Here is a 72,089-nt window from a genome sequence, read left to right as displayed (position 1 = left end):
TGGTTGATGCTGGATAAATTACTTCAGTGTTTGAAAACAATAAGCAGAAATTGTGTTCTCTCCTCCCTTTACCAAATTCCCCTGATTGCAGAATTTGAGGAATGCACCAGTCTTTTGTAGTTAATTCTCACCCCAGCTGCGCCAGTAATCCTTTTGAGCCCTACTTTCTAAAAAGTATGATCATTATTACAAAGTGATTTTACAGAGGCTCCATCCACCTTACCATGAAATTAGTAAATGTCTGTCAGGGTATAAAGAACTTCTTCATCTATAAAAATACAATTCACAAAATTGTTGTGCATCTGTAAAAACATTTTTTTCCATTTTAATACACTATGCCCACAGCAAATATGGTGGGATGGTTGGTTGTGAGAGAGGTGGAGTTGCAGATAGATTTAGTTCATCTAGTCTTTATAGAAAAATTGTTCAGAGTTCAAAGTAAATTTATTATCAAAGTACATATATGTTACCAAATACAACCCTGAGATTTTTTTCTGTGGGCATACTCAATATTCATTAGAGACCCATATCAGAGTCAAGTTTATCATCAGTCACCTATGTCATAAAATTTGTTTTTATTTTTGAACCTGTGCAATACATAAAATTACTACAATACTGTACAAAAGTCTAAGGCACCCTAGCTATATATAAGAGTTTTACCCAGTACTGCAGTTCAGAGGAAAGTGCTGAGACTAGAACAGGATAAGTGTAAAATGGGTGTTTAATGGTCAGCAATGTGGGCCAAAAGATCTGCTTCTCTGCTGTATAAACTCCAAAATGGAACTGCATCTATGCTCATTACCTTGCATACTTGATATTCTATTCCAGAGACTTCAACACTCTAATTCATCAGGCTGAAATACAAATGGAAAATGCCGGAAACACTCAGATGATTATAACTTGTAAAGAGAAGTACAACTGATGTTTCAGCAGGGTTCTGATGAAGGGCAACTGATCTTCACTGTTTCACTCCCCACAGATACTATTGCATTTAAGATCCCAAGCATCTGGTCTTTATTTAAATTTCCAGCACCTGTGATTTTCTTTTTTTGCTTTTCTCTCCCACTGGCCAGAGGACACAGACTCAGAATAGAGGTATGTCATTTTAGAACTGAGATGAGGAGGAATGTATCAATTTTACCTTTGGTGAACGAAGTTTACTCCTCCCCTTTTCCTCTATTCCCCACTCAGACCTTTTATTTCTTGTCACCTATTCTCACCTGCTTATTATTTCCCCCCTGCATCCCCTTCTCCTTCCTTTTCTCCTTTGGTCCAGTGTCCTTTCCTATCAAATTCCTTCCTCTCCAGCCCTTGACCTTTCCCACCCACCTCACTTCACCTATCACCTTCCAGCTAGCCTCTTTCGCCTTCCCCCACTTTTTCATTTTGGCACCTTTCCTCCTCAGTTCTGGTCTTGACCTAAAATGTCGACTGTTGATTCCTTTTCAAAGATGGAAGCTGAACTGCTGAACTCCCCCAGTGTTCTGTGTGCAAAGCTGCTGCTTAATTTCTGCTGCTCTCCTAATTGTCTTTATTTCATATCCGGCAATATTGCTTCATTTACAGATAAGTAAAACCTGTGGTATTCAAGGATACAGCAGGAGTTCAATGCCAAACTGATAGCTATAACTAATTGACATAAGCAGAGAGAATGCAGGTCTGGCAACTACATGTGGAGAGGAATGAAGGGTTATGCTTGTGATCTGGTCACTCAGTATCAAAATGGAAATGACACACCCAACACAACAATGATTGATGAAAGCAAGAAGTAGTAAGATAAACAGGAAGTATTTATCATGCACTCAAGATTTTTAAAAAATGTATTTCTTAATTGAGAGTCAAATAATCATGGATTCAATTCCTAAAGCAGGGGTTCCTAACTTTTATTAACCATGGACCAATACCATTAAGAGAAGGGTCCATGGACCTCAGATTGGGAAATCCTGACCTAAAGTCTTCAGTGCATAAAGTTCCTTGCAGTACAGAGCGAATGCTGCATCATCAGTGGTGTGTTTCTTGGATGAGACATTTAAGGGCTCACCTTTCTGCTTGTTCTGGCATGGAATTTTCCATGTAACTGATCACAGAAAAGCAGAAGGGTTGGCCTGACCATAAATTAACCATCATTGATATCACTTGAGAAAGGTAACTTCTCATCTGTCTTACTGACGTTTACAGGATGTTGTTGTGAATATTTCTGCATCTTCTCGTTACAAAGGTGGATCTATTTTAAAAGGATGTCAATGGTTGTGATGTTTGGCAAACACCTCTGCACATGATATAAAAAATCTTTTTTGCTTTCACATTCCTATTGTTGTTTGTTTTGAAAAATTACATTTGATTTGTGTGTGTTAACTTATTCTTCCTATAGCTCTGTTTTTATTTATTTATTTATCTACTTACTAATTGAGATACAGCGTGGAATTGGCATTTCAAGACCTTCGAGCCACGTTGCCCAGCAATCCCCTGATTTAATCCTAGCCTACTCACGGGACAACTTACAATGACCAATTAGCCTACCAACTGGTACGTCTTTGGACTGTAGGAGGAAGCTGAAGCACCTGGAGAAAAAACATGCAGTCACGGGGAGAACATACAAATTCTTTAGAGGCAGTGGCAGGAATTGAACCCACGTCGTTGGTACTGTAAAGCTTTGTGCTAACCACTACGCTCGTGTGCAACCCCACAATATTGTAATATTCCCGTCGTGGAATCTGTGTTACTTTAGAATTAGCAATGATCACATTTAAAGTAAACAGTCTAATAGGTACCTAAAAAAAAGCACGCAGAGTACATTTACCATTCAAATGTTGATTCACAGACAAGGTTAAAATTTGAAGTACATTTATCATCAAAGTATGTATACTGTATACAACCCTGAGATCCATCTTCTTACAGGCAGCCACAAGACAAAGAAAATCAGAAGGACCCATTAAAAAGAATCCACACAACAAATACCGTCAAACATCCAATGTGAAAAAAAGACAAATTGTGAAAATAGTAAAAAGGTTCGTCCTTTGCCCTCAGCCTTGATGCCTTGATGTTTTAATCTGGCTCAGTACTTAAATCAACTAAACATGGGATTGTTTTCTGCGCCCAGGCCCTGGTCCCACCATGTCACTCTGGCCCAAAGTTTCAATCCAGCCCTAATTCCATGCCAATCTGTTGAATCGTTCAGGACTTTCACTGTCCAGAATGAGATGCACAGTAGGTAAAACACAACACCATTGGTTCTAAATTCCATATCAAGTCACACACAACCATGACATGCACATCTATCACTGTTTCTTTTGTCAAAATATGTAAACAAGGCAATAATGTGTGAGCTTATTCAACACACTAACTGCAGCAGTTTCACACAAACTAGCATCACCTTTTCGAGGGTAATGTGAAGCAGACAAAACTGATACACTTCCAAGCAACTTCCAGGAGTCAGAAAAAAGCCGTTAAACCTGCTCTGTGCTTGCAGTACTATCTGTTCTTAGAGGGAAAGAGGTATTACTGCTCAAACATTTACCATTTAGATTAATTTGAAGTTTATTTTTGACAGTGGTTATTGTGAACTGTGATATCTAACCAGTTGCTAGATGGGGCAAAAACAATCATATTTAAAAAAACAATGTTCAAAGTTCAAATACATTTATTATCAAGGTACATATATGTCACCATATACAGCCCTGAGATTCATTTTCTTGTGGGCATACTCAGCAAATCTATAGAATAGTAACTGTAACAGAATCAATGAAAGACCATCCAACTAGGTGTTCAACCAGAGTGCAGAAGACAAAAAACTGTGCAAATACAAAAAAGAGAAATAATAATAAAAAATAAATAAGCAATAATACCAAGAACATGAGATGAAGAGTCCTTGAAAGGGAATCCATAGGATTTGGGAACATTTCAATGAAGGGACAAGTGAAGTTGAGTGTAGTTATCCCCTTTGGTTCAAGAGCCTGATGGTTGAGGGATATTAAATGTTTCTGAACCTGGTGGTGTGAGTCCTGAAACTTCTGTACCTTCTTCTGATGGTAGCAGTGAGAAGAGAGCATGTCCATGGTGCTGGGGCCTCTGATGATGGATGCTGCTTTCCTGCAACAACACTCCTTGTAGATGATCTCATGGTACAATTCTAACACTATACAATATTTAGCAAATTCTCAAAAATACCAAAGAACAGTCACCTGAATCCTGAGAAATGAACTAGACTTAAGGAAGTGTTCTGTTAGATGTGGTCTAAATGATGTATTGTAATACACTACAACACTAACTGTAGTAACACACGTAGAATGTTGGACAAACTTAGCAGGTCTTGCAGCATCTATGGAAAGGAGTAAACTGTCAACGTTTTGGGCTGAGACCCTTCTTTAGGACCTCAGGATCTTGGCCCGAAGTATCAACTGTTTATTCATTTCCACAGGTTCTGCCGGACCCACACAGACCCGCCACCATTTCGTGTGAGTTGCCCTGGATTTCCTGCATCTGCAGACTTTCTCGTGTTTGTGAGCACAAACTGTAGTTTGCCAGCAACCCACTCTGTATGCCATGTGCAATCCAGCTCCATTGTGTATTTATTTATAGAGGGGAATGTTATTAAATTGATCATTTATAAAGAGTCTTTTCGTGCTACCTTTTGCCAGTAGCTAAAAAAGGGAAAATTGTGCATAAAATAAACTGCACGACTCTTTTAAAGGTTGGTGCGTCTAGAGTTCAGAGTTTGATTCCGGTCCATTCTGTAAGGTGTCACTGTACATCCTCTGTATGGAATGTATGGGTTTCCTCCGGGTGCTGTTATTTCCTCCCAAGTCCAAAGACTGTCAGGTTAACTGGTCATTGTAAATCGTCCCCTGATTAGATTCGGGTCGAGTGGAGTTGTGGGGTTGCTGGAACGACATGGCTTGAAGGGCCAGAAGGAGTACTCTGTGCTAGCTCACTAAATAAATAAATAATAATTGACATTAACAAGACTTTCTAAAGCAGCGCACACAAAATGCTGGAGGAGCTCAGTAGGTCCGGCAGCATCTATGGAAAAGAATAAGTCAAGTCAAGTCAAATTTATTTATAAAGCACATTTAAAAACAACCCATGTTGACCAAAGTGCTGTACAAACCATAACAGGTGGCTAAAATCACAAATACAAGAAACACAGATACAAGCAACAAGGCACACAGCTTATAGGCATAAAATAAACAACACATGAGCCTAGGCACAAGCAAAAAATCAGCCACATCAGGAAGATTCAAACGCTAGTGAATAAAGGTAAGTTTTGAGCCTGGACTTAAAAGAATTGATGGAGGGAGCAGATCTGATAGAGAGGGGAATGCTGTTCCACAGTCTAGGGGCTACAACAGCAAAGGCACGGTCACCCCTGAACTTAAATTTAGATCACGGGACAGCCAGGAGCCCCAAGTCAGCCGACCTGAGGGACATGGAAGTAGAATAAGGGGTTAGAAAGTTTGCGATATAGGAGGGGGCCAGCCCATTTAGGGCTTTATAAACAAGCAGGAGAACTTTAAAATCAATTCTAAACTGTATTGGTAGCCGGTGGAGAGAGGCCAGGATAGAAGTAATATGGTCCCTCTTCTGGGCACCTGTCAGGAGCCTGGCTGTGGAGTTCTGGACCAGTTGAAGGTGGGACAGGGACAACTGACTAATCCCAGTATACACAGAGTTGGAGTAGTCCAAGCGGGAGGATATAAGGGCGTGGATGACTTTCTCGAGATCTTTGAGCGGGAGAAATGACCTGATTTTGTCAATAGTACAAAGCTGGAAAAAACTGGCTTTTACTACTGCACAAACTTACTTGTCAAACTTAAAGGCGGAATCAAATATCACACCAACGTTTTTGACATGGGGTTTGACGAGGGTGGACAGGTTACCAAGTTGGTAATCACTTTGATGGAGTCAGGGGGGCCAAATTGGACAACTTCAGTCTCGCTTTCATTCAGCTGCAGGAAGTTTTGTGCCATCCAACACTTTATGTCCTCAAGGCAGATCATGATGCTGACTAGATTTGACTGGTCGTTTGGTTTCAAGGGGGGATAAAACCGTGTGTCGTCAGCATAGCAATGGAAGGAAATGTCATGTTTTTGAATGATTTGACTGAGGGGAGGCATGTATATAGAGAAAAGAATGGGACCTAGGATGGAACCTTGTGGGACCCCACAGGAGAAGCTAGCTGGAGAAGAAGAAAATTTACATATGATGACAGAGAAGCTTCTATTCCTCAATCAATATTTCGGGCCACAGGCCGAGACCCAAGTCCTGAAGAAGGGCGTCAACCTGAAATGTTAGCTGTTTACTCTTTTCCATAGATGCTGCCTGACCTGCTGGGTTCCTCCAGCATTTTGTGTGTGTTGCTCTAGATTTCCACCATCTGCAGATTTTTTTCCTGTTTGTAACAAGATGTTCTGTTTGATACAGTGCTTTTAATCACAACAACAATGTGAACCACTTTACAATAACATGGCTGGTAAATAGAAAGCCTCTCTTAGCATAGACTGATGTTCCCATTTCATGGAAATTTGGATTTCACTGGTTATTCAAAAGGACCTGCAAGCAAGCTTATAGCTCAGTGTAATTGCAACAACATAAAGTAAATTCAGGCATTGATAACTTCTGTAATATAAATAATGAAAGAGCAGGCATGATGGTCAGAAACAGACAAATAGACCACACTTACCAAGGGACAATTCAAATCAGAACAGTCTTAGACTTAGACTGTTTGGTATTAGTGATAATGGCATTAATACCATTGAGAGCACTCTGAATTACATAGGAGTAATATTTGTGTTTTTGATTAATATTCCATGATGCTTTTTGGGGTTGCAAATACAGTACTGTGTAAAAGTCTTAGGCACCCTAGCTATATATATGTGCCTAAGACTTTTACACAGATCTGTAGTAATTTGGTCCATTGTGCTGTACTGCCGCCACAAAAAAATAACAAGTTTCATGACATATGTGAGTGATGATAAACCTGATTTTGATATGGGTCTCTATTGTGGACTGAGTGGGAAAGGGGCAGGGAGAGGGGAATCATGGTTGGGAAAAAGACAGGGAGAGAGGAGGGGCAGGAAAAACTAGACAGACCTTCTGTAATGACCAATATACCAGTTGTTTGGACTCAAATTACCTAGCCTGGTGTCTCAGAGCTGGGTCTGTCTCCACTCTGGCAATCCTTCTCTGCCACCTGTCCCATACCTCTCCCGTAGTGCTCCACCTTCGCTATTCCCAACATCCTTTGCTCCTGCCAGATTTGCGAACTCGCTCTCTGCTCCACATTGACAAATACAGAACTGTGCAAAAATCGTAGGCACCCTAGCTATATTATGTGCCTAAGATTATTGCACAGTACTGTATATGGGCATTAGAATGACCAGAACAACACAAACAAAATGCTGGACAAATTAATCAGGTCAGGCAGCATCTATGGAAATGAATAAACAGCCAAGTTCCTTCATGAGGACAGCCCAATACATTGAGTGTTTATTCATTTCCACAGATGCTGCCTGACCTGCTGAGTTCCTCTAGCATTTTTTACCTGTTGCTCAGGATTTCCAGCATCTGTGGAGTCCGTTGTGATTAGGATGACCACATAGTTTGAATTATATACATCAAGGGGAATAAAGCGATAACATTCAAAAACCAATTCTTGTACATAAAGCAACACACACAAAATTGTCGAGGAATTCAGCAGATCAGGCAGCAGCTATGGAAAAGAATAAACAGTCAATGTTTCAGGCTGACACCCTTCTTCAGAATTGGAAAGGAAGGGCGAAGATGCCAGAATAAAAAGGTGAGGGGGGAGGGGAAAGAGGCTAGCTGGAAGGAGGGAAGTAAAGCCAAGTGGGTGGGAAGGGTCAAGGGCTGGAGGAGAAAGAATCTGATAGGAGAGGACAGTGGACTGTAGGAGAAAGGGAAGGAGGAGGGGACCCAGGGGGAAGTGATAGGTAGGTGAGAAGAGGTACATAAATGACGGTTAATGACAGAGAACTGCCAACTTTGCTTTCTTTTTAAATCTTTTTATCGAATAAGTATACAAAAAGGTAAGCCATAAAGGCACTAATACACAGTTAGAATATAATAAAATTACAGGAGATATTAATACAAAAAAAATGATACAAACAATGTAATTTAAACATAACATACTAAGGTAACATAATAGTATACTAATTTTTATATATATATACCAATAGAGAAAAGGAAAAAAAAAACCCCAAAAAAACCACCGTGCAACTAACTAAAAGCAAAGCAAAGCGATGGGCTAACTTGGATCCAAGCAGAGTTAAAAAACTTAAAATCACGTCCTCAATCCCGACCTCCATTAAAAACAGTAAAAAAAACAAGAAGGGTATATAAATATGGAGCAAAAAAAGAGGAGAAAAAAAATTACATTAAACGAAAATATTGAATAAAAGATCTCCAGGTCTGTTCAAATTTAAGTGAGGAATCATAAAGATTGCTTCTAATTTTCTCCAAATTCAAGCATAATATCGTCTGAGAAAACCAAAAAAAGGTAAAGAACTGCCAACTTTGCTACAATGCTGTAACTCTCTCTAAGGAAAGGAGGGTAACATTTAATGGTGGACAAAAGAAATGAGATAAAAAGAAAGTGCAGGTACAGATAAGTCAAAGTCTCCTGCAGGCAAGGATCGACAAATTAAAATGGTGTATTACGTTATTGTTGGTATGTAGTAATTACCCATTTCTCTGCCTCTCAGCCTGAGGAATGTAGATTCTGATCCAATTATGGAATTTTGCAAATAATCTCAGCTGACACTATCTATTGTAGAGATGGGGAAGTGCTGCATTATCAGTGATACTAGTTTAAGAATTCAATTGCCCGGAGCATATTATTTTAAGTACGACATAATTGATTTCCAGGGTAAAATCAATCACAAAAACACAAATACAATTTTTAGTGTTTATAACATAAGATGAGATGTTTTCAATTGTGGTCCTCATGCACCTAAGATAGCTTAGCACAAAGCACATGAAGCATGCACAGGTAACATCAATCCATGTACAATGAACGATTGATTGCTCCCCTGTGAGCTAAATGAGTAAAGTGTAATCAACGCCCAGTGTAACTGTGCTCAAAAAACATCTTAACGACAGAAACGTGCCCTGCACTATTTAAAAGGATCAACAAGTACTCACATTTGGTTGAGGACTGACGTGAGGAGAACTCACAGTTCTATGTAGGCTGAACACATCCTTTTGAATTTATGCTGATGGGATAAGGTGATCAAGATAGACATATATTATGGATATCTCTTCTTTAGTATTGACTGCTCTGGACTTTCAAGACAATCAGGCAGGAAAAGAAGAAGACAAAGGAAAAGAACTTCCTAGCCTCCAGATTTCTCTGCTTGATAACCCCTGTTCAAAGTCAAAATCAAAGTAAAACTTATTATTAAAGTACCTATGTGTTACCGTATACTAACTTGAGGTTCATTTTCTTGCAGTCTTTTACAGGAAAATAAAGAAATACGATAGAATTTATGAAAATCTATCCATAAACATTGTATCCTTTTTAATACATGCATTTCTAAATGACAATAAGCGAGGACTGAGTGTCCTCATAATCTAATCTAATCTAATCTAATAAACAAACACTGACAAACGTTCAATGTACAAAAGGAGACAAATTTTGCAAATTAAAAAAACAAATAATACTGAGAACATGAGTTGTAAAAAGTAATTGAAAGTGAGTCTGTAGATTGAGCTGTAGTGAGTGAAGTTATCCCTGCAGGTTCAGGAGCCTGATGGTTGAAGAGTATTAACTGTTGCTGAACCTGGTGGTATGGCACCTCCTTCCTGATGGTAGTAGTGAGAAGAGATCGTGGCCTGAATGATGGTGGTCCTTGATGATGAGTGCTGTTTTTTTCTAGTAGCACTCCTTATAAATATGCTCAGTGGTGCAGAGGGCTTTATCTATGATGAATTGGACCTGACGTTTGTTCCCCGTTCGCCCGGACATTAGTGAGTTCCACGTCTTCCACAACAGTGAGCTCTTCTTCCATCGCCTCCGTCTCTGAACTCACTTCTTTGGCAAGGATTGCTCACCCTGCACCTATCATCCCCTCTTCCATCTCCAGTCCGCCTCTTCTTCTTGGACACCCCAATCTGGTTTTCTGCCTGCTCCGGATTGTTTCATCTCCAGTTGCCAGCAAGACAAACCCCGGCTTGACTTCAGCACCTGCTCTCCTCTTCGAACCTTAACTACTCTGATTGTACTGCCCTCCTCTCACTCTGCACCAATCCAAAGCTCACCATCAAACCTGCAGACAAAAAGGGTGTTGTTGTAGTGTGGCGGACTGACACCTACCTTGCTGAGGCCAGTTGGCAACTTTCAGACACCTCCTCTTACTTACCTCTTGAAAAGGAGCCCACAGAGGACCATCAGGCCATTGTCTCTGCTCCTCATCAACTTTGGAGACTCCTATCTTCCATCCACTGCCACTAAACTTATAGTTCACTTTTTCCATGCCGTTTGTTTCTACCTCATAGGCAACCTCCACAAACCTGACTGTCTGGGTAAGCCCATTGTTTCTGCCTGCTCCTGCCGCAGTGAGCTTGTGTCCACACACCCTGGTTCAGTCCCTTCCCACCTACATACATCTGCGATACTACACATGCACTCATTCTCCTCAACAACTTACAGCTCCCTGGCCCTGATTGCCTCATTCTCATCATTGACAGCTAGTCCCTATAAACTTCTATCCCCCATCAAGAAGCCCTTAAAGCTCCCTGCTTCTTTTTCAACAAACCCAAACAGTTCCCCTCCACCATCACCCTCCTCCATCCGTCAGAAATGGTCCTCACCCTCAACAATTTCCCTTTCCGCTCCTCCCGCTTTCCTCAAACTCATGGAGTAGCCGTGGACACCTGCATGGGCCACAACTACGCCTGCCTTTATGCTGGCTAAGTGGAACAGTCCATGCTCCAAACCTTCATTGGTAATGCTAACCAACTCTTCCTGCACTACACTGAAGACTGCATTGGCACTGCTTCATGCATCCATGCTGAGCTCATCAATTTCATCAACTTTGCCTACGACTTTCACCCTTGTTCATTTTCTTTTCTCCCCATGTGCACGGGAAGAGTCTGGGTCATCAATCCCTTCTCACAATGATAGAACTGAGATCTCACATATAATTCCGTATGAGAGGTACACAGATAGCATAATCAGAATCGGAATCAGATTTAATATCACTGGTAAAAAAAGTAGTGAGGTAGTGTTCATGGGGTAATTCAGAAATTTAATAGCAGAGGGGAAGAAGCTGTTCCTGAATCGCTGAGTGTGAGCCTTCATGCTCCTGTACTTCCTTCCTGATGGTAGCAATGAGAAGAGGGCATGTCCTGGGTGATGGGGGTCTTTAATGATGGATAAGGGCCAAATGCAGGGAAGTACGACTAGCTTAGATGGGCACCTTGGTTGGCACGGTCAAGGTGAGCCAAATTGTCTGCTTTTATATTGTATTACACTGTGACTCTGTTTTGCAATTACAGACTTATCTTGCCTATGATATTTTTGTTTTGCTTTCCTGGGATGCAGATGACCTCGCTTTTAAATTGCTTTTGATACATATAAATATAATTGTGAAAAAAGCATGATGCGCCCCTACTTCCTCAGGAGTCTGTGGAGATTCGTCACGTCATCAGAAACCTTGGCAAACGTTATAGATGTGTGGTGGAAAGTGTGCTCTGACTGGCTGCATTACGGCCTGGTATGGGAACACCAACGCCTTTCAGCAAAAAAACCTACAAAAGATTGTGGATTCAGCCCAGTACATCACAGGTAAAACCCTCCCAACCATTGAGCACATCTACATGAAAAGTTGCCGTCGAAAAGCAGCATCCATCATCAAAGATCCTCACCACCCAGGCCATGTTCTTTTCAGAACTCACACCACCAGGTTCAAGAACAGTTACTACTCCTCAACCACCAGGCTCTTGAACAAAAGGGGATAACTATACTCATTTATCTTGTTATTTCATACACATTATTTATTGCTATTTATTTATATCTGCAACTGCACAGTTTGTTTACAGTTTACAGTTCCTGATGTTTACAGTTTACAGATCCTGTTTACAGTTACTGTTCTATAGATTTGCTAAGTATGCCTGCAGAAAAAGTACTTCAGGGTTGTCAGTGGTGACATACATGTATTCTCATAATAAATTTTACTTTGAACTTCGAAGTTTTGAGACGTCTGTTTTGTTGAGCGTGTAAGCAAATCTCTGCTTTTACAGCATAGTGAATCATGGTTCATTTATATTAGTTTAACAGTAAGTGGTTCCGTAAGGTTGTTATTGCTGGGGGAGGTAATGTTGATAAGTCCCCGCTACCTGTTAAATGCTCCCAATAGCATGCATCTCAAATAGCCTCTGACAATTAAGTCAAGTTCCCGGCCTTCACATATTGCTTAGTACTAAGCCTGGCGAAACCGTTTCTACTGACAGGAGAAGAGGCAAAGACGGATTACCGGCACCTTAAAACGAGTTGCCTCAGGCAGGTGGGGCTCATTTAGGAGAAAGGAAACTCTGATCTCGAACCTCCACTGCCTTGCGGCTATATCCACTCTTGGGGACAGCTTCAGGAGTAAATTGAGGAAAAATCTGGAACTGGAGTCCCTAGGGCAGTCCTACGTTGAGTTCAACGCTGACTGGCAACTCCTGCGATGCTGCTGGTGCCAAACCGTTTTGATCTCTGCTGTTCTTTTGGATTCTTCAGCTGCATGGAGAGGAGGAGCCTGCACTGCTCTCCATGTCATACTGCCTTGGCTTGTGTATTATGTAGACAGCTGGGACACGACACCCACAGTCGACCCAGACCAACGGAGGGCCCCAAAAGAGTAACTAAAGAACTTGCAAAGGGTAGCTATATTAAAGGATACTTTAACCTAACCACCTGTTCTGAAAAAGTTGTTTCATGGGTATCAAAAAAAATTCTGTGTACAATGAGTATTTTATTGTGTATAAAGTTGTAGCAATGAGTTTGTATTTTGTGAAGTCTTTGCAAATGTAATGGGCTGGGTTGATCAGACCCAAAAGATGCAAACCAATTCAAGTGTCCTGGAATTGTGGTAATAAGTGTACAAGGTGAGCAAAGTAACTTAAGCCTAATTTGTTATCATAAAACAGAAAGCCCAAATAAACCACACTAAATGCTACATAGTAAGTTACAAAGATTTCAGGGCTCATCATTCTCAACCGCCACTTGATTGTCGTCTTTGTTGGGAGAATTCTGAATTCCAACTCGTGAGATTACATTGGGACCATCCTGGGCACTGATCGATTACAATCCTCGGTCTAGGTGAAGCCCCAAAAACCAAGCAAAGAGTGCCCCAATAAACAGGGGTTCAATCCACAGACACTAAGGCTACGTCCACACTATGCCAGATAATTTTGAAAATGAAGCTTTTTCTCTTCGTTTTGACCCCCCGTCCACACTAAAGCGGTGTTTTCATCCCCTGAAAACTGAGATTTTCAGAAACGGTCTCCAGAGTGACTAAATCTGAAAATGCCTAATATCCGTTGTAGTGTGTACGGGGTAACCGGAGAGATTTTAAGACGCTGTCATGACAACACCACAACAACAACGTTTTTTCTGCTTCTGCTTGGTACTGCGCAAGCACTGCCGTATGGCTGTTATAACACGCAGTCGGTGTGCATGGCGAGAGTTAAGTTGTAAAGTGAGCTATTGTGACTATTTAAAAACGCTGTCATGACGTGCTGGAACAGATGGCTGCAGCGCGACATTTCGTTGTTTTCTTGAACGCAACCCTCCACATAATCTAACAATTTCAGAACAGACGGCAACAAGACTGAAGCCAGAAGAGTTAGAAATGTACTCACCAAATACTTTGACCCATAGCTTACTGAATAAGTATATGTACTAACTTTGCCCTGTTTTCTGTCCTTGTTTGTATGAAGGTGGTTTACCTATTTATGCAAGTACTTCTCTGACAATAGATGTGTAACAGCCTAATGCAACATTGTATGGAAATACAAGATAACACTGATGCAGACATGTTTTATACATTTAACAGGGTGCTTTATTAATGCAACAGAGTTAGTCAGTGTTTCAATGTTCGTCGTCAGCTGGGTCATACTGTCCATGAACTCCATGTCGGTTGTCTCCATATGCTCCAGTATTTTTTTTTTAGTTTTAAGTCCTCCTGCACGAGACCCAAGAGCAATTCCTTTCAAGTTTTTCTACTCTGTAACTGGACAAACGTGCACCAAGTATACTGTTTCCTCTTCACTTGTTTTCTGTGTGTCCTACGCATGCCCAGTAGAGGAGATTCGCCCAAATATCCATGGCAGTGTGGACAAAGATATTTTGAAAAATGCTTAGTGTGTACACCTGTCATTTTTACTCAAAACTGGCATTTTCAAAATTATCCGGCGTAGTGAGGACGTAGCCTGAGAGACATACAGAGACAAATAAATTCTCTGGTCTTTTGTTCTCATGTCACTGGTGCCTGAGGCCAAGAAAGAATACAAAGTCTAGTAGAAAACATTTAACAAATCTATAGTGTAAGAATATAGCCACTATTAGCAACCGTTTCACAAACCTACAGCGTTTAACTTGCAGACACCTTACATGCTGCAAGCTCACGAAGAACTAAAGTGTCACTTGGAATTGTTTAGACTTTCATCTAATATTTTTACAAAATTTAATACACCACAACAGAGCAATATGGTCTCAAACAAGCTTATCTGCTGTCTTAGTATTTTCATCTACAAGATACTCTTCTGCAGCTCTGCAACAGCTGTCATTCTGCCAGTTTTTGCCACCGGCACAGTCATGTCTCCACTGTTCGGATGCCTAATCAACCCATTAACTCGCTTTAAATGTGCATCCGATCAAGGTTGACATCAAATGTCATTAAATACGATTAATGTGATTGCCACTCCCAATCTGAAAAATTACACCTTGTATCAAGGCACTTACATTATGTAGAGGAACACATTATGACCACTAGAAATGACAAAGCTTGATGAAGATCCAACAATAATAAACACAGGATGTTCTGCGGATGCTGGAAATCCAGAGCAACACACACAAAATGCTGGAGGAGCTCAGCAGGTCAGGCAGCATCTACAGAGAGGAATAAAGAGTCAACATTTCAGGCAGAGACCCTTCTTCAGGATTGACATTTGAAAACTTCTTCAGAACAGGAGATGCTACATTTTGAAATATTTAGTTGAAAAATAGAGAACTAATTGGTGCACTTCATTATAGATGGAAGAAATTATGTTGTATGCATACATAGAACAGAGATGAGGAGGAATTTCTTTAGCCAGAGCGAGCATGAATCTGTAGAATTCATTGCCACAGGCAGCCCTGGAGGGCAAGTCATTGAGTATATTTAAGGTGGAGGTTGATAGATTCTTTATTAGTTAGGGTGTGAAAGCTATGGGCAGAAGGCAGGAGAATTGGGGTTGAGAGAAAAATGGACCAGGCATGATCAAATGCCAGAGCAGGCTCGATGGGCCAAATGGCCTAATTCTGCTCTTAGGTCTAATGGTCCTATGGTCCACCAACACATTGATTTTAATCTTAATTTCATTGTAAATTATATTTGGTTTACTGGAAATGAGTCTTGATCAATTTATGCTGGACTATACCTGGGTCACTACTGTGATCTTCATAGAGCTCCAATAAATATCATTACTTAGAAAGCATATCTACTATATAATCAATGATCCATCTTCTGATTATGTGGTAGTAGCCCCTGGTAGAAAGCACTTGTAAAAAGTTGTTCAGTGAGGACAAGATGTAAAATAAACTGAACAGCTCTTAGATAGCCTGTTAAGGCAAAGTGTCTGGATGAGTTTCTAGAGGTGCTTGACACATGCAGATTCATGGAATCTTGCTTAACCCCTTCCATTTCAAACGCAGCAATTCGGCTTGGCGGGTTCACAATACATCAATAAGACAGGACTGCTGAGTCTTTTAAAGCCAAAGGTGGGGTAGGGTGGGAGGTTTGCTTCATGATCAATTCCTCATGGTGCATAAACATGGTGGTGCTCTCCCAGTCCTGTTCAGCAGCTCTGGAAAATTAGTCAGCCCCATCCTGGGTACTAGCCTCCACAGTATCCAAGCATCTTCAAGAAGCAGTGCCTCAAAGAGAAGGTTTCCATCATTAGGGACGTGCCCTCATCTCATTGCTACCGTCAGGGAGGTACAGTAGCCTGAAAGCACACACTCAACGATTCAGGAACAGCTTCTTCCCCTCTGCCATCAGATTTCTGAATGGACATTGAACCCATGAACACTACCTCACTATTTCTTTATTTCTGTTTTTGCACTACTTCTTTAGTTTAACTATTTGATTTACATATATGTGCTCACCTAAGTTCACAGTTCTTTTCCTATATTATCATGTATTGCGTTGTACTGCTGCTGCTAAGTTAACAAATTTCATGACATGTGCTAGTGATATTAAACCTGATTCTGATTCTGATTCATATCTCAGCATCAATTACCATCAAAAATGGGGAGAAAGCAAAATGGGAGATAAAAAGTGAAACACATTGAGATGAAAAATACAACTGCATTGACAAGTTAATGTGAAATTCAAGAGGTTTTATGTTTCAGAGTAGATTTTTTTAAATCCTCTATTTCAGGTCTAAATGCATATTGAATACAACTTCAAAGAACAAATCTGCCTTTAATGCAGAACTGAATTTCCTTCAAACATTTGGTTGTATTTTTTTGTGCAAAAATTCCAACAAATTGACGAGCTGGTTTAAAGGATTTAAATATGTTCCCTCATTCAAGTAACTGCAAAGAATTAAAATGACAGTTTCAAAAGAAGCAAGCCAAACGGTTTCTTTAAAAAGAATGCAACACTTAAGGTTTTTGCACAGTTTTTTGCTATGGTAGAAAAATATCTATTTATACTCAGTGACAACATGTCTTATTTGAATATGTGGTAAGTCAGATACATGGTAATTGTAATGTCTGTTCATGTCTTTTATTGACATGAAATAAGGGAAGCTTACAATGATTGTAACTCAAGAGGCCTGAATTTTTTAGCATCTTAGAACTCATCTCAGTATTTAATTTATGATAAATGTTATTTATTGATTGGTTATTTTTTGGGTTGTGCGGGTGTTTGCTCTAGCTGCTGCTGTGTAATTCAAATTTGGCACTATCTGGGGTGGGGTTTAATGTTCTTGTAGTTGGACTGATTTACATTTCTGTTGGAGGGAGTGTTTGATGCTCGTTACAGGATGTAATTTGGGGCGATTTGTAAGTGCTTTTTTGTGTGGTGGGGAAGGGGGTTTGATGTTTTTCCTTGTACTTCTATGTTTTTTCTTTGTTTCATGGCTACCTGGAGAAAATGAATCTCGGAGTTGGATACTGCGTACACGCTCTGATAATAAATGAACCTTTGAGCCTTTGATTGATTGATTAAGATATTCCGTACAATAGGCCATTCCAGCCCTTTGACCATGCTGCCCAGCAATCATGGGACAATTTCTAATGACCAATTAACCTACCAACCAGAACGTCTTTTCTGACTCCTTATAAATGATGTCGGAACTGAACTGTGAACTTTAATTCCCGAGCATGTTAAACTATCCTATGCACCCAAACTGTAGAAAAATACTCGAAGGTTTGCGAGTAATACTGGTCAATCATACACTCCTTGGGTTGTCAGACCCATTTATATTTTAAGATTTGCATTCTGTTGATATTAAAGTCCAGATCAACCATCAAGCCTCTGTTTATTTATTTACCCACGTGGTCATGGGGAGAACGTACAAACTCCTTACAGGCAGTGGCGAGAAAGAAACCCGAGTTGCCTGGACTGCAAAGTGTGGTGCTGAAAACCACGCTACCATGCTGCCACATTTACTTCTACTATGCGAAAATACGGATATTGCCACTTTAGCTGGCAGTAAGTATAGAAAGGTCTTGCAACATTTTTTAAAGCAGCATTATTAGTATCTTGAAAATCATTGCACATAATACATAACATTTTAGATCAGCGAGAATGTAACCATTTTCCAAGAATGCTTCAATTTAGAAAATTTGTTGAAAGAGTGAATCATCAAAATCAGTTCAGACAAATGAACAAAGGCCACTGATTCACTTGCCTGCTGGTTAGTTTTTTGAAAAATAACTATTGATGCCTTTGGATGCTTTTATGCTATTTGGTCTTTTTTTATGCGTCTACATTGACACAAAGCTAAAAGCACTTGTCTTTTGACTTTCTGCATTAACCTCTTATTGATTAGGATAGCAAGTACTTAACCGAAGTGCCTAATATAAACTTTATTACCTATAAAACCACGTTGGTGAGCTGCATCATGACCAGTCCTCTTTTTGCAAGCCAATAGTTAAAGAAACTTGTGGTGAAAAAGGAAGATTGGAGTACAAAGTTCTCTGGAGTTTATCCTTATGATTCAAAACACTATCCTGTGCTCTGTAGGAAAAATACTGGAAATGGCAACTATTAAGTGATTCTCGGTGGAATTGTTGTATGAGTTTCAAGATCACTTAAGTCTAACTTGAGGTTGTCTTATGCTTAGAGAATACTTGAATAAGAGGAATAGATAGAGTGGATAGCCAGCACCTCTTCCCCAGGGCACCACTGATCAATACAAGAGGACATGGCTTTAAGGTAAGGGGTGGGAAGTTCAAGGGGGCTATTAGAGGAAGGTTTTTTACTCAGAGAGTGGTTGGTGTGTGGAATGCACTGCCTGAGTCAGTGGTGGAGGCAGATACACTAGTGAAGTTTAAGAGACTACTAGACAGGTATATGGAGGAACTTAAGGTGGGGGCTTATATGGGAGGCAGGGTTTGAGGGTCGGTACAACATTGTGGGCCAAAGGGCCTGTACTGAGCTGTACTATTCTATGTTTGATTAACTTTAATCATTTTTATCTCAAATAAAAACATTCAATTTCTTCAGGAGCAGAATCAGGTTTAATATCACCGGCAAATGTAACAACATTTGTTGCCTTTGTTCCGGCAAATGTTCAAAACACAAAGTTCAAAGTAAATTTTATTATCAGCGTACATATATGTCACCAGATACAACCCTGAGATTCTTTTTCCTGTGGGCATACTCAGTGAATCTATAGAATAGCAACTATAACAGGATCAATGAAAAATCAACCAGTGTGCAGAAGACAACAAACTGTGCAAATGCAAATATAAATAAATAGCAATAAATAAGGAGAACATGAGATAATGAGATAAAAAGTGAGATCATTGATTGTGGCAACATCTCAATGACTGGACAAGTGAGTGTAATTATCCCCTTTTGTTCAAGAGCCTAATAGCTGAGGGTTAGTAATTGTCCTTGAACCTGGTGGTGTGAGTCCTGAGGCTCTTGTATCTTCTACCTGATGGCAGCAATGAGAGAAGAGCATAGCCTGGGTGGTGAGGATCTTTGATGACGGATGCTCTGTTCCTACCACAGCGTTTCACGTAGCTGTGCTCAATGGTAGGGAGGGCTTTACCCATGGTGTACTGGGCTGAATCCACTACCTTTTGCAGGATTTTTCATTCAAAATGTTAGTGTTCCCATACCAAGCCATGATGCAGCAGTAAAATGCAAAATATAATAACAGAGAAAAAAAATAAATTACAGAAATATATATTATATATTAAGTAATTAAATTGATTTAGTGCAAAAATAGAAATAAAAAAGGTAGAGAGGTAATGATCATGGGTTCAATGCTCATTCCTCTGATCAATGGAGGGCCTATTTCATTGACAAACTTAACTTTACATGATCCTGATATCTTTTGATTCATTGAAGGAATGAGGGCCTCTCAGGCCGAGCCAGCAGTAACTGAAAGTGTGACTGCCTTCTTGAGTCTGGGTATGAACGGTAAGGGAACAGTTTAATCTTTCAGTTAAAAAGCAACTCTTGCGAACTGGAAATGTTTGAAATCTGAAAAAAAAAACACAGAAGCTGCTGGAAATATTCAGTAGGTAAGGCAGCATCTGTGCAAAAAGAAATTCTTTATGTGTCAAGTTAGAACAGTCTCAGAAACTTTAACCTGAAATGATAACTCTGTTTCACTTTCTACAGACGCCACTCATCAGCTCCAATTCAGGATGACACACCTTAATGTCATGGTTAGCGCAAGGCTATTACAGCTCAGAGCTTTATTAATCTCAGAGTTCAACTCTCGCACCATTTATAAGGAGACTCTGTTTGTCCTCCCCATGGAATGCATGTATTTTCTCTAGGTTGTCTGGTTTCCTCCCACAGTACAAAGACGTACTGGGTAGGTTAATTGGCCATTGTAAATTGTAACATGATTAGGTAAGGGTTAATCGTATTTTTGGGGGGGATGGGTCGCTGGGGCTGGAAAGGTCTACTCCATGCTGTATCGCTAAATAAAATACAATAATTAATTGCGACTTTTCTTTTAACATAGCTTTGATATTTCGGTACAATTTAGACTAGTAGAATTTTTGTTCTATTTTTAATTGTCTGTGTAATTAATATCTGTATTTATTGACATACAGCACAGAACTGGCCTTCCCAGCCCTTCAAGCCACAACGCCCAGCAGTCCCCTGATTTAACCCTAGCCTAATCAGCAGACAATTTACAATGACTAGTTAACCTGCCAACCAGTACGACTTTGGACTGTGGGAGGAAACTAGAGCACCCGGAGGAAGCTCACATGGTCACAGGGAGAATGTACAAATTCCTTACAGACAGCATCGGGAATTGAACCCAGGGCCGCCTGTACTGTAAAGGATTGTATTAACCACTAGACTACCATGCCGCCAAACTTACAGGTCTGCTATATTCTTCATTGTAATTTTTTTTCATGATAAGAAATAAAGGCATCTGTTAGTCTTGCGAGACCATGGACCTGCGCCTGGAAAGTCTTCACTCTCCAGGGCGCAGGCCTGGGCAAGGTTGTATGGAAGACCAGCAGTTGCCCATGCTGCAAGTCTCCCCTCTCCACGACACTGATGTTGTCCAAGGGAAGGGCATTAGGACCCATACAGCTTGGCACCAGTGTCATCACAGAACAGTGTGTGGTTAAGCGCCTTGCTCAAGGACACAACACGCTGCCTCGGCTGGGGCTCGAACTCACAACCTTCAGGTAGCTAGTCCAATGCCTTAACCACTTGGCCACGTGCCCATACATGATAAGAAATACAGAGTTGAATGAGTCTTCTTTTAAATATTTATATGATAAGAAATATAAATATTTTAAAAAAAGACTCATTCAACTCTAATATCTATAATGGAATCAAATTTGAGAGTTTATTAAACAAAATAAAATTAATCAGATCAGGATTTGAAAAATTCCTGTATTAAAGGCCCTTTCTTTAGCTAAAGGGTGGTGAATTTGTGGAATTTGTTGCCAAATACAGCTGTGGAGGCAAGGTCGTTGGTCGTTAAGGCAGAGATTGATAGGTTCTTGATTGGACATGGCATCAAAGGTTATGGGGAGAAGGCCGGGAATTGGGGTTGAGGAGGAGACAGAAGAAAGGATCAGCCATGATTGAATGGCGGAGCAGACTTAATGGGCCTGATGGTCTAATTCTACTCCTATGCCTTATGGTCCGAAAGATGAACAGGCAAATATAATGCTTTTCCTTTATCTTTTTGTAATTGTAGCAAAGATTCAAAGTACATTTATTACCACAATATATATGCAGCATACAATCCTGAGATTCATTGTTCCCACAGATAGCTACAAAAAAACATGGAATCTGTTCAAAGAAAGACATAAAATCCCTAACGCACAAAAACAAATCAAATTGTGCAAACGGCAAAAGAAAAATGAGCGAAGAACACAGAATGTAAAACGCCAACCTACAAAATCATTGAAGGAGTCCAGGTATACTCATTTTAGCTCAGCTTAGTTCAATCTAGAATTCTGTCATACTTTAGGCCGCAGAGCCAGATTGGCCCAATCAAAATCACAGAAAACAGCAGCAAAAAAGGAGTGACCAGAAACCAGAAACATATCATAATGTGAACTACAGAGTCCAATCTACAAACTGTGTCTATTAAACTTAGTCTAGGACTCCAGCACAATCCTGTATTGAGGGAGAGAAAGAGACCATTCAAACACAGGGACCTAAATCCAGGAGCAGTAAGCAAGAGTTCTGCTGAGTCTCTTTCTTCCAGTGGCTGTATTTGTAGTCATTTCCATTCATGATCATTTACGAGAAGCCACAAAATTACAAACTGTCGTTCAGATTCGCTGAATAGCTTTTTTTCTGTCAGCTTCTACCTTCGGTGTACAGCCCTTAAAATCCTACAGTCAGATCTTTGAAAGGTTCTTCCAGATGCTGAGGAAAATCTGCCAGGGGTTGAAATATTGACTCAATATTTCGTGGCAATGGACAGGCAGATGATAGAAACATGGTAGGTGCCCCCTAACCAGTTCTTGTGCTTACTCCACTGGTGGACCACACACAAAATGATGGAGGAACTCAGCAGCTTAGGCAGCATCTATGGAGAGTAATAAAGAGTCGATGTTTTGGGCCGAGACCCTTCATCAGCACTGGAAAGGAATGTGGAAGTAGGCGGGGGAAGAAGAAGGAGTACAAACTGGAGGGGGATAGGTGGAGCCAGATGAGGGGGCAAGATACATTGGTGGAGGAGGGGGTATGAAGTGAGGAGCATGGAGATTTCAGGTGGGAAAGGTAAAGGGGTGAAGAAGAAGGAATTTGTTAGGAGATCAGATTCTTTCTTTAGATCTTCCATAGATAGAAGCTGCAGCTCAGTATGCAGATATACTGACCATCAATAGTTTGTGTGGAACTCTTCAAATCATCCAGCCTACCTCTGTCTTGCTTAGTGTGGGGTTCATTTGTTATGTGCCGTGTCATATGATGTGGGCGATGATTGTCTTTCCATGACCATGATTGTTTTTGGCAAAATTTTTCTATAGAAGTGGTTTCCCATTGCCTAATCCTGGGCAGTGTCTTTACAAGATGGGTGACCCCAGCCATTATCAATACTCTTCAGAGATTGTCTGCCTGGTGTCAGTGGTCACATAGCCAGGACTTGTGATATGCACCGGCTGCTCATACGACCATCCACCACCTCATTCCATGGCTTCATGCGACCCTGATTGGGGGGGGGCTAAGCAGGTGCTGCACCTTGCCCAAGGGTGACCTGCAGGCTAGTGGAGGGAAGGAGCGCCTTACACCTCCTTTGGTAGAGATGTAGTTCCACACCGCTACCAGTGTGGGGAGGGGACTTAAATGGGAGAAAGTCCATACTAATACTGTATGCTAATACTAATACTGTACCGCTGGACATTGCATGTACTGGCTGGTTACTTGATTTTATTTATTGTTCATTTATTTTATTTGTTGTTTTATAGCATTGAGTACGAGAGTTGCAAACTCATTTTCACTGTATTGGTGCATGACAAATTCTACTATGCAATGACAATAAAGATATTTCATTTTCATTTTCATTTTTCATAATAATGATAAGAAAAATTAAGACTTACATTTCTCTCATACCTGTGGAGATTTCAGGACATGCAAAGACACTTTCCAGTCAATAAAGCTATTGAAGGACTAAGGTTCTGGAGGGGACTAATCCTGGATGGAACAAGGTTGTGGTTTCAATGGCAGTTGGTAGGGAGCAGAAGAATTTGTCTGAATTACCACTCCTGCTATCTTCTGCTATACTAATGAGATGTCCTACAACTAAGCTCACAAAGATAATTCATCATACAACAAATACTTAAAACACTGCTTCACGGTCTGTCCTCTTTTCAGATAAAAATATAGAATTTTCTAGCAAAAATTAATACAACGTAAAAAATTATTGTCCTAACAACAAATACAAGCAAAAGCACCATTTGATCACAAATTAACAAGGCGATTTGTTTGCACAACAACTTTAAATCTACATCGTTCTCCACTAGGAAGATACAAAATAACCAAGTTTATTTCACAGTGGAGTATTTCAAGGCTGCTTCTGTTTATATTCGCTGACCTGCAATGTTTGCACCGCACCCAAGAATAACAATTCCTCCATGGCCCTTCAGCGCCCCCTATAGGCTGCCTTGTATCACTGCCTGCAGGGAAAGTGCTCTGCTGCTGATAAGCTAATGGCTCGTTTGTAACTGCTGCATTCTCCCTGCACGTAACAGAAAGGGAGATAACTGGCTTCACTCACTACACCTGCAAGTGTATTTTCAAATCCAGTCAATTCTATGAACCCCCAATCAACTGAGAAATAGCCAGACGAAGGTCAGATTTAAAAGACTAGCGTGACGCTATAGTAGTTCGGGACGTTGTAGTTCAGAGTTCAGTCCCAGCGTCGCTGTACATCCTTCCCGTGGAATGCATGGGTTTTCTCAGGGTTCTCCGGTTTCCTCCCACATTTCAAAGACGAACTTACTTATTTACTTCCTACCCATTATGCCACTGGTGTTTAGGGCAGCAACGAAGGTCCTCCATCTCTGGGGGTGTTCAGGACTTCCTTCATCGTGTCAGTAGCTTCCTCTCGGTTTTCACTACTGAGGCTCATGCAAATCCCAGATGGAGTCTCAGGAATACCGTCACACCCAGTTGTAGAAGGATTCTTCATTGCTGTTTCTGTAACAATTTTATTTTACCAGTCAGGGTTGTTAACCTTGAGCTGAACCCCTGAACCGGGAGGACCGGTGGACCACTCTTAGTCTGGCCTCTGTCAAGAGCCAAAGCACAGGGCCCTGACTCCAGCTAGCATAGCTGTCTGGGTCATTGAGGCACACAAGCCTCCAGGCCACAACAAGGTTAAATTCCTCTTGGAGGCCAGAGGCATACTGGATCATTGTAAATTGTCCCATGATGAGGTTAGGGATAAATCAGTGTTGTCGGGAATTGCTGAGCAGTGTGGCTCAGTCTGGAAAGCCCTACTCCACACTGTATTGCCAAATAAAATAAAAATTTAAATAAAGGGAACATGCTCCTTACTTACGTAGACTCGGCAGTGTTAAAATTAACCTGGTGATCAATGCAAGTGACCATTTCTGAACACAGGTGTCTGGAATATCCATAACAGTGTCTTCTACTGCTGTAGGCTTGGTGGAATTCCAGCTTAAAGAGTGGGAAATAACCATAATTTAATTATTTGTCTGGGATCCATGGATAAGGAATGAGTCAGGGGGAATCTATTTGACATTACTCTCAAATTAAAAATGAATCCATGTATCCAAATGCTGAGTACTTGATTTTCTAAATTTAATGTTGAGGACCAGGACTATCCTGAAACAGCAGTGCAAAATACCAGCTTTACTTCCAAAGTCTACCCAAGATTGTTGATTTTCACCAGGCTGGAGGGCATTCTAACTGGTTGCATCACTGTCTGGTGTGGAGGGGCTACTGCACAGGAACTGGGAAAAGCTGCAGAGAGTTGTAAACTCAGGCAGCTCCATCATGGGCACTAGCCTCCCCAGCGATGTGACATCTTCAAGGAGCGATGCCTCAGAAAGTCGGCATTCATCTTCAAGGACCCCCATCACCCAGGACATGCCCTCGTCCTAATGCTGCCATCAAGTAGGAGGTACAAGAGCTTGAATACACATATTCAATGTTTCAGGAACAGCTTCTTCCCTTCTGCCATCCAATTTCTGAATAGGCAATTATTATGTTTTGTCTGACTTTGTGTTTTCATAGTAGCGTGTTGACGTACACAATTCACATATTTATACACATAACCTGTAATTAATCATTTAACCAAAGAAGAATGCGTAATCAACCACAATATATACAAGATTACTCAAACATTACTTAAATATTAAATACACAACAATGAACATTTTCTCAGTATTTTATTCTCCCTCCCCTTTTGCACTGCATACTCAATTTATTTTTACATATACTTTTTATTGTAATTTATAGTTTTTATTACAATGTATTGCAATGTACTGTTGCTGCTAAACAACAAATTTCAGGACATATACTGGTGACATTGAACCTGATTCTGATTTAGGTGGCACAAAGGAGCATTTGAATTTCCCAATCAGTCTCCAGCGCCCTCTACTGGAAATATGTGGAGTGCCAGTAAGAACTCCCTTGAAGTCAGGGGTTCCCAACCTGGGTCCATGGGCCCCTCGATTAACGGTGGGGATCCATAACATTAAAAAGGTCAAGAATCCCTGTTCTAAGTTAACCTGGCTTGCCTGGCTTGCAAAGAATAAGTAGGAGAAATAAAAACACTCTGTCTCCAATGCATTTCTCCCTTGCAAGCTGACTCAAGGTGTTGAAAATCCACTGAACTACTTCTGACCTGAAGCATTAGGTCTGTTTCTCTTCCCACAGATGCAGTTTGATTTGTTGAATATTTTGAGCATTTTGTTTCTGTTTCAGGGTTTCCGGCACCATAGGTTTCTGTTTTGAAATTCTTTTGAAATGTAGTTGCCTGTGAGGCGGGTTAATGAAGCAATCGAGGTTTATTTTTATTTGTACGTGAAATGCTGTCTCACTGTGCACTAAGACAGACAGAGATTACTGTGAGTCAAGGGGAAGACCTGGTGGGAAAAGTTACCAGGTTCTGAACATGAAGAGCAACACACACAGAATATTGGAGGAACTCAGCGGACCGGGCAGCATCCTTTTCCATGGAAGCTGCCTTGCCTGCCGAACTCCCCCAGCATTTTGTGTGTGTTGCTCAGACTTCCAGCATCTACAGATTTTCTCTTGTTTCTGAGCATGAATAAATCTTTTTGCTTCTGTAACAATTCCAGACTGAGAATGTAAAAAAATGTTAAAACTGTGAAAGTGAGAGACCGCTGTAAAATACAGGTGAATGTTTCAGATGCTTTTTTGCCCCAGTCTCTGGTGAGAAACACGTGGGGCGTGTGAATTGGAATTCAGTCTGAGAAGAACTATTGGAACCAAGCCATACTTCAGCTCCTCACCCCACTTCCATCACCCAACATACTCTCTGTAACACTTGTTTCTTAACAAGTGGAGGAGCAACTTATATTCCATTTGGGTGGCCTCCAACCTGCAGGCATAAATATCGATTTCTCCTTCCAGTAAACAAATGATTCCTTCCCCTCCCCTCATCCTCTTTTCCCCACTCAGGCTTCTTACCTCTTCTCACCTGTCCATCACCTCCCTCTGGTGCCCCACCTCCTACCCCTTCTCCTATAGTCCATTCTCCTCTCCAATCAGACTACTTCCTCTCCAGCCCTTTACCTTTCCTACCCACCTGGCTGCTTGCTAGCCTCCTTCCCCTCCCCCCATCTTTTTATTCTGGCATCTTCCCCCTTCCTTTCCAGTCCTGAAGAAGGGTCTTGGCTCAAAACGTCATTCCTGTTTATTCATTCCATAGATGCTGCCTGAACTGCTGAATTCCTCCAACATTTTGTGTGTGTGTGTGTGTGTGTGTGTGTGTGTTGCTCTGGATTTCCAGCATCTGCAGTCTCTCGTGTTTATCACTTGTTTCTTAAGCCACGTCATTTATTGCAAATGACCCAATTTATGATTAACTTGTAGTCTTGCTTCCTTCTGTGTGGTAATCAGTGACAGTTGCAGAACACTGACAAATTTCTATACTGTGTGGTCACCCAGCTACACATTCAGCAGACATAAAGATAACAAAACTCAGGCCTTTTCTTGGCAGATGTGATAAAGATATGCGTCTGACATTGCTGATTGTAAACTCAGTATAAATCTCAGTGCCAATTGCACAGTGCTAAATTTTGCATTGAATAATATTGTATTCATGGTTGTAAAATTGCTGTCAAGAGGCAAGTTTTAAATTAGTAGTATCATTCGTTATTAGACCTTCCATTGTATGCAGGCAACTGCATGAATAATCTGCATAAAATATATAAATATATTTTCAAATTACTGCATTTTCCCATTTGTAGATTTAAATATTCACCATTTTTCATGTCGTAGACTGAAAGCGATTCACCACCGTCAATGGGATTTGTATATTGTGCTTTCCCCCAACCCTCCCATTCTGTTTAAAAACATTCCTTTTCACTTTGCGTCAACGCTGGAGTACAAGTCAATTGCTTTTTTGTTTCTGTACTATGACCTAGTCTGTGTGTATGGCCCTTTCATAGTCTGTATTATAAAAGAACCTTTTTAGCACCTAATTACTAAGTATGACAGCATGAGTAATTCACAAGCTTTACTTTAAGTGAAACACACAAGGAGTGAAATATTCTTGACGTGAGCATGCACCAGCCTTGATTCCTCCCTTTCCTGGTGCCAGTGCAAACTTGGACACGAGGACTTTCACCTGGCATTTGAATGCTGAATTTCTAAGCACACACCACTAACTGCATGTAAAGGGGATTTTAACATGAGTATTTTCATGTCTTCTTGTTTATTTTGAGCTGTTCATTTAGAGTTTACATGCTGAGTTGAGACACACACCCAACGTTTGAGGAACCGCTTCTTCCCCTGCACCATCAGATGTCTGAATGGGCATTGAACCCATGAACGCTGCCTCACTACTTTTTATCCTCTCGTTGGTCCACTCCCCACTCGATCAGATTCCTTCTTCTCCAGCCCACCCACCTACTTCCCCTCTCGCCACCTTTTTATTCTGGCGTCTCCCCCCTTCCTTCTCAGTCTGTTCAAAATGCTGACTGTTTATTTATTTCCATAGATGCTGCCTGACCTGCTGAGATTCTTCAGCATTTTGTGTGTGTTGCTTTGGATTTCCAGCAATTGCAGGCTTTCTCCTGTTTATCATTTAATTTAATTTAATTTAATTTTTTTCCTACACTTTTTATTGTAAATTATAGTTTTTATTATTATGTATCGCAATGTACATGGCCAAGTGGTTAAGGCATTCGACTAGCAATCTGAAGGTCGTGAGTTCGAGCCCCAGCCGAGGCAATGTGTTGTGTCCTTGAGCAAGGCACTTAATCATTCATTGCTCTGCGACGACACTGGTGCCAAGCTGTATGGGTCCTAATGCCCTTCCCTCGGACAACATCGGTGTCGTGGAGAGGGGAGACTTGCAGCATGGGCAACTGCCTGTCTTCCATACAACCTTGCCCAGGCCTGCGCCCTGGAGAGTGAAGACTTTCCAGGCGCAGATCCATGGTCTCACAAGACTAACGGATGCTGCCACAAAAAACAAATTTCATGAGATATACCAGTGATTTTAACCCTGGTCCTGATATCAGAGGCAACGTGCGCCCAGACGTACACCTTACTTTCATTCTCCAATTCTTAAAAAACTCTAAAATGAGAACTACTACTTTTCGTCTGGTCTGTTTTAAGATAGTTCTTGATTACTTGGAAGAATGTGGATTTCGTAACAATACCAACTTACGCAAAGGACCCCAGTATCCCTGCACCATCCATGGCATACCTCCCCTGCCTCCAGTGGCTGAGTGTTCGTCGCCAGAGCTGGTCTTGCCAGCCACACTCAAGCTCACCAACAAAAACTGTACAAGTGACATCGTTGAACTTGATGTTCAACCGAAATCCAAATTACAAAGTGTATTTCTATTCCTGACACAGCTGTGGCTCGCTAACCTTTGGTGCATCATGTTCCAGTGGGCATATTTGTTGCATGTGCAAAACATAATGTAGCAATATAATTTCCAGACACTTCCTAGTTCTTGACTCCCTGCCACCTTTCACTGAGTTCAAGCAACACAGCATTCCAATACTTCAAAACAATTTTGATTTTATGATAAATTGGTACAAGTTAAATCACAGCATATTTTTGGTCAGTCAATCATTGTTAAATTGTGTTGAAACCACAATACAGGGAAATTCACGTAGATATTCCACATTCTCCAAAATGTAATGATCAAGATGGAGAGAGGCAGCCTGTTGGTCTTCGAGACGGCGGGGGGGGGGGTGCTTGGAGAAGTGACATTGAAGATTGTAACACTGGAATGAGTTGCTGGTCTCTGTTCTTGTTGTTGCAGAAGGGACCGCTCTATTCCTTATTGGGAGAGACGGCTGTCTGAAATGCCGAAATGCTGATCTGTGGACTGAAGCTTGGATCGAGGACTCTTGGGGGTTTCAGCTGTTGCTTGCCTGGTGAGGGGGTTGGGGGGGGGGTTGGTTCTTCTGCTGGCATGGGTGGTGGGGTGAGGCTAATGCTTTCGCTGCTGTTTGTGCAATGGGAGGGGCAGGGTGGAGCTTCAGGTCTTCTAAGCTTCTGTCATTCACTCTGTAGGGTTTCTTGTTTTGCAGATGTGGGCACGTGGCCAAGTGGTTAAGGCATTCAACTAGCGATCTGAAGGTCGTGAGTTCGAGCCCTAGCCAAGGCAACGTGCAGCGCCTTGAGCAAGGCACTTAATCACACATTGCTCTGCGACGACACTGGTGCCAAGCCGTATGGGTCCTAGTGCCCTTCCCTTGGACAACATCAGTGTCGTGGAGAGGGGAGACTTGCAGCATACAATCTTGCCCAGGCCTGCGCCCTGGAGTGTGAGGACTTTCCAGGTGCAGATCCATGATCTCACAAGACTAACGGATGCCTTAAAAAGATGTCTGTGAAGAATAGAAATTTCAGATTGTGTACGGTATACAGACTCTGATATTAAATAAACTTTTGAAGTGCGTAGTTGAGGGACATCAACATGAGTTTAAAATGTGCACCTTCTTCGCACAAAACAATGGAAATTTATATTGTCAGAATTATCTGACCGGATAAATTTAGGCTTATGTTAACCAAAGAGAATAAAAAAGGGAGTCCAATCACAATCAAGAGAAAATCTACTGCTGCTGGAAATCCGAGCAACACACACAAAATGCTGGAGGAACTCAGCAGGCCAGACAGCATCTATGGAAAAGCGTACAGTCCATGTTTTGGGCAGAGACATTTCATCAGGACTGGAAAAAAAGATGAAGAGTCAGAGCAAGGAAGTGGAGGGAGGGGAAGAAGAACCACAAGATGATAGGTGAAACTGGGAGGGGTGAAGTAAAGCGCTTGGAAGTTGATTAGTGACAGAGATGCAGGGCTGGAGAGGGAGGATCTGATAATGGGGAATAGTGAAGGGAGGAGGCATTACTAGAAGTTGGAGAAATCGATGTTCATGCCATCAGGTTGGAGGCTACCCAGACGGAACATAAAGTGTTGTTCCTCCACCCTAAATGTGGCCTCATCATGACAGTGGAGGAGACCATGGGCTAACATGTCAGAATGGGAATGGGAAGTGGAATTAAAATGGGTGGCCACTGGGAGATTCTGCTTTTTCTGGCAGACGGAGAGTAGGTGCTCGGTGAAGCAGCCTCACAGTCTACAGCATTGCAAACCAAACCAAGCCCATTCACCTTACACTTTGGATCATGTTGCTGTCACAGTGTGCTCTCAGAGGCAGGATCCAAATGCGGAAGAATGGCAGACTTCCTCTGGCACGGAGGTCAGTTGCAACAGGCTCACGACTCGTTCCAGGATCAGAGGAACAGCAGGATTCCCCAGGAGAAGATGAAGACAAGAGTTTAGACATAGGAGTGCCAACAGAGTCTCGGAGGAGCGACACCGTGAGACAATTCATTCTCTCCAACACAATGACTCCACTAATGCATTCTTCTTCCTCTTTGTTTTATGGCGGTTGGCAACCAGTTTTCAGTGCATTACCGCCATCTGCTAGACTTCTTGTGTTTCAAGCAAATATGTCCAGGAGTTCTCTACTTTAGACAATCTAGTTCAGCCTGCAGTTCTCTATTAGCATCACTCTGTAGTTGCAATTCCTCGTGAATGCTTAATGCGCTCATTAGATAATGCTGCAAACTGCCATTCTTCCCTAATTTTGTCACATGTTTTCGTGTAGTTGCATTACCTCAATTACATTGATTCCATCTACATCACTTGTAAGACTAAAATCATCTTGTTAAAGAATAGTAATTATCGCACGTTATACTTTTGAAATTGCTGTTTTTCCCAAGTCTATCTGCTTTTTCAGGTTTTCCTTTCCTTGGATCGTAGCCTGCAGTTGTTTACTGAGACCTCAGAGTTCTTCTTCATTTGCTTCCATGTTTTCATTTTATAATCTGAATGTAGATAATTCTCTTTGCAACAAATTCCTTTTCCTTTTGTATCCTTGTAATAATTTCCTCCATTTTCCAATCTCTTTCCAACTCACCGTTGTTCTTGTCGGGTACTTCTATTTGTTGCTGGAGTTCTGCACATTTACCCTGGGCTTCAACCATAAAATCTGAGGATTTTCCTTAAGTTCTGAAACATTTCTTAAATTCTTGACCATTTGCGATAAATATACTGCCATTAAGATTCCATCTCCCCTGCCTGTGAACTGTTGGATCCTCCATTCAGCGTTTCCTTGACTTCTTCCCACCTAGTCCCTTTAATACCAAACAACACACATCAAAGTTGCTGGTGAACGTAGCAGAGCAGGCAGCATCTCTAGGAAGTTTGTCCTGACACAGGGTCTCGGCCTGAAACGTCGACTGTACCTCTTCCTAGAGATGCTGCCTGGCCTGCTGCATTCACCAGCAACTTTGATGTGTGTTGCTTGAATTTCCAGCATCTGCAGAATTCCTGTTGTTTGCCCTTAATACCAAGATACTTTTCTGCAGACTTGACGATAATTTTAATTTTCTCAGTTCTTTTGCTTGTTTGCGCTGAGCAATTAATTGCATCCACCATAAAAAGCACGAAATCCTTTCTACTCATTAATAGTCTATCCTTATTTTTCATATTACATCTCTCACAATTCACCGGTTTATTATTCCCTGTATTTGTTTGCTTGACGCCTTTTTTTCATCAAATTCTTTTACTGCCTCTGCATAACTGATTCCTTGAGTTACTTTTACATATTGTATCTCAGCCGCCTTCTTGCTATAAATGTACCCTCGATAAGCTGCGCTGTGTTCCTCGCCACAATTGCAGCATTTCAGCCTAGCTCCCACTTCGCATTTCCCATATTCATGTTCTCCAGAGCATCTCCCACATCTTTGTTTTCCTTTGCAGACCGCCGCAATGTGCCCGAATTTCTGACATTTATAGCATCTTAAAGGCGGTGGTATATATATTCTAACCGCATAACACATATACCCTAAGTACACGTTAGTCGGCAATCTCCCTTCATCAAAGTTAATCATTACCGATAAACTATCACACTTTTTCCCATTTCTTGTAACTTTCAAACATTTGGCCTCAATAATTTTTGCTCCTTTTATGTTCTGTTTAATCTCATCCATAGTAACTTTTGTTGGTATCCCCGAAATAACTCCTCTAGTCCACTTTCTATTGTTGGGTATGGAGCATTGTACTTCTTTGCCGTTTATTTTACATAATCTTATCACTTCGCCTTGCTGAGCACTATCCCGACAAATCACTGATAGCAATCCATTTCGTAAAATCTTTGCTCCTTTAATCTCGCCTATAATTCTGTTGAGCAGCTTCATCAAACGAATCAGATTCCAGTCACCAAAAGACGCCCCACCTTCACTTAGTTTTATAATTGCTTTAATTTCATCTTCTTTCCATTGTTTTGCTGTCCTGTTTTGATCATCCCCTGACTCCTCAGAGTTTGATATCCCATACCTCTGCTTTCTTTTCTTCCTCTTTCCATTCCGTTCCTCTTTCCTGCCTACCTCCATCTCTAGTTCACTTCCACTCTCGCCAAAAACTTCCTTCAACAGCTTGGCTCTTTCCTTGATTTTTTCTTTTTTCTTTTCTTTCTCTCTCTCTCCCTCTCTCCCTCCCTCTCTCCCTCTCTCCCTCTCTCCCTCTCTCCCTCTCTCCCTCCCATTTTCCAGTCACCACCTGCCCCACTAATGCATTAAGTGAGAGCCCTCTTTAAATAATCATAAAAAGTGGGGAACATATGCCAGTCACAATTAACTTGACAAGACTAAACCAAAAGCACAAGGGTTTAATAGTTCTAGTTAAGATATTGATTAATAAATGCAGGTGTTCAAGAACCCTGGAAGCTTAATGCTTTAAGCCAAGCCGCAGTGCTCATGACAGCTCTTATTGTTTGATTGACGTACAAACAGGATCTCCCTGGTCACTTAAGAAACTACAGCACTTTTTTGTTGTGGAAGAGTAAGTATTCCCAGATGTACTCCTAAAATGTAAGAAGCATACCTTTGGGAAATGTTTATTGGTTGTATCTTTTGCCAAGATGAACAACACTTTACATTCCGTCTAGGTAGCCACCAATCTGAAGGGTTACTCCTTTGGGTAATTTTTTCCCTTCCCTTCCTCCTTCTTCCATTCTCCACTCTGCCCTCCTACCTCTTCTCCTCCCCTGCCTACCAACACTCCCAGTGACCCTCCTTCTTCCCTTTCTCTCATGGTCCACTCTCCGCTCCTATCAGAATCAGAATCAGGTTCAACATCATTAGCATATGTGGTGAAATTTGCCGTTATTTGGCAGCTGTACATTGCAATTTCAGATTCCTTCTTCTCCAGCTCTTTACCTTTTCCACCCACCTGGCTTCACCTGTCACCTTCCAGCTACCGTATCCTCCTTCCTCATCCCCTTCCACCTTTTTATTCTGGCGTCGTCCCCTTCATTCCAGTCCTAAAGAATGGTCTTGGCCTGAAACATTGACTGTTAATTCATTTTCATAGATGCTGCCTGGCCTGCCGAGTTCCTCCAGCATTTTGCATGTGTTGCTTTGGGAAAGGTAAGTGGGCACAACTGTCCTGGCTAAATAGCATGACTATTACCATGTAATACAAAAATGTTGTTATCAATCACACTTTGAAGTGTGTAGCTATCAGTCTCACAGCATCCATGCAAAATATGTATAACCTTAGCCACGCACACAATTGCTGGAGAAACTCAGCAGGTCAGGCAGCATCAGTGGAAAATAAAAAAACATTGACTTTTGAGGTCAAGATCCTTTTTCAGGACTGAGAGGAAAGGGGGAAGATGCTAGAATAAAAAGTTGGGAGGAGGTGAAAGAGTTTGGCTGGAAGGAGATGGGTGAAGCCAGGTAGGTGGGAAAGGTCAAGGGCTGGAGAGGAAGGAACTTGATAGGAGAGGAGAGTGGACAATAGGAGAAAGGGAAGGAGGAGGGAGATGTAATAGGCAGGTGAGAAGTGCAACATGAGAGTGGGGAATAGAGGGAGTGGGGAATAGAAGATGTGAGAGGGGGTGGAAGTTTGTTCACCGGAAGGAGAATAAATATTCAAGCCATCAAGTTGGAGGGTACCCAGACGGAACATAAGGTGTTGTTCCTCCACCCTGAAGGTGGCCTTTTTTATTCTGGCATTTTCCCCCTTTCATTTCAGTCCCTATGAAGGGTCACGGCCCAAAACATCGACGGTTCATTCATTTCCATAGATGCTGCCTGACCTGCTAAGTTCCTCCAGCATTTCGAATATGTATATAGTATACGTATCTAACATTAGTTTTCATTTGGATTAAATTAAGACTTCCTGTCAACCTGACTTGCTTTCCATTAGAAATCACATGACACGGTAAAAATCTTAAGAGAGCAGTTTAAAGACACATGACCAAGATTATTCCAAATTTCAAATATTTATTTAATGAGAGACATAAGAGACATCTTAGGGATCAAAGTTGGCGGTGAAAACATCAATAATTTTAGATAGGCGGATGACACTGTGTTAATTGCAAGTACAGAGGAAGAACTATAAAACTTAATTGATATAGTTGTTGAAGCAAGTGCAAAAATGGGTCTATCTATCAGTTGCAAAAAGACAGAATGTGTGGTGATATCCAAAAAGAAGGAGAATCCTATCTGCAGGCTGAGAATAAATGGGGAAGACATAAAACAAGTGCAGAACTTTTGCTGCTTAGGAAGCCAGGTGACATCAGATGGCAGGTGTGACATGGACATCAAAAGAAGAATAGGGATAGCAAAAGACACCTTTATGAAAATGAGGAGTATGCTGACCAACAGTAAACCAGGCAAGACAACCCGCCTCAGAGCACTGAGATGTTCCGTTTATCTAGTTATGTTATATGGCTCAGATTGTTGGACAATATCTAGTAACATGAGGAAACGAATTGAAGCAGCAGAGATGTGGTTTTTTACAAGGACGTTGCCTGGATTGGGGAGCATGCTTTATTAAAGCAGGTTGAGTGAACTTGGCCTTTTCTCCTTGGAGCGACGGAGGATGAGAGGTGACCTGATAGAGTTGTATAAGATGATGAGAGGCATTGATTGTGTGGATAGTCAGAGGCTTTTTCCCAGGGCTGAAATGGTTGCCACAAGAGGATACAGGTTTAAGGTGCTGGGGAGTAGGTACAGAGGTGATGTCAGGGGTAAGTTTTTTACTCAGAGAGTGGTGAGTGCGTGGAACGGGCTGCCAGCAATGGTGGTGGAGGTGGATACGATAGGGTCTTTTAAGAGACTTTTGGATAGGTACATGGAGCTTAGAAAAATAGAGGGATATGGGTAAGTCCAGTAATTTCTAAGGTAGGGACATGTTCGGCACAACTTTGTGCTGTAGGTTTTCTATGCTTCTATGTAGGATGCAAAGAATATCATGGACGAAACGAATATCTAATGGGGATGTCATGAACAGAGCAAGCACAAAAAGAGAAATAATGTATCAGATCATGAAAAGGCAACGTGACCCTTCATTGGACATGTGATTAGGAAAGAGAAGTTAGAATGCACGGTAATTATGGGAAAGATTGAAGGGAAGAAAGCAAGAGGAAGGCAAAGACAAATGGTGATGGGGACAGCAGCCAGAGAACTGGAAATGAATACTAATGAATTGATCCACTTGACCCGAAACAGGAGTGTGTGGGCCATGGAGGTCAAAGCTCCAACTGGGCACGGCACCTGATGATGATGATGATGAGTTAATGAGAGGTGGAGCCTAACTAATCAGTTCATTTAAAATAGTATAGCAACTGTGCTCTAAGTAGTGATCAATCATTGCATTTGCTTGCATTGTGTAAGAATGCTGAGGGAACTATTGCAAGCAACACGCACAAAAATTGCTGGTGAACGCAGCAGGCCAGGCAGCATCTCCAGGAAGAGGTACAGTTGATGTTTCAGGCTGGGACCCTTCATCAGGGCTAACTGAAAGAAGAGATAGTAAGAGAGTTGAGAGTGGGAGGGGGAGGGGAGATCTGAAATGATAGGAGAAGACAGGAGGGGAGGGGAGGGGAGGGGAGGGGAGCCTGGAGGGTGGATATCGTGAGAGGGAGAAAAAAGACAGAGAGAAAAAAAGGGGGAAAAATAAAAAATATGTAAAAAATACATTAAATAAATAAGGGATAAGGTGTGAAGGGAAGGAGGGGCACTAACGGAAGTTAGAGAAGTCAATATTCATGCCATCAGGTTGGAGGCTACCCAGACGGAATTTAAGGTGTTGTTCTTCCAACCTGAGTGTGGCTTCATCTTGACAGTAGAGGAGGCTGTGGATAGACATATCAGAATGGGAATGGGACATGGAATTAAAATGTGTGGCCTCTGGAGGATCTTGTTTTCTCTGGCGGACAGAGCGTAGGTGTTCAGCGAAACGGTCTCCCAGCCTGCATCGGGTCTCGCCAATATGTAGAAGGCTGCACCAGGAGCACCGGACGCAGTATATCACCCCAGCCGACTCACAGGTGAAGTGTCACCTCACCTGGAAAGTCTGTCTGGGGCCCTGAATGGTGGTGAGGGAGGAAGTGTAGGGCATATGTAGCACTCATTCCGCTTACATGGATAAGTGCCGGGGAGAGAGATGGGTGGGAAGGGAGTCACGTAGGGAGCGATTCCTGTGGAAAGCAGTAAGGGGGGAAAGGGAAAAATGTGCTTGGTGGTGTGATCCTGTTGGAGGTGGTGGAAGTTACGGAGAATTATATGTTGGGCCCAGAGGCTGGTGAGGTGGTAGGTTAGGACAAGGGGAACCCTATTCCTAGTGGGGTGGCAGGAGGATGGGGTGAGAGCAGAGTTGATGGTGGAGGAAGGGAAGCCTCTTTCTTTAAAAAAGGAAGACATCTCCTTCATCCTGGAATGAAAAGCCTCATCCTGAGAGCAGATGCGGTGGAGACAGAGGAGTTGCGAGAAGGGGATGGCATTTTTTCCAGGGACAGGGTGGGAAGAGGAATAGTCCAGGTAGCTGTGAGAGTCCGTAGGCTTATAGTAGACATCAGTAGATAAGCTGTCTCCAGAGATAGAGACAGAAAGATCTAGAAAGGGGAGGGACGTGTCGGAAATGGACCAGATAAACTAGAGGACAGGGTGAAAGTTGAAGGCAAAGTTAATGAAGTCAACAAGCTCAGCATGCATGCAGGAAGCAGAGCCAATGCTGTCATCGATGTAGCAAAGGAAAAGAGGGGGACAGATACCAGTATAGGTTTGGAATATAGATTGTTCCACAAAACCAACAAAAAGGCAGGCATAGCTGGGACCAATATGGGTGCCCATCGCTACACCTTTAGTTTGGAGGAAGTGGGAGGAGCCAAAGGAGAAATTGTTAAAGAGTTAGGACTAATTCCGCTAGACAAAGGAGAGTGGTGGTAGAGGGGAACTGGTTAAGTCTGGAATCCAAAATGAAGCGGAGTGCTTTGAGATCTTCCTGATGGGGGATGGAAGCATATAGGGACTGGATATCCATGGTGAAAATAAAGTGGTGGGGGCCAGGGAACTTAAAATCATCGAAAAGATTCAGAGCATGAGAAGTGTCACGAACATATGTGGGAAGGGATTGAACAAGGGGGGATAAACAGTGTCGAGGTATGCAGAAATAAGTTTGGTGGGGCAGGAGCAAGCTGAGACAATGGGTCTACCTGGGCAGGCAGGTTTGTGGATCCTGGGTAGGAGGTAGAAACAGGAAGTGCGGGGTTGGTAGCAGTGGATGGGAGATCCCCTGAGCAGATAAAGTCGGTGATGATGTGGAAGACAATGGCCTGGTGCCCCTTAGTGGGGTCATGATCGAGAGGTAAATAAGAGAAGGTATCCGCGAGTTGTCGCTCTGCCTCGGCAAGGTAGAGGTCAGTACGCCAGACTATAACAGCACCCCCCTTATCGGCGGGTTTAATAATAAGGTTAGGATTAGTGCGGAGGGAGTGGAGAGCAGAGCGTTCGGAAGGAGTGAGGTTGGAATGGGAACAAGGTGTGGTGAAGTCGAGACGGTTGATGTCCCATCAGCGGTTAGCAATAAAGAGATCCAGAGCAGGCAGAAGACCAGAGCGGGGTGTCCATGAAGAGGAGGAGGGTTGAAGACGGGAGAAGGGGTCAGCGGTGGGGGTGAGAGTGTCCTTGCCGAAGAGGTAAGCTCGAAGACGGAGCCGGTGGAAGAAGAGTTCAGCAATTGTTTAATTTTATCTGTGATATTTTCTTTTAATGTTGAAGTCTATTTCTTACAGATTCATTAACAATTAATAATTCATTAAGAATAAGCAGTTCAAATTAATGTCATATATTTACAAGCTAATATCTTATGAAACCTATCGTCACGTGCTCACAGGTTGGTGAAGCATCCATCAAGGGGATTATTTGAATTATTTCCACTTGGGCTCACCACCGTCCATAGCTCTCTCATTACGCAGTTGCATCTGCTCAACTGTTTCCCCATTTTTGCTGATTCCGTCATGTATGTCAGAAAGGTTGCATGTTGTACAGTACCATGCAACAGTCTTTGGCACATATATATAGCTGGGGTGCATAAGACTTCTGCACGGTACTGTATTTGTCAACGTGGAGCGGCGAGCGAGCTTGTAAATCTCATAGGAGCAAAGGATGGTGGGATATGGCAAGGCAGGAGCACCATGGGAGGGGTGTGGGACAGGTGGCAGAGAAGGAGTGCCGGGATGGGGCTGGCATGGGTGCCAACACACCCAGCACTGAGAGAGCAGGCAAGGTCATTTGATTCCAAACAACTCTGGTTTATTGATCATTACAGAATCTCTCTCTGGTGCTTCCCACTCCCTCCCCTCTCCTGTCCCCTTTTCGCAATTATGATTCCTCTCTCCCTGTCCCCTTCCCACTCTCAGTCCACAATAGAGACCCATATCAGAATTAGGTTTATCATCACTCACATATGTCATGAAATTTGTTTTTTTTGCAACAGCAGTACAGTGCAATACATAAAATTACTGCAGTACTATGCAAAAAACTTAGGCACCCTAGATATATACATGTGACTAAGATTTTTGCACAGTACCGTATTTAGTTTAAAAAAAAGAAACAGCATCTTAAACATAAATCTCTGGATAATTAAGCTTATCAATCTATGTTATTACTGGCTCGATTCACCAATGAATTTACCTTTTCATGTGCGCAGTTCCTCACTAAAATGAAAGTGTGTATGAATAGGATGAGCTTGAATCATACATGTAAGACTCAGAAATTACCAGAAGTCTGCTTGGTGCCGCAATGAATTTTTGTATTCAGTGGAGACTTCGAGAAAGCAGACATGAGGGCTAAAATCCTGGCTGCTGATTGGTTTAAATGTGGCATCCGCGGCTAAAAAGTCTTGTTAAAATTTATCTGGATGAATGCTCAGACAAGCGTTTATATTACCGTGGTAACCATTTGCTCCCTGCAATGTCAGCCTAAGAGCAAAAACACATGGGCAAAAAAAATACTATTTTCTGAATTAATAGAAATGTCTGTCACAAACAACACCCTTCTGTTTCATTTCAAGGATAACAATTTCAGTGCTCGCTTTCTACAATACCAGCTTGTCTTCTTGATATTTACAATGTAACTGGTTATAAGTTGATTGTTTTAACCAACTGACACTGTGTTCAGTAAATGAATGTCGCTGATTTTCTGAAGAATATATTGCTTTATAAAAGGCCATGATGTCTTTTGAAGGACAAAAGTGTCTGCAGTTCTTGGGTCATGCTAAGTGTCTGTTAATTGAAAAATCTAGGTGCTGGACACGTACTCTTGCGTAGCCACCTACTCATCCCTTGCCCACCCTCTTTAATCTCTGTTGTTTTATTATGCTGACTGACAATCCAGTCTAATAGAATCCTGCGAGCTGGTGCAGAGGCACGATTTGTCCCTGCCCAACTCCAAGTCTTCCTCCGTAAACCAGAACGAAGGGCTCTAATGCAGGAGAACCCTGCTGACGTGCAGTGCGTGCATTTGTCGTGCCTCGCCTCGGAGCTCTGCTTGCGTAAGCAAGCCAATACGCCTCCAGATGGGGTCTTCCAGAAATCCTGTGGATATGCTACCTGCATTTTAAACAGGACGATGGGCTCCCGAGGTTGTTTTCAGAAGCAGAGCTACTTGAAAATGAAAGGAAGGGCGATTCAGAGTTACAAATGCAATAGGGGAACCCTGCAGTGAATGGATGCTGAATTATTCATCCCTTCTTTCTATTTGTTCTACAAGAATGCAGCACACTCTATTGCTATCAGTCTCATTCACCATCGCTTAGCTGCAAAAAAAACCTTAAAGAATTTATTATGAAATCCACCGCTGATAGGGATGGATTCACTTTAAACATATTTCTATTTTAAAAACAGGAGAACAGTTCTCTTAAATGGAAATTTGGCTCTCTAATGTTTAAAAGACTGATTTTTTTTCCCCTTTTAATTGAATCCATTTTCAACTCTTGCAGACATCTTCATAGCTAGAGCACCAATAACTAACATTTATTGAACAGTTTTAATGCAGGGAAATATCTCAGGAGGCAGCACAAGATGGATTATGCAGTGTGACTAAAAACCTGGTTGGGGATGGTTCTAAAGAAGGATTTTAAAGAGGAAAAATGAGCTGAAGAGGCAAAAGAGTGGGTAGAAGAAATTCTAAACTGTGGGTTGTTAGCAGTGGTGTGAAGGGTACCAAAGGTCAAACTCAAGAGTTTAAGGGCATTGATCTCTCTAAGCTGCGCGGGTGCGCGGTCGCACAGTAACTGAGATGCTCCCACACATAACCTTTGTTGCCATGTAGCTGGAATTTTCTATGATGTTAATATAATTTTGAAATTATGCTAAAATAATTTTAAAATTTATGTTAATGTAATTTTGAAATACCCTGAAATTAATTACATGTTAATGAATGTAATCCATAAATTTTCTAAAGAATAAATATCCCACAACCTTTAGAATTACATTGACAGTGTTTCAAGTTACAACACGGTTACAAACTATAACAGAAAATGCAGAATGTAGGCCAATAATAAATTCTGGCCTGCTGAACACCGATGCCATCTAGTCAAAACATTTTACTTTTTCCATTGTGCCCGTCAGTTGTTCTGACTCCTTGACATTGTTTACTTGTGTTGAAAGTTGTGGTTTGTATTTGTTTGATTTAAAAAAAAAAAAACATTTAGAGTGCCATGCAGTTTTCAGGCTTTGTAAAAATTTCCTGCTCATAGCAATGGTTGGTCTGTGCAGCTGCAAAAAAGAAATTGGAAAGAGTGCTACTTAAGGGGTTGAAGGAGAAGACAGTTGAGGCATTTGAAACATTTAACTATAAAATACCCATTTTAAATTGACATATCAAGCCTGTTGGCAATTAAGAGCCAATGTAAGTCAATACAAGATACTAAATGTCAATGATATATTATCTAAATTAGCAGCTATAAACATGTTGTTGTTCGATGGAAATTCTGTCAAACTTCAACATGCTGACCTTTTTAAAGAAGGGCTGATGACCGACAATTTCTGATATAAACATTTGTCTGCATTGGAATCAGTCTTCACAGTTTTAAAATTCTGACGGATGACTTTGTGTAGAAAGGAATAAGCAAATAGAAGGAATAAAAAAAGAGAAAAAAGGAATGTAAAAAATCACAAATACGAAAGTCTGCAGATACTGTCGACCTTCACTAATCCGACTACCTGTAATCCGGTTCCTTCAATAATCCGGCACTGATTATGTTTAATGTGATCCTTCTGTAATTCGGCATTTTCACTAATCCGGCACTCCTCAGGTCCCAATGGTACCGGATTAGTGAAGGTCGACCTGTACTGGAAATCCAGAGCAACACACACAAAATTCTGGAGGAACTTAACAGGTCAGGTACTATCTATGGAAATGAAGATAGTCAATATTTTGGGCCAAGACCCTTCTTCAGGACTGTGAAGGAAGGGGAAAGACACCCAAATATAAAGGTGGGGGGAAGGGGAAGGAGGCTAGCTGGAAGCTGCTAGGTGAAGCCAGTGAGGTGGGAAAGGACAAGGACTGGAGAGGAAGGTATCTGATAGGAGAGGAGAGTGAACCATAAGAGAAAGGAAAGGAGAAGGGTCACAGGGGAAGTAATAGGCAGGTGAGATGAGGTGAAAGGTCAGAGTGGGGAATAGGGGAAGGGGGGAGAAATCTGTTTATCAGGAGGAGAAATCGATATTCATGACATCAGGTTGGAGGCTAGCCAGACAGAATATAAGGTGTTGCTTCTCCACCCTGAGAAGAGATTAGTTTGTCATTCCCAATATAATACTTCTCTTGGAACATTGCAGGGTAACTTAGGCCAAGTTGTAGACATAGAATAGTACAGAATAGTACAGGCCCTTTGGCCCACAATGTTGTGCTGACCCTCAAACCCTGCCTCCCATATAAGCCTCCACCTTAAATTCCTCCATATAACCTGTCTAGTAGTCTCTTAAATTTCACTAGTGTATCTGCCTCCACCACTGACTCAGGCAGTGCATTCCACGCACCAACTACTCTCTGAGTAAAAAGCCTTCCTCTAATTTCCCCCTTGAACTTCCCACCCCTTACCTTAAAGCCATGTCCTCTTGTATTGAGCAGTAGTGCCCTGGGGAAGGGGCACTGGCTATCCACTCTATCCACTCTGAGGGGCTTCTCAACTCTTCGAGCCATGCTGCCCATTGATTGCCTATTTAACTGTAGCCTCATCACAGGGCGATTTACAGTGACAAATTAAACTACAAACTGGTACCTCTTTGGTCCGAGGGAGGTAGCCCACATCCTCATGGGGAGAACGTACAATCTCTTTACAGACAGCGGCGGGATGAAAGTCAAGGTCAGACTTATAATAATACTCAATTTTCTAGCCTCACACTCATTTCCGACCACTGTAGACCCATTTTACAATCTGCTGTTCCCATGCTAAACCAACGAAACAAACTAACCTCTACACTTAATGACAGTAGACTTCATCTACTAATTTGTCTTTTGGCCTACAGCAGCAGATGGAACAAACATGAGATTTTCCAGTAATGCTGTCATCTTGAAATTCATATATTGATAGTCTGCATTCATGACCTTATAGACATTCTTCCAACCTCCTGCCAGGGCTGCTAGATCTCAACTGTGGATGTTCTCCATCGCTCCCAAGTTCAAAGTAGATTACCCCTGGGGGTATGTGGCTGGCCAGTCTGAACAGGTTCTCCTTAAACCTTAAGGCTCTCCCCACCTCTGCAGTATTAATGAATTGAATCAGAATCCTCTCGAGTTCCTGAGAAGTGCCATTTATCTCTTCGAGAGCTGCCTTCAAAAATTCTACCTGCCCTGCTGAATGCCAGCAGCAACAAAACCTTGAATGTGTTATATTCAAGATTGTTTAATGTCATTTCCTGTACACAAGTGTAAAGAGAACAAAATATTAGTTACTCCAGATCTGCTGCAGCACAGAAAAGATAAAGAACACAAAAATAATAATAAAACCATAAATGTAAGTGCATAAGATAGCTTATATAAATACATTTATTATAATGTCCATAAAGTGACACTAGGTTGCGCATAAGGTGACTGATGGAAAACAATAAATTTGTGGTGGAGTTAGTGGGTGGAGGTGTTGATCAGCCTTACTGCTTGGGGAAAGTAACTGTTTTTGAATCTGGTGTCCTGTCATGGATGCTGTGTAGCCTCCTCCCTGTTTGGAGTGTGGCAAACAGTTCATGAGCAGGGTGTGTGGAATCCTTCATGATGTTGCTGGCTCTTTTCTGGCACTTTTCTGTATATATATCCTTGATGGCGGGTAGGCTGGTGGGTTGAGCAGTTTTGACTACTTGTTGTGGAGCCTTCCTGTTCACTGTAATGTAGTTTCTGTACCAAGCAGTGGTGCAGCTTGTTCAGATGCTCCCTATTGCAAGTCTGTAGAATGATGTGAGTATAGATGTGCAACGTCCGGCAGAGACTCCTTCACTCAAAGCACCAATGTCCATTTCACTGGGAGAGTTAAACGCATGTCAGCATTGTCGAGAAAGCGAAGGTAAGAACTGGAAGCATTCAGCTGCTCAGGCAACAGCAGAGGGGAGGAAAGAAGAGTGAAGAGTTCAAGTCAAAGTCTCACCATCAAAATGGAAGGAGAGGAAACTGGAAATATTTCCCTGCTCTTTTTCAGATCGCTGCGGGATGATCTTTTCCATCAAGCCCAAGAGAAACTTGGAATTGTACAGTAGCCCCTCACTGTTACGCTGGAGAATCAGCTGCAGCTTTTTATTATCCAAGCTTGTACTTCTCGACCCACAAGTTTCTCACTCTGAATGTTACTAGCTGAGTTGCAGTTTAATCTGGCTGCCTCCACCCTCACTGTTCCAGATGTACTCTACAGTACTGTACAAAGTCTTAGCACATATTTATAGCTAGGGTGCTAAGAATTTAGCACGGTTCTGCAGTAGTTTTATGTACTACACTGTACTGCTGCCACAAAAAAAAACAATACCATGATGTATGTGAGTGATGATAAATCTGATTCTTATGGGTCTCTATTGTGGATGGAGAGTGGGAAGAGGGGAGTGAGAGGGGAATTCTGGTTGGGGAAAGGGAAGGGAGAGAGGAAGGGCAGGAAAAACTAGAGAGACATTCTGTAATGATCAATAAACTAATTGTTTGGAATCAACTTACTTTGCCTGGTGTCTCTGCGTTGGGTGTGTCTGCACCCGTGCCATCCCCATCCCTGGCACTTTTTCTCTGCCATCTGTCCCACACCCCTCCTGGGCGTGCCAGCCTTGCCATTCATAACAGGCGGAAGATACAAATACCTGAGGACATGTACCAGCAGGCTCAAGGACAGCTTTTACCCTGCTGTGATAGATCTTGAGCAGGCCTCTTAAAATAGAAGGATCAGGTTCAAATTTATTGGCGTCTGACTGTACTGTGTATACAACCAAACAAAACAATGTTCCCCTGGACTACAGTGCAACCGCAACACATAATCTTGAGATACTTTGATCTTTCAATCTACCTTGTTTTGACCTTTGCACTTTATTTTGCACCAAATTTTCTCCCCTTCTCCCACCTTCTTACTCTGACTTCTCATCTTGTTTCTCCATTTCTGCTGAAGGGTCTCAGCATGAAACATTGACTGTTTACTCTTTTCCATTGATGCTTCCTGGCCTGCTGAGTTCCTCCAGCATCTTGTGTGTGTTGCTTAAATTTTCTCGGTAACTGAAATACTATATTTTGAATGCTATTTTTTCAAATATTTTGTACCACCTTGATGTACTTACGTATGGAATCAAATGCCTGAATGGCAGGGGAATTATAGCTTTTCAATGTGACAGTAACATACCAATTAACAATTAGCAGTTGGGCAGCCTTGCATTCCATGCAATCTGTAAATCTTGAGAAGGGTTAATTGTTGGATATATAAGTTTTGATCAAAGGAAAAATGGCTGGAAGAAGGTTTTTACTAGGTTACCTTGCAACTTTATAAAACTCTGAAGTATTGCATACAGTTCTGGTTTCCCATTATAGGATGTTGAGGCTTTGGAGAGGGTGCAGAAGAGAATGCTGCCTGGTTTAGAGGGCACATGCCGTTATCAGTTTCTGGACAAACTTAGGTTGATTTCTTTAGAGTGGTGAAGGGCGAGGAAGGATCTGATATAGGCTTATAGGATTATGAGAGACCAAGATAAAGCAGACAGGGAGTAGCTTTGTCCCAGGATAGAAATCTCTAATACTAGAGGGCATGCATTGAAGGCAAAAGGGAGTAGGTTCAAGAGGAATGTGAGGGGTAAGATTTTTACTCAGAGTGGTGGATGTCTGGAATGCACTGCCCGGTATGGTGGTAGAGGCAAATACATTAAAGGCTCTTAAGAAACATTTCACGTCGACTGTACTTCTTCCTATAGATGCTGCCTGGCCTGCTGCGTTCCACCAGCATTTTGTGTGTGTTGTTAGAAACATTCAGATAGACACACTAATATGAGGGTGATGGAGGGATCAGTTTTTAGGGGTTATTGATTCACTTTTTTGTGTGGGCACATGGCCAAGTGGCTAAAGCATTCGACTAGCGACCTGAAGGTTGTGAGTTCAAGCCCCAGCCGAGGCAGCGTGTTGTGCCCTTGAGCAAGACACTTAACCACACAGTGCTCTGCGACAACACTGGTGCCAAGCTGTATCGGCCCCTGCCCTTCCCTTGGACAACATTGGTGTCGCGTAGAGTAGAGACTTGCAGCATGGGCAACTGCCGGTCTTCCATACAACCTTGCCCAGGCCTGCGCCCTGGAGAGTGAAGACTTTCCAGACGCAGTCCATGGTCTCGCAAGACTAACGGATGCCTTAATTGATTCACTTTTTAGCAGGTTCAGCACAACATTTTGGGCCAAAGGGCCTGTTCTATTATTTTACAGTGGTCCAAATCCCTTATCTAACCTTTGCAGTGAGGAAATGACTGTTCCTGTCTGAAAGATGGCATGCCTCATCTTCCTCCCGGCCTCTTGGAGGTCCTCCGAGCCAGATAGAAAACTCACATACACACAGCAGCCCTCTTCTGGAGGGGCGCCCTTACATCATTAGCTGCGCTCCACGGCGTAATTCAACAGCGTGATGTAGGCTGTGAGAGCTGACAATTGACGTTCTGCTGTTGCTTTGAAGGACCCAATGGTATAAAAACCTGCTGCAGTGATCACTTACTAAGCAAGTCACATAGTGTCTCTATTCTAGGCGATGCCTTCAAGTTCCTGCCACACAATTCTTATGACTTCCTTGGACAATCCTAGGAGGAAAATTCATTTAATGTAGCAGAGTCAAACTGTTAACAGTACGCTGGGACCTACTCTACAGTCGGATTTTCTTCTCCAGGATTGCAAGAGATAAATAAATTGGACTGACTATAAAGTGGATAGTACATGTGCTGTCATTTCCATTCCGGCATGTCGGGCCTCTTGTGCCAAGATGAGGCTACCCTCAGGGTGGGGGTGTAACACATTATATTCTATCTGGGTAGCTTCCAACCTGATGGTATGAATACCAAATTCTTCTTCCAGTCAACAAATTTCATGCTCCTGCCCCCTTCCTCTATTCCCTACTCTGATCATTTACTTCTCCTCACCTACCTGTTACCTCCCCCTGGGTCTGCCCCCACCCCACCTTCCCTTTCTCCACTCTCCTCTCAGATTCTTCTTTTCTACAGCCCTTGACCTTTCCCACCCACCAGGCATCACTTACTACCTTCCAGCCAGCCTCCTTCCTCCTCCCCCCCCCACCACCTTCTCATTCAGGCATCTCCTCCCTTCCCTCTCAGTCCTAAAGGAGGGTCTCGGCCTGAAACGTCAACTGCATACTCTTTTCCATGGATGCTGCTTGACCTGCTGAGTTCCTCCAGCATTTTGTGAGAGTAGATTATTTTTATTCATTTGTTTATTTATTTAGTGATACAGCAGAGAGTAGGCCCTTTGGGCCCTTTGAGCAAAGCTGCCCCATCAATGCCGACAAACCTGATAAACCTCAACCTAATCACAGGACAACTTCGCAATATCCAATTAGCTTTCCCGGTGCCCTGGGAGGAAACAGGAGGACACGGAGAAAACCCATGCACTCCACAGAGAAGGCATACAGTGAACAATAGGGCACTGAGGAGTCCAGTAGAACAAAGGGATCTGGGAATATCGGTCCATAATTCATCGAGCGTGGAGTCACAGGTAGATCAGGTCGTAAAGAGAACTTTTGGAACAATGGCCTTCCTAAATCAAAGTATTGAGTACAGGAGATGGGATGTAATGCTGAAGTTGTGTAAGACATTGAAGATACCAAATTTGGAGTACTGTGTGTAGTTTCAGTCACTTACCTGCAGGAAAGATAGAAATAAGGTTGAAAGAGTACGGAGAAAATTTTACAAGGATGTTCCGGGTCTGGATGACCTGAATTATAAGGAAAGATTAAATCGGTTAGAAATTTAATCCTCTGAACGTAGAAGATTGAGGGGAGATTTGAAAGTGGTATACAAAATTATGAAGGGTATAGATAGGGTAAATGTAAGCAGGATTTTTCCACTGGGATTGGGTGACACCACTACTAGAGGTCACGGGTTAAGGATGAAAGATGAAAAGTTTAAAGGGAACATGAGGAGAAACTCAGAGCATCATGAGAGTGTAGAATGAGCTGCCAGCATAAGTGGTGCAATGCGGCCTCGATTTCGACATTTAGGAGAAGTTTGGATAGGTACATGGATGTTTGGGGTATGGAGGGCTATGGTCTGGTTCAGGTATATGGAAGTAGGCAGTTTAAATGTTTCAGCATGGACTAGGAAGGCCCAGGGCCCGTTTCTGTGCTGTACTTTTCATAGACTATATGACTCTATAGCTCCTTACAGAATGCCATCAGATTTGAACTCTGAACTCCAGATCACACTGATTTGTAATAGCATCACGCTATCTGTAATGCTACCTTGGCACCCAGTCCTCAGTCTCCTCTTGTAAGAATCCTTGAATGTGTCCAGCTAACATCACCATGGCTTTCAAACTTCTATCAATGGGTTCTCCTTGAAGGTATGTATGCATCTGTCTTGGTAGGCTATAATAATCCTCATTTCCCCTCTCCATAATGATACAAATGTCCAAGTGCTGAGAAACGGGATTAACCTGTTATCTATTTTTGTCCAGCACGGAAATGATAGGCCGATCTCACCAATGTCACCAATGATAGCCCAATACCAATTCACCAATATCAACATGTTTACATGAATCACAAACAACAGAATTTTAATCTGTTATTTAGCACTGCCAGTAGAGTGTAGAAAAATCAAATACCTGTATATAAAAAAAAATATACACACCATAAGCTAGAGGAGTTCAGCAGGTCAGGCAGCATCTATGGATAGGAATAAATGGTCGACGTTTCGGGCCGCGTCTTGATGAAGGTCTCAGCTGAAAGTATTGACTGTTTATTCCCAATTATAGATGCTGTCTGACCTACTGAGTCCCTCCAGCACATTATGTGTATTGCTCTAGATTTCCAGCATCCGCTGTGCCTCTTGTGTCTATTTTAAAAAAAAGTTAGCACAGGAAGAATATTAAAGCACAGGAAAATACACAGATGTGCCAACTTGTTTCCAGGCAAATAACCACTCGAAAACTTAAATATTTTTTCCTTATCATACCTATTTTATCCTGTAGTCACTGTTTGATCTTTCACTGGAGGTATTTAAAACAGCAGAGATCAAAAGAATAAGACATTGCCTGAAAGATGAACAATCCATGAGCACATACATTCCAGAACACAACAAAGTTCTTGATACATTTTTGTAAAGTACGTGAAAGATCGTAACAAAATCAGATCAAAGGAGTTGGGCATCTAGTCAAAATCCATTTAAGTCTAAGGGTTCCCAACCTTTTTTACGCCATGGACCAATACCATTAAGCAAAGAATCCACAGACCCTGGGTTGGGAACCCCTGCTCTAAGACACCGTGCAGGGAGAGTGCGGCTGATGCAGGAGAGCATTGCTGGAAGCCATCAGCACCTGCACTGGTCATAGATTAACAAATCATACATGATTAAACATCTTTATCAATTATTTATAAAGATAGAAGTCTTCTTATGATGCTATTTTCAGTGAATTTGAAGGAAAGTAATTCAGCCTAACTAGAGTCTTTGCATTGACTGAATTACGAGCTACTTATTTAGATCAGGGATAATTATTTAGTTATTTAATTATTATGAGGTAATTATTTAGATCAGGGTTTCCCAAACTTTTTATGCCATGTACCCCTACCACTAACCAAGGAGTCCATGGGGCCTGGGTTGGGAACCACTAATCTAGATCAAGGATGCCAAGGTAGCGAAGTGGTTAGCACAGTGCTATTGCAACTCGGGGGCCCTGGAGTTCAGAGTTCAGTACGTCCGCCCCGTGGAATGAGTGGGTTTTCTCTGGGTCCTCTAGTTTCCTCCTGCAGCCAAAGACGGACTGATTAGTAGGTTAATTGGTCATTGTAAATTGTCCCGTGATTAGGCTAGGATTAAATCAGGGGTTGCTGGAATGGTGCAGCTCAGCGCCATACCGGATATCACCACCCAAACTGTCAAGGTCCCAACCCTTCACCATTAATGCCCCCATTTTGATAGGATTGGGCTGCAGATCACTCAACTCCATCCAGTGCTCCTGCCGTGCTCTAAGCAATTTACACCCTAGGGTGGTTTGCTGGGCTTTGGCTTTCTCACCTCATTCACAGGTCGAATTAGTTGATTCAGCTACGGTAAGATTCAGCAGCTCTGTGATTCCAATTCTGTCATTGGCGACAGACAACCTTTGCTCTGCTACCTTAGACATGTCAAATAGTTTTCAAGGTATACAGTAAAATCCTAAAGGCCATTCTCTTCATCACAAGAAACACGTTCACTAGGTTTCCAGCACTAATGCTTCAATTCACCAGCAATAATCATTGTCTGTGTTATAAATTATCTTAATACCAGCAGTTTAATTGTAAACCAGTTCTTTATTCCAAGGACAGATTCTATTTATTTTAACTTTGTGACTTGAGTGGATCAGTAATCTGAAGCCTCGTTTGATCATCTCCATTGATACTGCTTGACCTGCTGAGCATTTCCACCATTTTATCCTTTTATTTCTAAGTGTTGTTTTTGTTTGGCTTGAACATCAGAATCAGAATCAGGTTTAATATCGCCGGCATGCGTCGTGAAATTGGTAAACTTTGTGATAGCAGTACAATACAATACATAACGATAGAGAAAAGGCTGTGAAATATATATATTTATTAATATTTTTTATAAATTGAATAAGTAGTGAGGTAGTGTTCATGGGTTCAGTATCCATTCAGAAATCTGATGGCAGAGGGGAAGAAGCTGTTCCTGCATTATTGAGTGTGTGTCTTCAGGCTTCTGTACCTCCTCCCTGATGGTAGCAATGAGAAGAAGGCATGACCTGCACGATTAGGATCCTTAATGAAGAACGCCGTCTTTTTCAGGCATCACTCCCTGAAATTGTCCTAGATGTTACAGAAGTCATTGCCCATGATGGAGCTGACTAATTTTACCACTGTCCGCAGCTTATTTCGATCCTGTGCAGTAACTCCCATACAGTATTCACTATAATATAAAAGCAAGGATGTAAATTTGAAGCTTTATAAAGCACTGGTGAGATCTCACTTGGAGTATTGTGAACAGTTTTGGACCCCTGATCTAAGAAAGGATGTGCTGAAACTGGAGAGGGTTCATAGGAGGTTCGTGAAAATGATTCCCAGAATGAAAGGCTTGCCATATGAGGACTGATTGATGGCTCTGGTCCCCCAAGAAGAATGAGGGGTGACCTAATTGAAACCTATTGAATGTGGAAAGGCCTCGATCCAGTTGGTGTAGAGAGGATGTTTCCAATGGTGGGTGAGTCTAGGACCAGAGGGCACAGACTCAGAATAGGGGGACATCTATTTAGAACAGAGAAGAGGAGGAATTTGTTTAGCCAGAGAGTGCTGAATCACAAGTGGCTTTGGAGGTATATTTAAATTCTTGATTTGTCAGGGTATGAAGGGATACGGGGAGAAGGCAGGAAATTGGGGCTGAGAGGGAAATGGATCAACCATGATGAAATGGCAGAGCAGACTTGATGGGCCGAGTGGCCTAATTCTACTCCTATGACTTATGGTCTTATGGAACAAATCTGTAGCAGTTGAAACAGTGGCCTATGCAGTCGCACTAATATGTGGATATTGAGGTACAGAATAGTCTGATAGTTCAGTGCAGTACTCCATTGTCAGAGGAACTGTCCTCGGGATGAAACGTCAGATTGTCTTCATTCAGAGGAGGATGTAAATGATGCCAGAGCACAAATTCAAAGAACCAGCAAGTTCTTCTCCATGCTCCAACCATTTTTTTTTTACTTTTAGTAGATTTGCTTAGAAGTTCAGGTGCATCTATTAGTGTGGTACAATGCTTGTGTCAAAATTCAACATCTTGCATTCCGTCTGGGTAGCCTTCAATCTGATGGCATGAACATCAATTTCTCCTTCCAGTGAAAAACTCTTCCTGCCCACTATGGTCTCTTGCCTCTTCTCACCTGCCCATCAACTCCCCTGGTGCCCCTCCTCTTTCCCTTTCTCCTATCAGATTCCTTTCACTCCACCCTTTACCTCTCCCATCTACCTGGCTTCACTTATCACCTTCTAGCTACCCTCCTTCCTCTTTCCCTGGCTTTTTATTCTGGTGTCTTCCTCCTTCCTTTCCAGTCCTGATGAACGGTCTCACTCCAAAATGTCGATTGTTTATTCATTTCCACAGATGCTGCCTGCCCTGCTGAGTTCCTCCAGCATTTTGTGTGTGTTGCTCTACTCTTTCAGTCTGTGTAGCAGACCCAGAAGAGTTGTTGGGGCTTTGTACAGAGAGCAAGATTGTGTTCGAATGGTGCTGACATCAGGGCAGTTCATACATCAGATGAGTGAGGAGAGAGTAGTTTATTTAGTTTAGTTACCTATTTGTGTGCTCCCCAATTTACTAAAGCAAGAGTAAGATAGTGTTATCCTGGTACTGTTTGGCTATGGTAGATGCAATTCCAGATGCAAATTCACTTCCAATATTCCATTTCTCAACTCGGTCACAACAAAACATCTGAAATTGCACGTACAAAAGGATATTTATTTATTGAGATACAGCATGGAATAGGCTCTTCCGGCCATGCTGCCCAGCAATCTCCCAATTTAATCCTCGTCTAATCATGGATCAGGTTACAATGACCAATTAACCTATCAACCAGTAAGTCTTTGGAAGACGGGAGGAAACCAGAGCAGTCAAGGGGAGTGTACAAGCTCCTTACAGATACCATGAGTGGTAGGGAGGTATTAGTAAAGGGTCTGTTCACAGATGTTGAGACTAAGCCTATACTTTTATAGTTAAATGAAGTTCTGACCATTGAAGAAGGTTATCAAGGACTACGGGTGGGGGGGGGGCAGAGGGGGCAGAGGGATCTTCATCAGCTGAGTAAGTGGGCCAAGGAATGCCAAATAGAATTTAATATAGTTGTGTACAAAGAGTTGCATTTTCAAAAGTCAAATCAAAATTGGACTTTCAGGGTAAATTTATTGAGATACAGCATGGAATAGGCCCTTTGAGCCTGACTACCCAGCAGTCCTAGCCTAGTCATGAGACAATCTACAATGACCAATTAACCTTTGAACCAGTACATCTTTGGACAGTGGGAGAAAACTGGAGCTCCCAGAGAAAACCCATGTGGTTACAGGGAGAACATACAAACTCCTTACAAACAACAGTGGGAATTGAACCCGGGTCGCTGGTACTGTAAACCATTGTGCTAACCACTACACTGCCATGCCGCCCCTATATAAAGGTCAGTGTTTTGTATTTCACCAGGAAAAAAAAAATACATTTTTCATTACTTGCCATTTGGATCAAAAGCAGGAGACTGTCATTTGGTGTTGAAGAGATGGGGGAATACAACTCCTGAAGCAGAAGGAAGGGAGAGACCAGCATTTGGTACTCAGGGAGGAAGAGATCAGCACTCAGTACTGTGTGGAGGGAGAAGTCAGTAATTGGTATTGATGGGAGGAGATGTCAGGGCTTGGTATGGAGAAGGGAGAGACTAGTACTTGGTGCTGGAGGTGGGGGTGTGATAGGAGACTAGAACTTGATGTTGAGGAGATTCATTGTCTGACAACACGTTGAAAGGGTTCATGGGATTTGGGTGTGTGGAGGTTAGGCTGGTGATGAGAGGATTGTGGGAGCATTAGTTCAATGCAGACATTGGAGACAAACAATGAAGGCTAATAATGTAGTTACCTGGTAGGTGTCCTGGTCTGGACCTGCGGAGTGATGACCATGTTGTCTAGGAATACCCAGTGACAGGTGTCCACAACTTACCCACAATGCTGTGCTGGAAATGGCATCATCTTGCTCCTTCCCGAGTGGAAATTTAATCAGGTGTAATGGCGACTGATTTGTTCGAATTTTCACTTTGGCAAGAAGTTACAAATGCAACTATGTTTCCCTTCGGAAAAAGTAATCAAATTTCAGCATGAATGAAACAGGATCATACAAGTTGAATCCCGTACACAGACACACTCAATCTGCATTCCATGTACATCTTAATTATAGATGATGCCACACTTAAGCAACACAGGCCACAGAAATGCTCATAAGATAATGTGTTTTTTTAAAAAAAGAGTATTCAGGGAATGGAGAATTTTTATCCAGTATCTCTGCACCCAGCTATACGGTGCATATAAAAGGTATTCACACCCCCCCACCTTGGATGTTTTCATTTTTTATTGTCTTACAACACTGAATCACAGTGGATTAATTTGTTTTTTTTTGGCACTGATCAACAGAAAAAGACTCTCTCGTGTCAAAGTGAAAACAGATCTCTACAAACCAATCTAAATTAATTACAAATATAAAATACAAAATAATTGATTGCATAGGTATTCACCTCCTTTAATATGACACACCAAATCATCACTGTGCAGCCAATTACTTTTAGAAATCACCTAATTAGTTAAATGGAGATCTCCATTGTTCAGTCAAGGTGTTTCAATTGATTGTAGTAAAAATACACCTGAAGCTGGAAGGTCCAACTGTTGGTGAGTCAGTATCCTGGAAAAAAACTACACCATGAATGCAAAAGAACATTCCAAGCAACTCTATGAAAAGGTTATTGAAAAGCATGTCAGGAGGTGGATGCAAGAAAATTTCCAAGTCACTGAATATCCCTTTGAGCACAGTTCAGTCAATCATCAAGATATGGAAAGAATATGGCACAGCTGTAAATCTGCCTAGACTGAGTGACTGTACAAGATGGAAACTAGTGAGGGAGGCCACCAAGAGACCTATGACAACTCTGGAGGAGTTATAAACTTCAGTAGCTGAGATGGGAGAGACTGTACACATAACAACTATTGCCTGGATGCTTCACCGGTCATAGTTTTATGGATGAGTGGCAAAGAAAGCGAAAAGTTGGAAAAAAAGCTCGGATGAAATCTCAGCTCGAGTTTGCCAGAAGGCATGTGGGAGACTTTGAAGTCAGTTGGAAGTATGTTCAATGGTCTGATGAAACCAAAATTAAGCTTTTTGACCATCAGACTAACCGCTATATTTGGCATAAGCGAAACATTGCACATCATCAAAAACACATTATCCCTACTGTGAAGCATGGTGGTGGCTGAGTCATGCTGTGGGGATGCTTCACTGCAGAAGGCCTTGGAAGGCTTGTGAAGGTAGAGGGTAAAATGAATACAGCTAAATACAGGGAAATCCTGGAGGAAAACCTGATGCAGTCTGCAAGAGAACTGCGACTTGGGAGAAGATTTGCTTTTCAGCATAATAATGAGCCCAAGCATAAAGCCAAAGCTGTACAGGAGTGGCTTAAAAACTATAAAATTAATGTCCTGGAGTGGCCAAGTCAGAGTCCAGACCTCAAACCTCAATCCAATTGAGAATTTGTGGCTAGACTTGGAAAAAGGCTGCTCACTCACAATCCCCATGCAATCTGATAGAGCTTGAGCAGTTTTGTAAAGAAGAATGAGGGAAAAAATTGCAGTGTCCAGATGTGCAAAGCTATTGGAGATCTACCCACACAGACTCAAGCGTGTAATTACTGCCAAAGGTGCTTCTACTAAATACTGACATGAAGGAGGTGAATGCCTATGCAATCAATTATTTTGTGTTTTATATTTGTGATTAATTTAGATCACTTTGCAGAGATCTGTTTTGTCTTGACAGGAAAGAGACTTTTTCTGTTGATCAGTGTCAACAAAAGGTAAATTAAATCCTCTGAGATTCAATGTTGTAAAACCATAAAACATGAAAACTTCCAATGGGGTGAATGATTCTTATGCGCACTGTATCTGTGCCTAAGATTTTTGCACAGTATAATTGGTATTTTGATAATAAATTTACTTTGAACTTTGGATATTTCATTGGTGATCTCTCTGTGATGCAATTCTTGTTTTTGCCACTGCTTAACAAAAGTTGTAGTTTGCACCCAGAAAACCCCAATGCATTTAATCTTCTTTGTTGTTCCTTTTTGTTCCTTGCAGCACATTGGTTGGCATTTTGACCGTTTCCTTAGCATTTGTCTGTATGTACAAGGCCAATTTGCTAGCTCAATGCGCAACCCAGCATGGATGGAAAGCGTGCAAGAGGCCAGCCAGGTTCAAAGCCAGGACCATTCTCCTCGAAGTGGCTTCTGCCACTACAGCACCAGCTTGCTAAAACATATTTAATCTATGGGGGAAGAAGTTTCCAGTGCTCAGCTTATGACATTGAATTGTAAAGAACTGACTCTGGGAAATCCAAACTAAGCCATCCTGAGGTGAATTGCAAACTGCATTTCAATTCCCTGACACGATCCCTCAAGTGATCCAATTGAGCATTTTTTTTATTCTATCAGTCCTATTCAGACAGTAAGAGTAAACCGATTTTTTTATGGGCCCAGGGTCAGAGAAGGTAAGATCAGCCGGATGGTCTTTGTAACACATTAATGTTTTTCAAAGTCATTCTGGTTATTGATTTAGTTTTATCTAGTGGCTGCCATGGCATGATTCTATGATTCCATAATCTGAATTCAGCTCAGCAAATTAATACTCTAGCTCCAGTGAGTTCACCGTAATCTCATGTAGCATAGTTGGGGAAGCAATCCTTCAGGTTTGTACTTTCCTTCAAGGTAAATTTCTCTACGTGGACAACCAGTGTCAGAAACCTAGATTAATCTGTATAGATAGCGCTTGTGAAGCCCTCCGTTGGTCAGGGCTGACCTTGGATGTCGTGTCCCAGCTGTCTACCTGATTTGCAAGCAAGAGCAGTACAATATGGAGAGCAAGAAGTTGCCCATGCACATGTCTGCCCCCCTCTTCCTGCAGTCAATGAATCCAGAGGAACAGCAGAGACAGATACAGTTTGGCACCAGCAGCATCGCGGGAGTTGCCAGTCGGCATTAAACTCAACATAGGACTGCCTTAGGGAATCCAGCTCCGGACTTTTTCCTCAGGGTTTACCCCTGAAGCTTTTCCCATGAGTGGGTGTAGGCAGAAGACAGTGGAGGTTTGAAATCAGAGGTTTCCTTCTCCTAGATGAGCTGCCGATCATGACTAATGAGCTCCATCTGTCCAAAGCGACTAGTTTTAAGATGCCAGTAACTCGCCTTTGCCCCTTCTCCTGTCAGTAGAAACAGTTCTGCCGGGCTTAGTGGCTAAGCCACATGTGAAGGCCAGGATCTGGATTTGGATGTCAGAGTCTATTTGAGATGCACACTATTGAGAGCATTTAATAGATAGTGGGAGCTTATCTCCACTACCACCCCTGGCTACAACAACCTTAAGGAACCATTATAGAACGAGACTGCTAGCAATAGTATAAGACCCCTATTCTTTCTCATCAAAGTGTCTCCAATTCAATTTAATCTTGTGTACCAGGAGAAAGTGTGAATACGAATTTATCAGAACTAAAACAATACATCTCTGAGGGGTTGTATTTAACCACAGACTCTTCAATTCCTGTCCTGAAGAAGGGTCTCATCCTGAAATGCTGACTGGTCATTTCCATAGATGCTACCTGACTTGCTGAGTTCCTCCAGCATTTTGCGTGTGTTGCTCTGGATTTCCAGAGTCTGCAGACTTTCTCATGTTTATGTTATAGGAAGGAATTTTTCTTTCCTTACTAGCTGCAAAGAACAGTGTGAACTAAATTTAAGTACTCTTCATATTAATTTGTTCATGACTAAATATGTAATGTAGCAACAGTTCTGAAATTTTGTTCCATTGAAATAATTTTCAGAAGCCAAGTTCAATTTGCAGACATTACTGCACGCACTGTACTTGTCATTGGTAATGAGCTTCAAATAAACATTTTGCAAAGAGCAAAAATAACATGGCACAAAATAACAGTATTATCTTTATTCTTGCAGAATTCTTTAATTCAAAATTGTGAAGTCGTAATGTAGACACACCTCCCTCCTGTTCGTGCTCAAGAAGAAAGTGTGAGCGGGCCACAGGGTAGTGTAGTGTTTACCAGAATGCTTTACTGTACCAGTGACCCGAGTTCAATTCCCGCCACTGCCTGTAAGTCTGTACGTTCTCCCCATGACCACGTGGGTTTCCTCTGCGTGCTCTAGTTTCCTCCCACAGTCCAAAGACATACCAGTTGGTAGGTAATTGGTCATTGTAAATTATCTAGGATTAGGCTAGGGGTAAATCAGGGGATTATTGGGCCGCAGGCTCGAAGGGCCAGAAGGGCCTACTCTATACTGTATCTCAATAAATCAATAAATAAACCAATATATATATTACAGTATTATCTGTTCTCTTTTGATCCTCATTCCTAAACCATATTATGCCATCCTACCAAGCTGATCTGTCTGCTTAAAGTAGAAAATCTTCAACCCTTAAAATGCACATTACCCAAGAGTACCAGTGACCCAGGTTCAATTCCTGTCGCTGTGTGTTAGGATTTTGTACGTTCTCTCCGTGACCATATGGATTTCCTCTGGGTACCCCGGTTTCTTTCCACAGTCAAAACATATACTAGGTGGTGGATTAGTTGGTCATTATAAATTGTCCCGTGATTAGGCTAGGGTTAAATAGATGGGTTGCTGGGTGCCAGAATGGCCTAATTGGCACTGTATCTTGATAAATAAATTATCGCCTGCATCCATTGGTACCCAACATGAAGAGGTAATGAAGGGAAATTTGGAGCCCGTGCATTATGATCCCACCTCTCCACTGAATGCCAGACTCCCTCTCAAAGACTTGCTGTCTCCAAGTCTGTTGAAAACCAATCTATTAAAATAAACAGTGTATTATTTCTATACTTGGCCTGTCTGCAAATGAAAAAAAGCACAGAAAGAAATACGAGATTTTTCTAAGACTCTCAATGAATATATTCCTTTCATTACTGTATTAAATTCATATATGTTGTTTTTATGTGGTTGGACAATAAGGAGATGAAATATGAACAAGAAAATGAATTTTATTTTCTGAGCCATTCTTTCATGCAGTAATGTGCCATTAGCATGTTTTAATAGTCGAACAAATGCCTCATACTAGACTGAATCGGTTACACATTGATAATTCATGTAGTAGTCTTGAAGTACAGGACTTACTGTAAGCTAATATTTATGGAATATCTTGGTAGTTTAAAATGAACTAACAATTCTGTCTCAAATCTTTGTGCCATGAAGAGAACACAACTTTCTTATAAGGTACATTGCCCAACAACAGGACAGACTGATCCTGTTCCTCCTGTCAATGTTGAAATATTTATAACGGATTGAATTGGTCATTTATTTACTTAGTTTTAAACAAAACCAAGGACTGTGATAGGCTTAGAGTAATTCAGTCTGTGATTGTGTTTTGCAATGTGACTTCAGGCCCAGTCATCCCTGAAACATTTTGACATATGAGTATCAAGAGGCGATTTACATTCACCTCGGAGGAAGTAGGAAGTGCTGTATTTACATACTGTTGCTTCTGAAGGCTGCCAAGAACTTCATCTGCTTTTCATTATGTTTTTTTACCCCTTTTTTTCCCCCCAAGTTCACTTCCTTCAGAAAAGTAACTTAATACCACTGCTGCATCTTTGAATTGTACTAAAATTGACGGAAATATGATTCCTCTTGTCACCAAAGTTTAAGGGAATGTGTGCATTTTCCCTAACTTAAACAATTTAGATTCTCAGTGCTTGCTTTTTAAAATAAATTTTACAATTCATTGCTTTACTAAATGTCTCAATTATTATTTCAGGATAGTAGTGATAAGATAGAAGAGAAGATGGCGGCACGACGCAGCGCGTAGCGGCCACTCCGGAATGAATATTGGTTATCTGTCAAGTAGGAGGCCATGCACAATCCTGATTTGATGGAGACGGACGTGAGAAGCATGGAGGAACATCTGGTGAAACTTCTGAAATGCCTGTTTTGCTGCCGCTGCTACTGTGCAATCCAGAATCTCCGGAGGGGAAAGCCCGGAATCCTCGGCTTTGCCTGTTGCTTGGCGGCCGGGGCCGGGGTCGAAGCGCTCGGCAGAGGTGGTGCTCGGCTTGGTGTCGGAGGGCTGGTCGGACACCCAAAGTTTTCGGATGGATTCAGAGTCGGCTGTGGTTGGGTGCTTCCAGGATGCTGCATCGGCAAGTTTGCAGTGCTGGAGGTTCATGGCAGGGAGAGTTTTTCTTCCTTCTACCGTCTGCGTGAGGTGATGGGTCTGTCGGGACTTTGAAACGTTTTTTTACCGTGCCCATGGTCTGTACTTTATCAAATTACAGTATTGCTTTGCACTGTTGTAACTATATGTTATAATTATTTGTTTTTTGTCAGTTTTAGTCTTGGTCTGTCTTGTGTTTCTGTGATATCATACTGGAGGAACATTGTATCATTTCTTAATGCATGCATTTCTAAATGACAATAAATGAGGACTGAGTGTCCTAATAATCTAATCTAATCTAATAGCTGAACATTTTATTTTCAAATAACATCATCATCACTATGTGCCATGTTGTATGACATGGGCAATCATGCTCATGACTATGATTGTTCTTGGCAAATTTTTCTACAGAAGTCATTTGTCATTGCCTCCTTCTTCTGGGCAGTGTCTTTACAAGAAAGGTAACCCCAGTCATTATCAATTCTCTTCAGAGATTGTGTGCCTGGCGTCAGTGGTTGCACAACCAGGACTTGTGATATGTACCAGCTGCTCATACAACCATCCACCACCTGCTCCCATGACTTCAGGTGACCCTGATCAAGAGTGGAGGTGTGTTTAGCAGGTACTACACCTTGCCCAAGGGTGACCTGCTAGCAGAGGGAAGAAGTGTTTTACACCTCTTTTAGTAGAGATGTATCTGCTTCCCGCCACCCTGTTTCAAATAAGAGCTTTTCTGAAAACAAAATGTATAAGGATTATAGATCATGGAGCCCAATATGTAAGGAGAATTCAAAATATAGTGCCTAGAAAAGGTATCCACCCCCCTCCCTTGGAAGTTTTCATGTTTTATTGTTTTGCAACATTAAATTACAAGGATTTAGTTTGGCTATTTTAAACATTGATCAACAGAAAAGATTCTTTCGTGTCAAAGTGAAAACAATTTTCTACAAATTGGTCTAAATTTATTACAATTATTAAACACAAAATAATTGATTGCATAATTACACACCCCCTTCGAGTCAGTATTTAGTAGATGCACCTTTGGCAGCAATTACAGTCTTGAGTCTGTGTGGATAGGGCTCTATCAGCTTTGCACACCTGGACACTGCAATATTTCCCCATTCTTCTTTACACTACCTTCCTAAGCCTGCCAGGGCCTCCTGCAGTGAAGCATCCCCACAGCATGATGCAGCCACGGCCATGCTTCATGGTAGGGATGGTGTGTTTTTGATGAAGTGCGGTGCTTGGCTTACACCAAACATAGTGGTTAGTCTGATGGCCAAAAAGCTCAATTTTAGGTTCATCAGACCATAGAACCTTCTTCCAGCTGACTTCAGAGTCTCCACATACCTCCTGGCAAACTCTAGCCGAGATTTCTTGTGGGTATTTTTCAGCAGCAGCTTTCTCTTTGCCACCCTCCCATAAAGCTGCAACTCGTGAACAACTCGGACAACAGTTGTTGTGTGCGCAGTCTCTCCATCTCACCTTCTGAAGCTTGTAACTTCTCCAGAGTTGTCATAGGTCTCTTGGTGGCCTCCCTCACTAGTCCCCTTCTTCCACGGACACTCAGTTTTTTGAGGACGGCCTGCTCTAGGCAGATTTGCAGCGGTGCTACATGCTTTCCGTTTCTTGAAGATTGGCTTAACCGTACTCTGAGGTATACTCAGTGACTTGAAAATTTTCATGTATCCATCTCCTGACTTGGTTTTTTCAAAAATCTTTTCGTGGAGTTGCTCGGAATGTTTTGTTGTCTTCATGGTGTAATTTTTGCCAGGGTACTGACTCACCAGCAGTTGGACCTTCCAGATAGAGATTTATCAATTGAAACACCTTGACTGAACACAGGTGATCTCCATTTAACTAATTATGTGAACTCTAAAATGAATTAGATGCACAAGTGATAATTTGGTGGGTCATATTAAAGGGGATGAATATTTATGCAATTAATTATTTTGTGTTTTATATTTGTAATTAATTTAGATCACTTTGTGGAGCTCTGTTTTCACTTTGACCCAAGAGAGTCTTTTTCTATTGATCAGTGCCAAAAAAGCCAAGTTAAACCCATTGTGATTCAATGTGGTTGAACAAAAAAACATGAAAACATCTGGTGGGTTGAATGCTTTTCATAGGCACTATATATATAGCCAGGGTGCCTAAGACTGTATTTATACTGTATTTGTCGATGTGGTGCGAAGAGCGAGTTTGTAATCTAGAGGGAGCAAAGGATGTTGGGAACGATGAGGGTAGATTGCCACGGGAGGGGTGGTGGGCAGATGCTGGAGAAGAAATGCCAGGAACAGGTCATGGCTCAGTTGCACACACACCCAGTCCTGAGAGACCAGGCGAGAAATTTTATTCCAAACAATTGGTTCATTGATCATTACAGTATGTCTCCCTAGTGTTCCCTTCCCCTCTTCCCTTCCCCGTTCCCTTTTCCCAACCATGATTCCCCTCTCCCTGCCCCCTTCCCACTCTCAGTACACAATTGAGACCCATATCAGAATCAGGTTTATCATCACTTACATATGTCATGAAATTGTTTATTTTTCTGGCAGCAATACAGAGCAATACATAAAATTACTACAGTACTGTGCAAGGGTCTTAGGCACCCTAGCTATATATATGTACCTAAGATGTTTGCAGAGTACTGTATATGTCACAATACACAAGGCTGAGATTTGTTTACTTACAGGCATGCACAGTAAATCCATGAAACACAATAGAATTAATAAGATTGCACCCAAAAGGACAGATAAACAACCATTGTGCAAAAGACAACAAACAGTGCAAACACAAAAGAAAAAGAAAGTAATAATAAATATCAAGAACCTGAGATGAAGAGTCCTTGAAAGTGAGTCCATTGGTTTAAATGTTAATAATAATAATAAGTACTTTATTGATCCTGAGTGGGAAATTATTTCGTTACAAAAGCAATATTTACAAACACACTTAGCAGTGTGCAGACTTAACTAATAATAAAATACAGAATAATTATATCACCAATAATAATGTACCAATGTACAGTAATGTGCAAGAATAATGTACAAAATAATAAAGCAAAGACTATTGCTCTATGATGTGTGTTCTCCTGTCGCACAGAGATGAACTGTTGTATATGCTTATTACATTCGGTAGGAAAGAATTTCGGTAATGATCCTTGTGACAGCAGAGCTGAATGAATCTGTTTGAAAGGGTGCTCTGCTGCTTATTCAGTAGGTCATGGAGGGGATGTGCCAGATTGTCCATAATGGATAACGGTTTGTTTAGTGACCTCCTCTCCATCACTAACTCAAAGGACTCCGTGTTGGCGTCAAGGATGGATCCAGCCTTTATGATGAGTTTATTTAGTCTTTTTGTACCACCAGCACCGATGCTGCTCCCCTGACATAAAGTGCACAGAAGACTGTACTCATTACGGTAAAAGATCTCCAACATCCTGCTGCACACATTGAAGGATCTCAGCTTCCTTAGAAAATAGAATTTGCTCATCCCCTTCTTGTAAACAGCCTTGGTATTGGTTTTCCAGTTAAATCTGTTGTTGAGGTGAACACCCAAGTATTTGTACTCCTCCATCTCCACCCCCAAACTTCTCCCAGAATGTATGCAGGATTCATCACGGTCCTCCTCCTCCTAAGATCAATCACCATCTCCCTGGTTTTTGGCACATTCAGGAGCAGGTGATTCCTCCTGCACCACTCCACAAACTTGTCCACCAGTCTTCTGGATTCCGACTCCTGCCCATCTCTGATACACCCAACCACCGCAGAGTCATCAGAGAACTTCTGCAAATGGCAAGACTCAGATTTGTACTGAAAGTCTGAGGTCTACAGTGTGAACAGAGACAGGACAGTTCCTTGTGGTGTTCCAGTGCCACTCACCACCAACTCAGATAGAGAACAACCCAGCTGTACAAACTGGGGTCTATCTGTCAGGTGGTCAGTAATCCAGGAGATAGTGGGTTTGTCTATGTCCATTCTCTGCAGCTTCTCACTCAGAAGAAGATAGTATTGAAGACACCAGCATCATCCAGGTGGGAGTGAGCTCTCTGCAAGAGGTAGATAATGGCATCATCCATTCCCACATGAGGCTGGTAGGCAAACTGTAGAGGGTCCAATGAAGATCTCATCTGTGGTCCAAGGTAAATCAGGACCAGCCTCTCCAGCACCTTCATCACATGAGATGTGAGGGCAATTGACCTGCAGTCATTAAGTTCAGATAGAGTCACCTTCTTGGGTACACGAACCAAGCAGGAAATCTTCCATAGCACCGGCATCTTTTCCTCACTCAGACTCACATTGTAAAGGTGCTGTAAAGGCTTGCACAGACCTTCAGTACCCTGGGGCTGATACCGTCCAGCCCTGCAGCCTTACCTTGATGTAGTCTCTCCAGCTGTCTCTTAACCTGACCTGTAGTCACAGTCAGGACGGGGAGGGCGGTCGTCCCCTTGGAGGCAGGATACTCCAAAGTTGGGGTGATTTGGAACACAAGCACTCACCAGAGGGGAGGGAGAAAGCTTCGGGGGCAGGAAGGGTGTGTGGTTTGGGCAAGTGGGAGAGGAGACAGCGGGGAGGTCCCATGCCGAAACTGTTGAAAAACAAGTTCAATTCATTGGCACTATACAGGCAGCCCTAATCTTCCTTTCCTTTAACCTTGAAGCCAATGATCTGCTTCATGCCCGACCACATGTCCCTTATGTTATTGTGCCAGAGTTTGTACTCCAGCTTCCTCTTGGAGGAATCTTAGCCTTACCTTCAGTTCACTCCGTACTCGCCTCAGTACTTGTCTATCGCCAGACCTGAAGGCTTTCTTCTTCTTCATGTTCGAAAGATCTGTCGGGTCTCCGGTGATCCAAAGCTTGTTGTTGGGGAAGCAGCTTACAGCCCTGCCTGGCAAGATGGTGCTCTCACAGAATTTGATGTAGTCTGTGATACAATAAATCATTTTGTTAATGTCCTCCCTATGTGGCTCACATAACATATCCCAGTCCATCCTCTCAAAGCATTGCTGCAGTGCTTCATTAACATCCTGAGTCCACCTCCTCACAATCCTTGTTGACATGGGCTGCCACTGGACAAGAGACACGTACCTGGGTGTTAGGACCAGGTGGGGGAAGGGCAGCAGCACTTTACGCATCCTTTACATTTGCATACAAAAGAACCATACATTGTCCCATGTAGGATAGCTGACATATTGATAAAACCAAACGTTAACGAAGAATGTCCATTCTGATATTGATGTCTTATACATATCTTGTGTCCTCCAAACTCAGTATCTAACGCTCGGAATACTGATGGTTCCAGTAGTGAAAGCAGTCCTTATTATACTGGGCGCATAAGAGCTACATGCTGCATCACTGCTTTATTGATCACCATAGCAACATGATGCCATGGATTAGGCAGCCAGTCACAAGGGATGTACCCACGTACGTCCTGCCATGGACGCCGACGCTAGGCCTTAATCTCAACTCCCTCACAACTATTTATGCAACTGATCTATCATGGTGAGTGTTCCTTTGAGCAGTCTGGTTAGGCCACATCTCAGGTATTACATTCGGTTCTGGTTGCCCCACCATAGGAAGGATGTTCAGGCTTTGGAGATGGTGCAGAAGAGATTTACCAGGATGCTACCTGGTTTACAGGGCGTGTGCTACCATGAGGGGTTGGACAAACTAGGTGGTGAAGGCTGACGGGAGATCTGATAGAGGTTTATAAGATTATGAGCGACATAGGTAAAGTATCTCCAAAAGGGCTACGACCTTGTCATTGGTTTGGAGATTGGACCTGGAGAGCAATGTTGGCTGGAGTCAGGGATTTATGCTTTGGCTCTTGGTAGGGTCACCGATGCCAAACAGACAAAGGGTAGAGGCCAGACGAAGAGTCATCCACTTGTCCTCCAGGTCCAGGGGTTTAGCTCAGGGCTAATAACTCTGACTGGTAAAACGAAACTGTTACAGAAACAGCCATGAAGAATTCTTCTACATCTGAGTGCCTCTGTTTTCCCTGAGTTTCCACGGCTGACGAGAGGAAGCTACTGACATGATGAAGGAAGCCCTGAACTCCACCAGAGATGGAGGACCTTTATTGCTGCCCTAAACGCAGTGGTGTAATGGGCAGTAAGTAAGGGCAGAGTAGACAGGGAGTAGCTTTCTTCCCAGGGTAGGAATGTCTAATACCAGAGGGCATGCATTGAGGGTGAGAGGGCGTAGGTTCAAAGGAGACGTGACGGGTTAATTTTTTACTCAGAAAAGTGGTGGATGCCTGGAATGTGCTGCCTGGTATGGTGGTAGAGGCAAATAGTTTAGAGGCTTTTAAGAGAAGTTTAGATGGACACATGATCATGAGGAAAATGGAGGGATATGGACATTGTGCAGGTAGGAGGGATTCATTTTTGGGTATCTTTTTATTTGCTCTTTTGTTGGTTTAGCACAATATTGTGGGCCAAAAGGCCTGTTCCTGTGCAGTGCTATTCTATGTTATGTGTTATTTTTAACATCTAACACTCTTCCTGCTAATCAGCATGGCAAAGAGAAGTTGTGGGAGTTCCCTTGGGAACTGCACGGGTCTTACTTTAGCTTATGACTCAGGGCGTGAACCACTATGATGCTGTGCTGTGTAAATTCTTCACCAATGTTGTTTATTTGATGAGGTGTTGGCTCTGCATATAGTGCAGGTTTAGAGCACAAAGAACGGGTGAAATCCAATTTCTATAGTTTATGTTCAGATGAATACAATTAATATATTTAACTTTATTATACAACAATTATAACAATGTATTACGATTATAAAATATATTAAGGGGTGTCATGGTAGCACAGTGGCTAGCACAACGCACCAGTGACCAGGATTCAATTCCCGACGCTGCCTGTAAGGGGTTTCTATGTTCTCACTGTGACCACAGGTTTCCTCCAGGTGCTCTGGTTTCCTTCCACATTATAAAGACGTATCAGTTGGTAGGTTAATTGGTCATTGCAAACTGTCCTGCGATTAGGCTAGGACTAAATTAAGGGATTCCTGGGTGGAGTGGCTTGAAGGGCTGGGAGGGCCTATTCTGCGCAGCATCTCAATAAGTTTATAAATATTCTGCAGATGCTGGATATCCAGAGCAACACACACAAGATGCTGGAGGAACTCAGCAGGTCAGGCAGCATCTATAGAAATGAATAAATAGTCGAGGTTTCAGGCCAAGATCCTTCTTCAGGACTGGAAAGGAAGGGGGAAGAAGCCAGAAATGTATTAATATTAATATCATAATTCAACAATTTACATGAAATATAAGAAAATTTAAGCTTCAGTGGGTGCAAGAAAATGTAACTAATTGCATTTTTTTGATCATCAGCAAGACAGGAGGCCCAATGTGTTCTAAGAACCTTTGCTTCCTTGTAATGAAGGTCAAGTCATTTCCTAGAAATCTATTATCTTATCTGCAATGTAACTGCTTTTCACTTGTGGGTTAGCAACCTGTTGGGTTCTGTAATCAATTGTGTAAATTGTTAGACTGTTTGAAGCCAGTCATGGTTCAGACTAATCAACGGTCTTTCAAAAATGTATGTCCCCACAAAAAGGACACCCGAAAGAACACTGACTAATATTGACAGATAAGACACAGTGTTTACAGCACTGGCTGCCAGTGACTCGTGGTGTTCCACAGGGACCGGCGTTGAAAGAGCTCACATATGAGGAACACTTGGTGACTCTGGACCTAGACTTGCTGAAGTTTAGAAGGACGGTGGGGTGGGGTTAGATCTCATTGAAACCTTCCGAAAACTGCAAGGTCCATGTAGGGTGGACTTGTAGAGAGTGAGTGCCATGGTGGAGGAGTCTAAGACCAGGGGGCACAGACTGAAAATAAAAGGATGTCCCTTTAGAACAGAGATGAGGAGGAATTTATTCAGCCAGAGGGTAGAATTCATTGCCAGAGATGGCTGTGGAGGCCAAGTCATTGCGTATATTTAAAGTGGAGGTTGATAGGTCCTTGATTGCTAAGTGTGTCAAAGTCATGGAGACAAGGCAAGAGAACGGGGTTGCGAGGCAATAATAACTCGGCCACAGAGCAGACCAGATCGGCTGAATTGTCTAATTCTGCTCTTATGTCTTATGGTCTTGTTGCTTTATGGTCTAATAGGATAGGATGTTGGGCTAGTATAGGAAAGATCTCCTAGTTTTGCTAACTATATACAATGCTGGAATACCACTCCTGACTTTGGTCCAACAGTCAGTGATTCTTTTCAATCCCCGCTTTTTCTGAGAATTTCAGTAGACAACATTAAACTTATAAATCAATAATATTTTAGGCATACAATCTTATTAAAATATTTAACTGAAGATTCCACTTTCTAAGAGATTGTTATTAATGAAAATAAATCAGTTAGAGGTAGGCTGAATCAGAGTTTGAAATTTTGCATTTTATCTTCCCACCGAAACAAGAACATCCACTTTTTTGAGGGCTTAAATTATCCCACCAGTCAAACTACCATCACCAGATGTACTGTGGAGAGCAGGATAACTGGCTGCATCACCATCTGGCATGGTGGTGAGGAGGGGGTGCGTGCTACTACACAGGATTGAAATACGTTGCAGAGCTGTAAACTTAGTCAGCTCCATCATGGGCACTAGCCTTCGTAGTATCCAGGACATCTTCAAGTAGCGATGCCTCAAAAAGGCGGCATCCATTATTAAGGATCCCCATCACCCAGGACATGTCCTCTTCTCATTGCTAACATCAGGGAGGAGGTACAGAAGCCTGATGGACGAGGTACCATCAGGCACACACTCAACGATTCAGGGACAGCTTCTTCCCCTCTGCCATGAACATTACCCCACTTTTTTATTTCTTGGTCTTTTTTTTGCACTTGGCAAACTCTATAGATATGTGGTGGAAAGAGTACTGACTGGCTGCGATAGGCCTGGTCTGGGAACACCAATATCATTGAGTGGAAAATCCTCCAAAAAATAGCGGATTTGGCCCAGTACATCATGGGTAAAACCCTCCCAACCATTGAGCACATCTACATGAAACGTTGCCGTAGAAAAGCAGCATCCACCATCAAAGATCCTCACCACCCAGGCCATGCTCTTTTCTCACTGCTGCCATCAGGTAGAAGGTACAAGTGCCTCAGGAATCACACCGCCAGGTTCAAGAACAGTTACTACCCCTCAACCATCAGATTCTTGAACAAAAGGGGATAGCTACACTCATTTAAGGACTCTTATATTGTTATTTCATGCTCATTATTTATTGCTATTTATTCATATCTGCATTTTCACAGTTTTTTTCACAGTTAACAGTTCATGATGTTTACAGTTTGCGGTTACTGTTCTATAGATTTGCTGAGTATGTCTGCAGAAAAAGAATCTCAGGGTTGTATGTGGTGACGTACAAAAAATTTTACTTTGAACTTTTGAACTTTGATCACTACCTATTTAATTTAGCTATTATATATATATATTTACTGTAATTCAGTTTTTTCCTCTGTTATTATTATTTATTGCATTGCATGGATGCCACAAAGCTAACAAATTGCATGTCATATGCCGGTGATATTAAACCTGATTCCGATTCTGCTCAGAGAATTTTGCATCACACAAAATGCAGAGAATTCACGTCATTTAAATCGTATTTCAGTTTATATCAGATGAAAAACTTCGAAAATCCTCCTAGCAAAATACATGGGAAATTCTACTCTGAACAGGTACAATGTCCCTCATTATTGGAACAATCTCTCCAATCTCTGTAAACTTCCAAATAGCTATTTGTCAGCAACTTTTCTAATGGTCAGTATGTCCTCATTTAAAAGGAAATTGAAATACAGGTAAGTGCTATTAATGTTAAATATTTCCCAGTAAGATTCCCAAGTACGCCCAATTTACATGTGTTCCCATTTATAACTTCCCTATAACATATTCTTAACTAGTAGCTTACTAATTTGACATTCTTAAGTCTTGTCCGATTCACAACAAAGTCAAGTCACCATGAAGTAAGTTGCATAGCTCTTCCAAAATAACACACATGTGTGGTCCACTTATCTGGAACAAAGGTAGGTTCAAAGTTCAAAAGTAAAATTCAAAGTAAATTTTGTTATCAAGCTACATAAAAGTCAGTTAGATTCATTTTCCTCTGGGCATACTCAGCAAATCTATAGAATAGTAACTATAATAGGATCAATGAAAGATCAACCAGAGTGCAGAAGACAACAAACTGTGCACATACAAATATAAATAATTAGCAACAAGTAATGAGAACATGAGATGATTAGATAAACAGTCCTTAAAATAAGATCATTTTTTGTGGGAATGTCTCAATGGATGGGCAAGTGAATTTAGTTATTCCCTTTCGTTCAAGAGCCTGATGGTTGAATGGTAGTAGTTGTTCTTGAACCTGGTGGTGCAAGTCCTGAGACTCTTGTACCTTCTACTTTAAGGCAGCAGCGTGAAAAGAGCATGACCTGGGTGGTGAGGATCCCTGACGATGGATGCTTCTTTTCTACAACACTGTTCTACATAGATATGCTCAGTGGTTGGGAGGGCTTTACCTATGGTGTACTGGCCCGAATCCATTACCTTTTGTAGGATTTTCTGTTCAAGGGCATTGGTGTTTCCACACAAGGCCATGATGCAACCAGTCAATACACTTTCTACTACACATCTATAGAAATTTGTCAAAGTTTTAGATGTCATATTGCATCTCATGTAAACTATCTCTGTCTGTCATTTATTGATAAGTTGCTTTATTTACCAGTTTATCTTCTTCCTGATTTAGTCATTAAAAATGCTCAGAATTATACGGCAGCTACATTTTTCTTTATTTTTCTCGTGGTAGTTTTCTTCTTTACAATTATAGTCACAGCCTGCTATGGAAACATCAATGCCCTTTAATGGAAAATCTTACAAGGGTAGTGGGTACTGCCCAGTCCATCACAGGTAAAGCTCTCCCAAAATTACGCACACCTATCCGAAATGTTGTCACAGAAAAACAACATCAATCATCAGTAACCCCCACCACCCAGGA

General features: G+C 41.9%; 1 long non-coding RNA gene across 1 annotated transcript; it reads left to right on the top strand.

Moving 5' to 3' along the window:
* The first annotated feature begins 29,772 nt into the window (after nucleotides 1-29,772).
* On the top strand, nucleotides 29,773-61,347 carry LOC140186775 (uncharacterized). The gene is made up of 3 exons (XR_011882940.1): nucleotides 29,773-29,996; nucleotides 34,504-34,559; nucleotides 60,690-61,347. It is a non-coding gene; the product is annotated as an uncharacterized lncRNA (long non-coding RNA).
* The last annotated feature ends 10,742 nt before the right edge of the window (nucleotides 61,348-72,089 follow it).

This window comes from Mobula birostris, chromosome 23 (genome assembly GCF_030028105.1).
Source record: "Mobula birostris isolate sMobBir1 chromosome 23, sMobBir1.hap1, whole genome shotgun sequence".
Classification (NCBI taxonomy): Eukaryota; Metazoa; Chordata; class Chondrichthyes; order Myliobatiformes; family Myliobatidae; genus Mobula; species Mobula birostris.
This window is presented reverse-complemented; position numbering and strand designations above follow the sequence as displayed.